This window comes from Chaetodon trifascialis, chromosome 23 (genome assembly GCF_039877785.1).
Source record: "Chaetodon trifascialis isolate fChaTrf1 chromosome 23, fChaTrf1.hap1, whole genome shotgun sequence".
Classification (NCBI taxonomy): Eukaryota; Metazoa; Chordata; class Actinopteri; order Chaetodontiformes; family Chaetodontidae; genus Chaetodon; species Chaetodon trifascialis.
In genome coordinates this window covers 16,711,781-16,772,728 of record NC_092078.1, presented here as the reverse complement: position 1 = coordinate 16,772,728, position 60,948 = coordinate 16,711,781, and the positions used below count along the sequence as shown (strand labels likewise).

The window sequence follows — 60,948 nt, the reverse complement described above, 5'->3', positions numbered from 1 at the left end:
TGTTGTGTAATCTAGAAGGTTTTGGTGCATTAAAGAATCATGCATTTATTGTATTACTGATTACATTTTTTATATTATACTTCTCTTTTCAGGTTATATTACAGGAATTTGATGACAGAGAGTACTAAAAATAAAATTGTGGTATACAAGAAATGCCACAATCTGAAACTGTTTTCATTTCTTTTACAGCTCATGATGGATCATGTGAACTTGTAAAGCACATGCTGTAATATCAATACACAACCAGAGGAAGATGCTGCTTCCTCTAAAGAGATAGACATCTCTCGGAATACTAAAATCTCCTACTGAAGTGTCTTTCTGAAAGCGAGCCTCCTTTTGTTTGGAGCTACTCCTTGAGGACCCTGTAGGACGTTGGCTTGTGACTGACAGTGATGGGTTCACAGGGTCAAACAGCAACCTGGACTTTGCTTCCAGTGCTTCTGCTGGGAATGACCTGCTTATCACACAGTTCCCTTGTGAAAGTAAACAAGGGTTTAAAGGTGAAACGGGGGCAAGCAGCCTACCTGCAGGAGGGTGACCTGCAGTTCCACATTCCCCCTCACAAGGATGCATGCAAGGTGGAAGTGGTCTTAAATGAGCCCATAACTCAACGAGTGGGGAAACTCATGCCTCAGGTAATGGAAAAATCTTGTTCTTATGAAAACCCCCATTGTGCTCCAGGCAATTGACCATGTGCCATGTTGTACAGTCTGAAGGCATGCATTATGCTCCCATAGCTTAAATAATATGTGATTAGTGTTGTTGTAATGATGACAAAAACTTAGTGCTGGTTGAAAAGTCTTTTGAGTTATTTTTCACCACTGTAGCAGATTTTACCATGTTAAATGCAAGTGGCCCCCAGGATCCCACAGCTGAATACGATGCATGAAGTATGAATTTTGGCAATATAAAAGCAAATGAAATCTGTCGAAATTAAATTAAATTGGCATGAGTAGAGTAAGATTTAAAAGATTCAAGGGAAAACAAAAGATACAAAAAAATACTGCAGTGAATGGACAGCCCTGTCTCGTATCTACAACATGCATTTATATAATATCAGTTTTTTTTATAATCTATGTTTCGTCCGAGACTGTAATTTTACTTATATATTGAAAAAATATATCTTATGTCATGCTTCAAATTAGCAAGTTTTTCAGTATTTAACTGAGGCCATGATCTCTTCCTAATTTAAAAAATTTTAAAAAGTGCCTTGAGTTGCCTTAAAATAACCTTAACAAGGTTATTGGGAGACAATACATATTGTAGGAAACAAATGAAATGTGTGTCATTTTGGTTTTATGAAAGCATATAAAAGCTGTGGAAAATGAATTAAATTGGCATGGTGAGTCTGTGATTTAAAAGATGTAAGGAAAACAATAGATAGAACAACAGATGGACAACCATGTCTCCTACAAAGTATATTTCCTGCATAGACTACTAATTGGCTCTGCTGGAGTATCAATGTAATTGATGCCTAAATTTATGCTATATTTGCGGAAAAAAAATGTGAACACAAATTAATATTTTATGTACATCTTGAAAAGTGTCTGGAGGAGATCTTTAACTACAACAAAGTATTAAATTTGGTTTAGGTTCTCTGTACACAAAGACTTAAGTTAAATCAAGACTAAGTGTGAAAACCCTAATTAAGAACTTTCACTGTTTGTCCTTCATCATACACACACCTGGCTTGAAGATACAGTATACTTCCATTTCTTGAACAGCCTAGTTTCAGTCAAGAAAAGAGAGATATTTTGGGGGAATAGAAGGTGTACCGACCCTTCTATACTTCTTCCTTTGTTTTCCAGGTAGCCAGGGTGTCTCCTCTCTAATGAGTCTGTGCTGACAGATACAGCCATCCGTTTAATGTCAAGGATGAGTGATTTTTCATGCTAAAAAGTAAAAAAAAAAAAAAAGTTCAAGATTAAAGTTCAAGCATTCAATTTGTCATTAGTAGGTTCAGACATCATTTATTTATGAATAGTTTAAGTTAAGCTCCATATGAGATGGTGACATTCAAACCATTTACACTTTACAATTCACTTCATTTCATTTTTATTTTTTTCTGACATTTCCTGTGTCCAGTCACCAAGCTCTTCCTGCAACATCAGCTTATAGTATGTATGTGATAAGGATTTAATAGTTAGTGATTGGTCATATTTAGATTCAGAGTTAACAAGAAAGAATTCATTTAGTGAATGGTCAGTATGGAGATTCACAGATCTAGAATGGCAGAGTGATTTGAGAATGGTCATGAGATATTTAATATTATGTTTGGAAGGCAGTTATCCTCCCTCAACGTATTCTTTGTGTTTGATAATTAAGATTTCTCCCTTTGCTTGTTCAGGTGTTTGATTGCCATTATCTGGCTGATGAGGTAAAGTATGTCCATAACGGCTGCCCATTGTTAAAGGAGGACACTGTCAAGCTTCGACTGTACAGGTACAACAACTGGATATCCTTGAAATAGGAAAGGCATTTATTTACTTCCTTTCTCGTTCTTGTTGATGTGGCAGCATGAAATAAATGAGCATCTTGTGTTTTTTGACCAGGTTCACAGAGACAGAGACATACATGGAGGTTTTTTCTCTCCATGTGGATGTTATAGAACCTGAATGCAGCATCATAAAACTGGGGCCCAAATCCCTGGAGGTTCCTGAATTCTATGGGCTCTCTGATGCTGTGGATGGCAATGTGGTGTCCTTCCACTATGAGAAGAGGTCCAACCTGGAGTGTAGTATCCATCTGAGCAGCCATGACACCCACCTGCCAGCTCACGGACAACTGGTCACTGGAGAGCCAGAGAAAGCTACAAAGAGAGGGGATGAACCAGAGAGCTTCATCCACCTCCGGCAGCAGCTAGGTAACCTTAAACTGCATGGCTCACAGCTGATGAGGACAAATTTACCATGCCTAGCTTATCTATAAGTGAACAGAAAAAAATATACCAATGCAAAAAACAATGCAATGCCAATAATCAAATGTAAGCTAATAGAATTGCATTTATTCAAACATCCCTTGAATTGTTGGCAAGCAATACCTTGGTTCGATTTAGGTTATGCTTCACAGTTCACATTTTTAAACAGTTCACATTTACCAGAGAGAACGATTTGAGCATATGAGGAAGAAGCCCTGAGTTGGTAAATGCAGTGGTAACTAATGCTAGTTTGGCTGGAGTTGCTAGAGTGTGAACATCCCACAAACAAATGAAGAGCAGGACTGAGCTGCTGTCATTACTCTGAATTCTGATATAGCTGCAACTTGGCTCACAGATTGACATACCCACAAACAGTAGCTGTGTCAGTCCTGAACAGGTATTTTACTAATGTATCCTGTAACAAAATGATGTAGAAAGCCAATAACCAGCCCATTGCCTCAGTTAGCCACACATGCTAACATTTGCCACTTTAGGGTAGATAAAGACAACAGTTAATTTCTCACTTTTTTCCCCATGTTTTGGTTTTTGAAAGACTACAAAAAGATGCCACCCTTCATAATCTGTACTGGTCAGATTCATTGCTGCCTGCCACTGTTTATTTTTTCATGCTGCTTACAGAGGCACCAAGTTGTTGTTCTATAAATTGTGGCTTTAAGCATCAAGGACTTTTAAAGGGATTTCTACAGCAAATCCCTTTATCGGTAGGTTTAGCATCTTTAATTAATGATATCATGTTTGCCACAGCTAAAGATTGCAGTTTAGCCGATTAATTCAACATTCTGAGTTGATATAAAAATGCAGTGGCCTTGAGTGACATGGCACGCAAACTTCATTTAATCAGGTTGTGCCACTGAGTTCAAGAAAGAAGCATAAAATCTCTGCTGAATATTTCAGTGCCACACAGATCAAACAACAATACAAAAGTGATGTGAAATTTGTGTAATTTCTCTGTGGTTGTGTAATTATTCAGATAATAAAGCTCGGGCAATGTGTAAATCTGAAGACTGTCTGAAGGGTCTGAAGCTCGTAAAGTTCACCAAAATTCCCTGTGATGACTTCCTGATGATGGGGTTGAGGTATCAGCACATAGACCCTCCATCTCCAAATGTAGACTACATTGCAATTAGACTGGACCTCAAGGACTCCCGGAGTGGCAGCATATATCAGGTAATTTGGCTGTTTTGATGCTAGCAATTTGTTCCTTACTGCCTGTACCAGCACTATGATTTTATATGAGTATTTGCTTTAAGTACTGAATAGGTTTATCACGATATATTGGGCCACTATTGGCCTGTTGTTGAGTACTTGTGAGTTTTACCTTAAAAATGTGTAAAATGACACCACAAAATGAGTTTAGGAGGGTTTTTTTTTTTTTTTTGCTCATTGTCTTGACTTGTTCTTCACAGGTTTAACATTTTTAGTTGTTCTGCTCCATAAGAGATTCTAATTCTTCTTAAAGAATCAAAACTAATTAAACTTAATTTTAAGTGGTCATTGTGTTTTCTTTGTTCAGTCGGAACAGGCCTGGATTCCAGTGCAGATAGATGGTGCAATGCCCAACCAGCCTCCTAAACCGTCCTTCATGTCCATGTTTATCCTGGAAGTGGACCAGTTCATCCTCACTCCATTCTCCACTGCTACACTGGATGCTGAAGACGAAGAATCCCACAAACAGCTTTTGGTTTTCAACATCACTAAGCCCCCCATGGATGGCTTCATCACCCATCTATCTGACCACACTCGCCCAATCTCTTCCTTTACATGGCTCGATCTCAATGACATGCTCATTGGGTATCAACCTCCAAACTCCTCACATACGCAACGCCGGAATTATGAGGTAGCACTCTTTCCTATACTTTGTGCAATTTGTAAAACAATTAGTTTGGTGTTGTGAGTGGTTTTTGAAAATCTCTGTCATCTTTCCATACAGGTGGAATTTGAGGTTCATGATTTTTTCTTTGAGAAGAGCCCATCAGTGACTGTTCATATATCTGTAAGGAATGCAGACACGAATGCACCCAGGGTGTCCTGGAACATGGGTATGCTACCAGTGCCACACTGCTCACTACACAAAGCTTTTTCAAATGCATGGGAGTAATTAAGTTGTTTATTCATTAACTTTAAAATTGAAATTTATTTTAGCAATCATCACTTGTAGTGACATACATACATCCAACTAATTGTTGTTTTGGCCTTATACTATCTGCTTCAGTCTCACTGATCTCATCAACCTCGTTTTCAGCAGCAGGCAGCTGTCTTCAGCAAGGAAGCTGTGAAGCCTGCCGAGCTCCAAACGACAAAGTTGCGAACTACCTGACAAAGAAAATCATTTAGCAGCTAAAGAAACAGACATTTTTCTCAGGACTTGTTGGAGACCAAAAGATAAAAGATAAAAGATAAAAGATAAAAACATCAAGTGGACAGAAATGCAACTCAAATGAATTTTGATATTTTTGTCTGGTGCTAGTGTCCTAAGGTGCTAATGGTTAGCTACCCCATGGGATAACAGCCTCTTTGGGTTACAGGGGAACAAGAGGAAAGATAACATACTGCAAAGGCACTGCAAATCATCTCCATGTAAAGGAGAGTCCACTGCCTCCAGAACAGTCTATAATTTCTCTGAACACAGAAAGCTGGACGCCGCAGCATTAGTGCTTTTAACTCTGTGGTGCGCTATCATTCAGAATGAGAGTTGGCATGTACAGTATACTTAAGTAGTTCTTCTATGAACAACTCGTTTTACAGGTCTCAGTCTGTTAGAGGGTCAGTCCCGGCCAATAACGTGGGAGCAACTCCAGATTGTGGACAACGACAACCTGAATGCTGTTCGAATCATTACTGTGGACGGCCTGCAGCATGGACGGCTCACTGTCAGAGGTACTGATACACAACTGCGAGTGGACACAGAGAAAATTACGTATGTGCTTACCTGTAGAAAAAAATTAAAGCTTGAACAAATCTGTTTTAAGTCAAAGTAAAATTTGTCTGGCTACACAGCAAATAAGTTAATCTGTGAGTTGGTTTGAGGTTCATTTAGGTTACTTATCATTCGACAACACAGGGTTGTACAACAAAATTCAAGTTGTAAGCTAGTCCCTTTATGTTCCACACAAAATTGTTGTGGACTATGGTGCATCAGGCATGGTACCTTGGGCTGTTCCAGAATCAAACTTCAAGACAACATAGACTAGTGCTGAACGATGTCTTGGTGGAATTAATTTTTCACTCTAATGGTCCGGTCAGCCAAGCATTTAAAGTCAACCAAAGATACACATTGAGTTACTCTGTGGGGAATTTTGACATGTAAGTTCCTGCAACTGACCAAAAGCAAACCATAACAGTTTTGACCTGTTAAGGAATAGAATACCCGTGGATACCATCATAGCTATGTTGCACCATCCCTGTTTATATTAAGGTGCTGTGTCAGAATATAATTTGCTCGATAAAAGATTTTGACGGTTATGAGTCAGGAGTTGATTGTACAAATTCATGGTTTCAATAAACCATTAACCATTGTCGTCCTGTTCATGACCAAGCTAGCTTGACGACTGACAGCTCGCAAGGCAGCTAGCTTTGACAGCTGTTGTGATTGACTACAGCTAGCATGTTCCTGGGTCACTTGTGTCTCAGCATTTGATTCATCAGCCAACTGACCCTGCAAGTTGTTAAACATGGACGAGTTTTGCCATGCCACTTGTGGTTCACAACCTTTTTGGCTTGTGGTGCTTTAAAGTCAAGTGACGTCTACGACCCTTGGTCACAGGTTGCATGATATGTCAGTCGGTGGCCAATAGTTCAAGGAATAATGTTCGCATTGCAGATTGTTTCACGTGAATAGTTTTGAGAAGCATACAGAATTAAAGCTACCCAGTACTTCAAAAAATATTGGATTTCTTATAAAAAAATAAATCGAATGTATGAAACATAAGTTTTTCTTCATTTCCAATTTTCTTAATCATCTTGCCGCCTCTCTGTTTTAGCTGGTGGTTTCTTTTGGGGTTCCAACCACGTGTTAACAAACTTTTAGCACCACTGCAAGGATTTGCAGATATAGCTGGACCAGATTTGGAGTAAAATGCCCTAAACTGCTTTACTGTGCACAACAGGAATAAGCCACCTTTCTTCTGTAATAAACAGGGTTTACACTTTCACAAAATGTGGTCTTAATTTTGAGAACATTTCTATACCACTGGTGTGAGGCACAGGCTACCATCATCTCTAACAAAGGTACCACATTTACTTCAGTCAGTCAGTAACATTATTGATATTAACACGTTATTTGACTGTTTCATGTAAAATCCAGGCAGAAAGGGCTTCATATTCACTGTCAATGACATCAAAGCAGGCGTGGTTCGCTATCATCACGACGACAGCGACTCCACCAAAGACTTCATAATATTCCGCATCGCTGACAGCAACCATCAGACCCGACACAAGTTCCCCATCAAGATCCTGCCGAAGGATGACACTCCTCCATTCCTCATCACTAACATGCTGCTGGAGGTGTCTGAGGGCCAGATGGCTTTACTGAGAGGCTCAACCCTCCAGGCGTCAGACATGGACTCCAGCGATGACTACATCCTCTTTAACATCACCCACCCCCCACAGGCAGGAGAGGTCATGAAAATTCCAGGACCAGGGCTCACAGGTTAGAAGAATGGACTTTTTTATTTTATCCTACCTGGAGTTTACAGGTTTATTTTTAACCATATCTGTCACTTTTCTTTTGGTTTTAATCCAGGTTATCCTGTCAGCCACTTTCTGCAGAAAGACCTGTCTCAGTCCATGATTTACTATCGACACCTAGGAAATGAGGTGTTTGATGACTCCTTTGAGGTGGTGCTGTCAGATTTTCATGACCCCCCCAACCTTTCAGAGTCTCAAGTGGGTAAAAGCAACACATCTCTAAAATACTATTATTTAGTCAGTTCATTAAGGATAGGATGAGAGAACACCATTTCACTTCATGTCGAAGCATCACCATAGGTTTACAATAATTCACCTACAGTGAGGTCTACCTTTGCAGTATGACTGCATTGTGAAATTGGTCAGTGTCTTATTGGTTATCAACTGAAAGCTCTTTATGTGAACTAATTTCAGTTCCGTAATTTTAATTTCCTTCACTATAATCTTATTTCTAATTAACTTAGATGGATTCCTATTAACTACATACTGTCTCATTTCAGCTAGCTAAAAGAAAACTTTCTTCACAGAACTGTACTCGGTATCTGATTCAGTGCTCTGCTATAATGCTGTCTCTGTGGTGTAGGTAGTGATGGTTCATATAGAGCCTGTTCCAGACCAACCTCCTAAAGAGGTTCCTGGTTCCAGCCGGTGTCTTGTGATCAAAGAAACAGAAGTGGTCCATATAACACGGCAACAGCTTTACTTTGTGGACCAGGAGTCCCCAGACAGCGAGCTTACGTATACAGTTACCACTCCACCTTTCTACACTGGTCCTCACAGGTTAGTATGTCCTCACCTTCAGAAAACACACACGACAACAAACAATGGAAAACCATTCTGAATTATGTGTCATTGTCCTCATGAGCAGCAGTCCAGATGCAGGGAGGCTGTTCTTAGTAGACAGCATACCCAAATTCACCAAAGATTCCAGTGCGCCAGTACTGAGGCTCTTCACGCAGGTAATTCTTTCAGGTTTTTATTCAGGAGGACATGATTGGCACATGCAGTGAGGCACACTTATCCACAATATATCCATTTCTTCTTTTTTGTTTGTTTCCAGCATGCAGTGAACTTCATGAAAGTAGCCTACATGCCTCCAATCATGGACATCGGCCCTTACCCCCAGCATATCCAGTTAATTCTCTCAGTAACCAACCACCTGGGCAAAACAGTCACTGGGATCTGCTTTAACATCACTGTGGTGCCTGTGGACAACCAGCCACCACAGGTGGAAAAGAAAATTCAAAATCATTCTTATCTCAGTTCCTGAAGTTGATATGTGGATATATCAAGGAACTGTATCTACATTCTGTTTCAGGTTATTACCAACCCTCTGACTGTAGATGAGGGAGGGGAGTGCTGGCTCAGCCCTGACCACTTGTTGCTGTCAGATGTGGACTCCATGGAAGAAGCCCTGCAGGTGCAGCTTCAGAGGGAACCACAGCATGGAGCTCTGCAGCTAGGCGGCCTCTCACTAAAACCAGGCCATGTTTTCACTGTGCAAGACCTGAAAAGCTTTAAAGTTAGGTCAGATATCTTGCTTCATTCGTTTCCTTAGTTCATGTGGGATTTAGGCCTAAATTCTATTCTTTGAATACGAATGAAGAAAAATAATCCGATACCAAATCTCTTTACACAGATTCTTTTAATTTTAATTTCCTGACTTTAATTTGCATGTTAAACAATATGAAATATTGTTTATTTCATCACTCAGGTACCATCATGACAGTTCAGAAACTGTAGAGGACAATATTGAATTCACAGCAACGGATGGCACCAATTCAGTCACTTTCGTCCTACAAGTGAAGGTAATTGCTCTCATTTGAGGAAATAATTGGGGTTCCTTTAGGAATTGTTTTGCTAATGCCTTGCATGTCATCCTCAGGTGATGCCCATCAATGACGAGGTCCCTGTGTTGGCTGCTGATTTGAAACCAGTTCTCAGCTGTGCAGAGGGACAGGAAGTAGTCATCACAACAGAGTTTATCTACGCTACTGATGCAGACAGCGACAACAGCAGCCTTACTTTCCTCATCGCCCGGCAGCCGTATCATGGCGTGGTGCTCCGAGACGGTGTCATCGTCGATCGCTTTATACAGGCAGACATCACAGCAGGGATCATCACCTACAAACACACAGGTGGGCAGCAGACAGTGGCGTGGTGAAAAGCCTGCTGTTAGTGCATGACAAAGATAATCTTTCAAATGGCATTCACAAAGGCATTCCCAGTGTTGCACTCAGGTGTTTCTCTAAAAGTTCTTTATCTGATTGTGGTTTTAGGACTGGAGATTGGACTTACTCCTCGCCATGACACCATCACCTTTGTTATTTCTGATGGAGAAACAGAAAACTCTGCTGAATGCTGCAGTGATGGAAATCCCAGCAGGACCAGAGGCAGGGCTCAGCTGCGGGACAGCCTGCCTGTGTATGACCTCCAGGTCACAGTGTTCCCAGTCGACAGCCAGCCACCTTCCCTTACAACAGGTGGGCCATTTCTGAAGCACTTCAATGGTGTCTGGCCTTGATCTTTAACAAGACTTACAAATGAAAAAAGCAAATAACACCACATCATGCCAACGAAAATGTACTGAAACCATTAAAGCCACTACACACCCATGGTCACTTTTGTTGTTTAGAACTCTACTCAGGACTGTGTGTGTCTATGTGACTATATGACGAGCCAATGCAGAAATATTGGCATGTCATAGCAGGAAAAACAGTTATAGTTGAGAACATTAATCATTGCTGTTTATTATTCAGATGTCCCAGCTTCAGGGCCCTACTATTATGCATGTTTGCTCACTGGCGCACTGTGACACTGAAATGGAATGGAGCCATTGTTAATGTTATTAATTACATTTCCTGCCATGACGAATTGAAATTATTTCCAGGAAAAAGGTCTGTCAGCACAATAGTTTTAGAAATGACAGCACAAACTAAATGACTCTTTACAGCATGTGAAGTGTCAGGAGATTCCTTGTCAAGAGAGTCTCTTTCAGCTCAATGTTTTGGATAAAAAGCTTGATATACTGGATTTCTCAGAAGTCTATGAAAATGAAAATGAAAGCTAAAAGAAGAGCAGATATTAGACTTAGGTTCACCAGGTGGACACAAACATGTAATGTGCTTTTTTTTTTGATGGATGTATAAATAGGAAACCATTTGCTATACTGGATGTTAGATCAGTCTTGATGTTGCCTGTACTTAGTAATGTTAATTTTTTTTCAATTATATCTAATTGAGGACCTCTTTTAAAGGCTGAGGCTATTTTCATGAAACAGTTTGTATGAAACGCCACGCCATTTCACAGCACAGATCATTTCAAAATTTGAACTGCTTTACAGGTTAAGATTTTATCTGGCCGACAAACAATATACAAATACTGTGAAACTGACCTCTTTCCAATTATTTTATTTGTCAAATGAATTGTAAAGCATGATATTTTAGCATGATTTGTCCTTTCCTGTTTGTAGGAGACATCTTTACAGTAGATGAGGGTGGGACCGCTTCGATAACTGCGTCTCATTTGAAGGCCTCTGACGTGGACACTGTCCTGGAAGAGCTGGTGGTCAGTCTGATTTCTCCGCCCCAGTTTGGCTACATTGAAAATGTTCTGCCCAGTCCTGGCTTTGAGAAAAGCAACACAGGCATAAGCATAGGTAAGCATTATCGTAAATATCATTCTTCAGATAGGCCGAACCAGAAAATAATTAATGTGTTTTCCTGTCTAACCTCCTTTTTCCAGCCTCCTTTTCATACAAAGACATCACTGACGGTCATGTGAACTATGTACAGTCCAGACACCAGAGGATGGAGCCTACAGCTGACCAGTTCATGCTCTGTGTATCAGATGGCAAACACAGGTCTGCCCACGTCCCCTTCTACATTATTATTACCCCAATAAACGATGAGATCCCAGAGTTTATGGCTCGCAACATCACAGTAAGTTTGAATGGTCAGTTCCACTTGTGACAACCAAATGAGACATTACTATTAGATTTTGTTAACAAGATACAGTCCATCGTTCACTGATGTCCTTCTGTGATGAGGTACGTGAAGGAGAAATGAAGCAGCTGGACTCATCAGTTTTCCATGCGATGGATCTGGATGTCCCCAAGAACATCCTGCGCTTCAGCGTGGTCAAAGCCCCGCAGCACGGCAGCATCATCAACCACAGCAGTGAAAAGCCAGTGCACAGGAGACGAGAGGCCGGAGCTCCATCGTCAGTGGTCGACTTTACAATGACAGACCTTACAAATGGTACTTTTTGCGTGTCGATATGGAGTCAGATCACTCTCAACATATACAGTATGCTGTGCTGAATATTTTTCCATATTGATAAATATCAGGTTTGCAAAATCTGTCAATATAATCAAATTAATTTTCAAAGCAGCAAACTGCATTTTACACTTCAAATTTACACTTTAAACTCTTTAAAAGTCTGAAACAAACAGTTTTCACATTGTATATCATATGGACTTTTCACGTATGCACAGAATTTACAGAATACTCATACTAATTAAAACCAGTTAAAGTCATAAAGATCCAAAAATATGCATGAAACCTGAAACTAACTAAATAGCAATGTCTGCCAAAACCCAGACTGTAGAATAAGAGAATTACTTTGTCGTTTGACTGAATGGTCAGTTTTTATACATCAACCATATGTCCACCACTCTGAGTGGATGTAATTCTATAATGGTAGGAAATAAAACTGAGCATGCAAGCCTTTATAGAACTAAATATAGTCACTGTTTGGTGTTTCAGTAAGTCAAATGAATCTGTAGCATCATTGGCTTTCAGGTATGGATCTGATGTACATGCACGATGACTCAGAGAATATGGAGGACAGTTTTACCATCCAGCTGACTGATGGCCGGTACCAACTCCACAGACAAGTGATGGTTAAAGTGCTGCCAGTCAATGATGAGGAGCCTCGTGTCATCAGGTTGGACTGACATCTGCATTATGCTTCCTGTTCATTCATCACATGATTCAACGTGGAGAAGAAAAGTCAACCTCTTCTGTCCTTCAGGAACAATGGCCTGGAGGTGGAGCCTGGAGAAGCCCGGCTTATATCCAGCGTGACGCTCTTTGCACAGGACAGTGACACTCGTTCCTCAGAGGTCATGTACATGTTTGAGAGTGTTCCTACCCAAGGGCTGCTTCAGCTTAAGGTTGGTGCCGTGGCATAAAATTTTAAAGAGATACACAGAGGGACACTTTGATATTATATTCCCTGTGAGTCAGTTAAGTTATGAGAACACAGTGAGTCATCTGTTTCTACTGAACGGATGATTGTTGTCAATGTAAAAACCTTTATCATTGACCTCAAATGTGAGAAAATGTGAACTAGCAACAGTTTTGAAGCCACATTACCAGCAGCTTTTATTGGTTAAAATTTTGTCAGTGAGGAAAAAAAACTAAGAGAATAGTTGGCAGGCTGTCCCGCAGCTGAGCCCAGAATAGCCAAACGTTTTGGGAAACGTCCCTCGGTTCCAGAGTTTTTTTTTAACTTTCAATGAATGTTTCCTCAGCTTTTAGGCATGCATTGGTCTCTGGTAATGTTAATGTGAAACATGAAAATCAGTTTGCTGTATGTTTGTCAGTTTCTTCTTCTACTTCTGCTTCATACAACCCTGAATGAAAACGTACATAAAAAATGTAATCATTGGCAAATTAACTATGTCTTATGAAGTGTTCCTGAGCCCATGTAGTAATATCCTTCATACAATCATGTGTTCACTAAGAGCCTTTCTGGGAAGACTCTTTCGTACCCAATCATGATACTCTCACCTGTTCCCAGTGAACCTGTTTACCTGTGGAATGTTCCAAACAGGTGTTTTTGGAGCGTTCCACAACTTTCCCAGTCTTTAGTCGCTCCTGTCCCAACTTGCTTGAAACATGTTGTTGCATCACTTTCAGAGTAATAAGATATTTACATAAGTCAATGCAGTTGATGAGGTCAAGCATTAAATATATTGTCTTTGTGCTGTTTTGAATTGAGTAAATGTCACAAATGATTAGCAGATTATCCCATTCTTATTTGGAATCAGGGTTGTAGTAAGCTGTCACTGTAAAACATTGGGATGACACTGGGAGGTGCTGTGGTCCTAACTGTGACTGATGCTGTCTCAGGAAGGTCAGGACTGGGTGACACTGACAGCAGGGAGAAACTGCACCCAGGAGAAGGTGGACATGAACCTTCTGCGCTACAAGCACACAGGCCTGCACGGCGCTAAAGCACAGGACTTCTTCGTCTTCTACTTGTTGGATGGAAAGAATCAATCACCACCACAGCATTTCCACATCTCTGTCAAAGATCTAGAGAAAGGTACTGCAATTCCTCATAAGTGTAGGTTTGGATCAAACCTTGTCTTCCTCTGAAGGTCACATCATATTTCCCTGCCCTCTGCCCAGTGTCAGTTCACACTGATGTGGTTCCAGATGTAACGTAGCCTTCAAATGTCTCCTCCACTGTTTCAGGAAATATTGCCATCTTTGTGAAGCCAGTGAACGTCAGCCGTGGGGATCGTGTGGTTCTCACCACAGATGTGCTGTTAGCCACAGACAGCACGGACAAGCCTGAGGAGCTTCTGTATGTCATCACCAACCCTCCTCCTCATGGACACATAGAGTACATCAAACATCCTGGACTTGCCATCTCCACCTTCAGCCAGATGGATATAGCAGCCAACCTTGTGGCTTACGTGCATGACAACCGTGCCAGCACACCCACAGAAACCTTTCAGTGAGTCTACATGTCATTCTGCAGCTTGTTCAAGAACTCTCTTCAGATGAAGTTCACATTCCAGTTAGAATTTCCTCACATAACACAGATTTGATATGGTTTTGTGTGTAGGAATTCACATTTTGGTTCAGGCTTGGATCTCATGCTAACTGCGGTGCATTCTCAATTTTCACATAAAGAAGCAACACTGTAACATTCCTCACATTAATGCATAAAAGCAAATACAAATGTCATTTTTCCGTCATGGTACTGAAACGTGATTCTTAACATTCCTGTGAATTGATTTTGTACAGTGATCATGTTTGTTCAGACAGCCTAACAGCCAGTCTCTTGCATGCTTCTGCAGATTTGTGGTGAGTAATGGTAAGACCAGCCGAAATGGAACCTTTGAGATTGCGGTGGAAATGGTGGATCGCGTCCTGCCGTCCCTGTCCTCCAACAAAGGCCTCTCAGTTCCACAGGGTTCCTCCATGATCCTGGGTCCTGACTGCCTGGCCATGTCTGACCCCGACACTCCACCCAATGCCCTGACCTTTGTCCTCCTCCAGCCTCCACAGTATGGCAGGCTGCTTTTAGGTGGTACTCCACTCATTACTGGCTCAAACTTCACCCAGAGAAACATCCAGGAGTTGGAGGTTACATATAAACATGATGGAGGGCCATCCCAAATCGACAGATTTGCCTTTACTGCCTCTGACAGCACCAAACGGGGTTTCCTGCTGGACGGGCGGTTACATACAGCACCTGAGTTCTTCACAATTCAGGTGGGTGATAATGGATGTGTTTTGTGTGTTTAGAAGTTGTGTGGTTGTGTCACAATTCTCCCAGAAACCTCAGCTGTTCACAACCTTCCAATATGGCTGATAAGGATTGTATTATGTACACTGAAAGCTGCAAAGAGGCCTAACTGCACAACTCACACCCAGGGATCCTAGCTCTGTGGGCCAATGGGAAGAGGACCCACCCAGGGTTGATGGCTCATTTCCTTTAGCAGCCTTTTCACAGAAGAAATATGTTTAGTGGGAAATGGGAAATATAATAATAATAATAATAATAATAATAATAATAATAACTAGACAAATTCCCCTCGGCGGGAAATTTGGAGAGTGATACAGTGCGCAAACGCCGGGCCGTGTGCCAAACGCCGGGCCGTGCAGTTAGCGCTAACATATAAGCGAAGCTAACATTAGCATGTCAAAAAACACATTGAAAAGGTCTCAAACATCATTAGAATGCCTCTACCATTCATTTTAGCGTATGTTAGCATTAGCATGCTAACATTAGCATGTCAAATAACACATTAAAAACCTCTGAACCATCATTAGAACGCAATGAACATTCATGTTAACGTATGTTAGCATATTAGCATTAGCATGCTAACATTAGCAAGTTAGCTCACTAACCCGACATCAACAGTCAAACCTCCACGCACCAACAAGTTCATTGGACCTCATGTTAGCATTAGCATGTTAGCATTGTGGCTAATGCTAACAGGCCAACATCCCTCATTACCTCACTAACACTTAGAACTCACCAGTAGGTAGCTTGGCTGTGGCTGGTTACCATGTCACTACAGAGCTTAATGGAGAACTGATCATTTGACTGAGCTGCACAGCTGCAGCTGAAGCTACATGTGTGTGTGTGGGAGAGGAGTGCTGAGGTTGCCACGGCAACTTGAGGTGGCCTGATCAATGATGTCACCCACTCAGACACAGGTGCAGACACACATGCATTTGATTGGAGTCAATGAGGAGCAGACACAGAAACGTCTGAATTTGGCCTCTGTGCACCCCTCGAACAAACGCTTCTCACGCAAAGACCGTGAGAGCCACAAGGCTTCGCTGTACGCACTGATCACTTTCTTTTTTTCGCTGGGGTCAAAAATGTGGGTTTTACAGCGAGTTAAAAAATGGCTGGTTTCTGTCTCTCCTGTTTTTGATTTGTATCGGACCTTATGGGCGAGGTCAGAGGCACTCTCCTCGCTCAGAGGCTGAGAACTCAAAAACCGTAAGTCCTATCGCTTAGCCAGGAACATCACCTCCACTCTACACACCCATTATAAACTCACAATTTCTCCCAAAACGCTCATGGTCATTGAACTGCGACAGCTCAACAACTATACAACTTATCAAAACGAGAATTAATACACCAATACCCGAGACATGTGTCTACGTTTTAAAGTTGGAATGGCGTCTGTAGGTGAACGTATGCCAGAGCAGTAGTCCGTTGAAAAAGGGAGAGATTTTTTCGCTTTTTTTGGCTCGTCCCATTCATTTCTTATGGGAAATCAACGAGACGAGTCTGAGAAACGTCTGAATTTGGCCTCTACGCACCCCCCGAACAAACGCTTCTCACGTGAAGACCGAAACTCCTATTGCCGAAATTTCTTCACCATCAGAGTCACAAGGCTTTGCTGTACAAGCTGATCACTTTCTTTTTCCGCTGGGCTCAAAAATGCCGATTTTAGAGCGAGTTAAAAAAACAGTTGGTTTCTGTCTCTCCTGTTTTGATTTGTATTGGACCTTATGGGCGAGGTCAGAGGCGCTCTCCTCGCTCAGAGGCTGAGAACTCAAAAACCGTAAGTCATATCGCTTAGTCAGGCATATCGTGAGAATCAGCGCAAGCGGCACTACAACCCTGGAAATTTCCACGTGCATAGAGCGAAATTTGTGGAGCGTGGAAAGACAAAAATTTCAGACACTTTTCAGAGCTTCTCTCCACTCTAGCAGTTAATCCCCTCCACTCTAGCGCGAACATTCCGCGCAATACACACCCATTATAAATCCAGCGGTTGCTGCGCAACAAACTTTTGCGTTTTTTCGCGTATTCTGTAGAGAAAAATAATAGCGATCGATTCCCGATTGAGTCACACGTTTTGATATATAATTTGCCTGGGTGCTCGCTATCGTTTTTGACTGGTAGCGAACCGAAAAAAGGTACGGAAGAAGAATAATAATCGGAAGAAGAAGAAGAAACACGCAGAAGAACAATAGTCATAAAGTTAGCAAAGTGATTAGCCACCATAAACTGCTGGTCATACCAGGCCAAGTAAGGCTGTAGCAGCAGAGTGTATTGGTTTGAGCAAGAATGCATTTTATTGATTATGAATTCAACTTTCCATTTGTAAGAGGAAGAATGGGTTATTTCTACTTTTAAAAGACACAGTCTTGCTTTTAGTAGAACAGATATAATGTTATTATATGTCATCTGCCACAGATTATAATGCATATCCTCAGGAAACTGACAACAATAACTTTCCCTGTGTTGTTAATGTCCATGTTTGAGTTTTGTTTGCTTAGACATGCAATGCCTTCAAAACTAAAACATAAAAATTAGAAAAATATATCTATTTTGTGATTTTTCAAAAATCTTCTCTTCACTCAGGATGAGACAGTACCGTAGCTTCAGTGACAAACACAGTATCACCCTACAGACACCTTGCAAATAGCTAATCTTAAACAGTTGCAACATTTTTGGCTCATATGTGTTACAAACATCTTATTTTCCATGATATTCATGATAACCAGTTATGAACAAACCTTGTATGATTTCAGATCAAGCCTTTGGATAAATCATCTCCAGAGGTTGTGAAGCTGCTTCCTCTTTGGAAAGCAGAGCTCTTGGGCGATGGACGGCACGGGATCTTTCTGTCATCTCATGAGCTGAAGGCCCAGGACATTGAGAGCAGAGAAGAAGAGCTGATATTCTGCATCATTCGCCAGCCCTACTTTGGTTATCTAGAAAACATTACAACAGGTCAGGAAATAAATGTTGTTTCGGTATAGATCACGGCTGAGCTTAGAATGGAAAATTAAGTCTCCCTCTTTGCTCCTGCAGGTGGTTTTGTACCACAGCGCTTCTCTCAGGTGGAGCTTAATAAGAGGACTATTGTCTACATCATCAACCCAGACCGGGGGTCTCTGTCAGACAGTCTGGAGTTCACAGTGTCTGATCCTTTGGGGAACACCGGCCCTTCTCACATGTAAGAAAAACATCAGCAACTCTGATTTTTTATGACTTCTTGATTCAACAGTCGATTCTTCACTGTCCTCGACCTCGTCTACACAGACTTGAATTCAGCTGGTCCACCGTGGAGCTGTCTCAGCCTGAGTACTCTGTGTGTGAGGAGCAGGGGACTGTCTCGCTGGAAATCATCCGAAAAGGAAACTTGGCGGAGTCTTCGTATATCACTGTCGAGGTCAGCAAGTAATTTATTTTTGACACTTTATGATTTAACTCATCTGTCAGTTGATACTTGGCCTTTTACTCACTGATTTTCTGACCTGTTTCTGTGTTCATGTTTCTTTACTGCAGGTAAAGGAGTTGACAGCAGGGGCTGGAAAAGATTTCCTCATAAGCTCTTCTTCCCTCATTCAGTTTGATCCAGGTATATTCTCATTAGCAGACGAAACTTGCCTTAAGCTTTATTAAATCAAGGTGGCACTTCACTTTTTTGACACACATAGACTGCTTTGCTCATCGTGGTTAGTCGCACTCAACCTTTAGATATTCTTCTGAGACTTTGAAGGAGCTTTGTCAAGCCTTAGATAATTACCCTGATGATGTCATCAGGGTTTGTCAAAAGATGCTAAGACATTGTATTGTGCATTGTAGGAAGTGTAGGATCCAGTGTTTGGGGAGCTTGACCCACACTAGCAACACTAGTGGGGGAGATTGATTGATATGTGATACCATGTATACTGTAGTTCAATACTCATTGACAGAGTGCTTTTGTGAAGGCTAACTGGAGCATTATGACCACAGACCAGTATCTTTTAACTCAGACCTTTATTACATACAGTAAACGATCAGTGGCGAAGACCCTCTGCCACAGAGCTCATCTTACCAAAGAGAGGGAGGATAGAGAGAGGGGGGTACAGGACCCCCTGGATGACTGGAATGGTGTGTGACATCAGCATAACATCACATCTGGCACATCGGACAGACAGTAGTAATCATCTCCATATACAAACCACCTGTTATATATTCAAAAGTCCACACTCAGGTCATGTGATGACAACTAAACCAAATGACAGATGAGCAAACTCTATCTGCTGATGTAGGCTGCAGGATGTGGCTAAAGACTGTGTCAGATTATTATTATTGTTATTTTTTTTACTATCTTGCAAGTCACTGAACTTAATGAAAGTGCAAAATGAAATCGCAGCAGGATCTCTTTAACAAACAGAATTAATTCCAGTAATTTACTGTGTGTGCTGCAGAGGAAAATGGTACAAAACAAAGTCAAAATAAATAAGACCTGCATCAACTCTTGTTGTGATGTTTCTGTCTATATAGGAGTGTCAAAGAGGAGCTGGCAAACTGAGATCATCCAGGATGACCTTGAGGAGGCTGAGGAGACATTTGAAGTGCTGCTGGTCTCCCCTGAAGGCACAGTGATCGGCAGTATTAACAGGGCTCAAGTCACCATCAGGCAGTCAGGGAGGAAGGGGGAAGGAGGAGGTAAAAATAAACCCCAGCTGGGTGTTTTTAAGATCTTAAAGGACCCTTTGCAAAGTGGTATCACTGCATTATCCCCTTTAACATGGCTACTCACAAAAAAAAAACATTTGATATTGAATGCAGACTTAAAATGATTTGACTAGATGTATTAAAAACTATAAATAGCTGATATTTTCCCAAAGACACCAACAACTGTTCAAACATAATCCCCACAGGGGAGTGCCAGCTGGACCACGATCAGGAGGCTCCAGTTCTGGGAGGAAAAGAGATTCGGTCAGACACGTACCCCCAGCATGGGTCCATTCAACTAGAGAAACTGCCCCTCGGCACAGATTCAGCAATCTGGACCCGTGGAGACAGCATCTCCAGGCCTCAAGCACATGTTCCCAAAAAGAAACTCAAAGTTATGGGCAATCCAAAGTCTGTAAGTATCTGTCCATAAAGATCACCTCTGGATTTGACTTTATCCAAGCTGACATTTTTCTTTTTTTTTTTGTGGCGTTGCCCCAGATTAAAACTCTCTGATTTGCTTGATCTTTCAGATTGCACCATCATCAGTTTTTCACAATGGGACAGACATAATTTACACGGTAAGCAGTAGCACCAGCTGATACTAACCCAACTGAACCTTTTTCACGAAAGTTTTCATTCCTGTGGCCTCTTTAATTCCAGTATCATGGGATCATGCAAATACAAGTAGAAGATGACACTTCCCCATCGAGGAAGGGCAGAAAGGCAAACATCCGTGTGGTTAGCAGGGGAGCACAGCAGCAGGCATCAGCAGTGCTTACTAAGTCAAAGTCAGATCAAAGAAAGATCTCAAAGCTGCAAAAAACTGCACTGGCTAAAGGACGTGTGAGTACAAATGTTCCTTTTCTTGCTTCTTTGCTCATCACTGAGTGAGTGAAGACATTTTATCTTTTCTGGGATATTCAGCTTTGTGATCAGGGCCAGAAACACTTCTGAAGGGAACATCTCTGGCTCATTTAATGTTTTATGGTTGATCTGACTTCCATATCATACTGTATCATACTGTATTTTATATCTTAGATATTTTTACTAGATCTTTTTAACTTGTATATATTTCTTTTATATATTTTTTGTTTTATATTTTCTGTTACATTTTATATTTCATGTTTATTGATGTTTGCACCAGGGATTTGAGGGAAACGTTATTTCAGTTCTGTTAATGTCCTGTACATATAGCAGCATTGACAATAAAGTTGACTTGACTTGACTTATTGTGAGTGAACTGCATTCCAGTTTAAGCAACACCAATGAATTCTGTATGGCCCACAGATTACAGCTGATAGCTCAGTACCCAAGCCCTGTGTGCCAGAACTGATGGGACTCCTGCATTTCAACCAGACCACCAATCAGCTCTTTCACTGCAACGGTGTCTCCTGGAAACCCTGGGCACCAACTGATCAGGTATTCCAGCTTCACAGCAGAGGGAATCTGCTTGTGATAAAGACAAAAAAGACAGTACTGTGCTCATGAATGATGCCCATAAGTGTGGATATAAAGACTAAAAAGTAGTGGATGTAATAAAGAACCTTGTGGAACTCCATATGAAATGTTTGTAGGTGGTACTTTTGAAGTAAACATTGATTGACCTATGATATAATTTCTTAAAGATTAATTTCATGTTTGTCTACAAATGTCATCATATCTCCCATTTCCTCCTGAAACACAGATGGTGAGTGCTCAGCTGTGTCCCCAGGGCTGGACCTTTCATGGTGGTCAGTGTTACACCCTCAGCACTGATCACAAAGTCACATGGAGCGCAGCTAACAGGGCATGCAGGGAGAGGTACAGTTCACCATGGAGAGAAGCTGAATCAGAAAGCATGGACGGCCATGCTTCTGATTTGTTGTCCATCATGCATAAAAACTGTATAATCTGAATTATATACACTGTGAAATATCCTTGTCTTTCTGATTCAGATATAAAGGCACTCTAACAAGCGTTCTCTCTAAAGTCGACATGGACTGGCTGTGGGACTTCAGCGGAAGGAAACCATTCTGGATAGGTGGATATATTTTTGTTGCAGCATCATTCTGTGGTATTTTGTTGGTGTTTTTTTTTAATTAACATGTCCAGTTGGGAAAAAAAAAAGGATGACTCATGTCTAATTCTGACTGTTTAAAGTCACGAGGAGGAGAAAAAGGAAAACAACTGGGACAAAGAGAGAAATCTTAAAAATCCCCATGGTGTTAAAGCTCCTCTCACAATACAATGCAATCCAAATCAATGTAATTGTGGTCCAATGAAAGAAGAATGCAGGCATGTACATAATGTTCCATACATTGAGGTCAAAGGTCAGTCATCACATTTCATAACAGGCAAGGCTTCTGGTTTAAAGATTATTTAAAATTCCTTCAAAGAAGTGTTTGAGATGTGACAGAGGTTATATTAAAGGTTCACTTAAAAAGCCTTTTACGTGTCAGTTTCTGAGCTGCTCTCCTATATGAAGCTTTGTTAAACATGTAACTAAACCACATGTGACTTTGTCCATGTAAATTACTTAGCATCAGAAAGTGCAGAAGATGTCCTTTAAGAAAAAGTTTTGGTCATATTATCTAACTGAGAACTGCACTGGTAATCTCACAGCACACAGTGACATTACATAATAGTCAAACTTTTTTACTCTGACTGACTGATTTTCTCCTTCTGTTTAAGGCCTGAATGACAGAGAAGGCCGAGGACGTTGGGAGTGGGTGGGCGGTGAGCCGGTCAGCTACACTAACTGGAGAAAGACACCCCCTCGGTCCAAAATGAAGGGAAGCAAGAAGTGCATCCTGGTGTGGAGAAGAGCAAAGTGGCAAATCAGGAACTGCAAGACGGGCAAAGGTCATCACTTTGTGTGTTCAGTAAAAACTTGACGTTGACCGGGTACACAGCATCACAGCTACAAGTCCCTGTGCTGCATTCAGAGGAGTTGCAGGAGGAAGGACTGAACCTCAGGACATTTAAACTGCAATAAGAGTTTCCAACAAGGATCAAAGGGAACTTTGCAGGAGCTGTTCGTATCATTTATAATGAACTCTGTGGCAATTATTGCGTCTAAAAGTAACCTGTTACACTAAATGACATTGTTTACACTGCATTTACTCTAATTACACACTAAATGTATTGTCATATATTGTATATAAAGCTCACAAGATTGAGTATTGAGTGCTTTTTGCTCATTTCAGACAGAACAAAGGTTGGATTACCAACAGGAGCCCTTGACCATCAGGGGCTCTCAAAGTCCCTGACTGGTGCAGGTAATTCAGGTGCAAACCTGTTCCTTGATATTGTTCTTGGTGTGAATTTCTGACAAGTTCTGCAACATCACCGGAGGCCCCCTGTGTCCAAATCTAGTTTTAAGGCTTTTATTATGTTAATTTATATTGTGCTTGCATTGTACGTATTCCTAAATTAATTTGTGTCCAGTCAGATCACCACAAGCTGTTTGATATACTCTGTCAGAGCTGCTTGGTTTCTGTGTCCACAGGCAAAGTCTTGAAAATGTTGTGTTGCGTGTACTTTACTTAGTAGGACTTTGGCAGTGAAAGGGAATATACACAATGTGCAGACAGTGTTGGTGTTGACAGAGGACCAATGGAGGCTCAAAAGCAATTTTTTGCTGGAGGAGCTCATAAATGGTTAATCCAGTCATGGACAGAACATCTAGTATTTCCACTTTGTTAAACTGTTCATTCACTTTTTCACAGATCTTTATGTAGATTTCCGTTAAAAGGCCTCATTTAATCATTTCCAAGCAGATCAGTATTTATGAGAATTCCTCCAGTAAGCTTTCAAACGAGCGGCTCTAATCAGTGTTGTGCCCTGTAAGTGATCATATGTAAGTGTCTGTGTAAACATCTACTCGACAATAAACTCATAATATAGATATAATATAATATCTAAAACCAACAATACACCATTGATTATGATCAGCAATCCAATTGGCTACAGATCTTATTTAATAATGTTGACGTTTCTTCACGGGTTATAAGCCGGTGTTGTTCCCTTTTTGAGAATTCAGACCGATCAGTGTTACTGAGATCTTTGCCAGTGGGTTCTGCAAACCACAAGGTTAAGCAGCAATCTGATTATCCCCATCATGTGATCTGCAGCCAGGGTATGAAAGAGGGCCTTTTATATGAGCTGCAAACACTTCTCCAAGGTTTGCATGCGCTGAAAACATACTCCAGATCGTCCTCCGCTTGGTAAGTCTAGATAAAACTGAACAGATAATGTATGTGGTGTGTGTAGGCTGCATCTAGATTTATATGTGTTTCATTAAGGAGTAGAACAACCTGAAATATGAGTGTCAACATGGTTGATTACCACTGGAAATGATTAATTGTAAATCATTTGATCGCAGCTTTTGGACCATTAGTCAGTCAGGAGGACACACTTTGATAATTCACCACCAGTACTGAACGGAATGGTGTTCTTTGCTGGAAGGTGACATAATAAGTGCATTAACAGCTACTCACTTACTTTACAGTATCTGCGGACTTAGGCTATGAAAAAGAGTAGAATGACTTTTGCAACAAAGAGCAGCCCTTTGAATAATTTGAGTGATTTAACTGTGATGTTAGTGCCTCTTAGTGTTGAATCCACAATAGGATGTTGAACAACGAGGGCTCTCAGGTCACAGTATATACCCTGTGGCTGCCATGTGGGACTTCATCATGTTCTGACCTCAGTGGCTGTGAGGGGCTCATTATTTTCTGTGCTGTTTTAACTGGAAAGTTCTTTTTCTTTCTTTTTCATTTCTAATATACTTGAACATTTTGTGTTAAATTGTTTTCACTATGTCAGTTAATTTACTATATTATCATGAAAGCATTACTCTATTGTCCCTGACACAATATCATTGTACAATATCATCATTAAATGTACCAGTTCATACATTCATTTACAGTTTGTCAGTGTTTTATCTGAACTTGAAAAGAATACTTCTTTCTTTCTTTCTTTTTCTTTCTTTCTTTCTTTCTTTCTTTCTTTCTTTCTTTCTTTCTTTCTTTCTTTCTTTCTTTCTTTCTGATAGTAAGAAGAGAAGATTGATATTAATCTCATCTCTGTGTTAAATCAGCAGTCAGGACGTGGTTAGCTAGCTTAGCATAAAGACTGACCAAAGCTAATCAACATATCTATAGTTCAGTACTTAACACATAATCTCTCATTTGTTTAATCTGTGCACAAAATATAAAAACAACAATAGAAACATATAAAAAGTTTGTGGTTTTCGAGGGAGTTGCACGCTGGAACTATTTCTTGAATAGCGACCTGCACTGTGATGCTACGTGCTGGGCTGATACACTGTTGTTTGTCAAGAACTAGCTAAAAGACTAAAAAAGTGCTTTTACATTTGCATTTATACAATTTGAACAAGTAAATTTTAATTGTGAGCTTTAGAGGCGTTGGTGGATGTATTTTTAAACTGTATCCGGATGAGCTGTTTCCAGTCTGTATGCTAAGCTAAGCTAACCACATCCTGAATCCAGCTCTGTAGAGATTGATATCATTTGTGGCATTTCATCAATCAGCAGAGCATTGGACAGGCTAGCCATTAAGACTGCGTTCCTATTACTGTGTTCTTTGTAAGCAAATTGGAAAATGTAGCATATCGTGTAAGCCTGTAGAATAAATTTACCAGTCCTATTTAGCAGACAGTGTTTGAGCTAAAAACACAAACATCAGTCTTTCTGACTCACTCTGACTCTGTTCTGTCAATCCTGTCTCCATTTATTATTTTGTTGTTCATTCAAGGTTCGATCATGGCATGAGCGTCTGTCCTCTCTCCTGATCTTCATCGATACAAGTAAAACCAAAGACGTTGCACTGCTGAGGGTTTGTCATGGATCATCCATCCTTGGGCCAACACAGTCAACCCAGTCATGCCTCCAGCTTTCAGTGGCTTTCTTTTGCTTACCAGAGCCTGACAGAAATCCCCTATGACACCATCCTGACTCAGACAGACACCCTGGAGGTGCTGGACCTCAGTTACAATCTGCTGGATGAGTATCCTTTTCTTAATAACCAGGAGCTTCACAATCAAAAAGAAGAAATTTATTCAGTTTTGTTGTCGTTTTCTGCTCCTCATGGCCTCACCAACATAGTTAGCTCAAAGATTAGATACAGGTGTTATATTTACAGCAGCACATGCTTCAATACAGAATAAAGATTTGACACATCTTTACTACATTTAGTCACAAACCAAAGTACTGCTGAAAGTTGAAATTTTGACCTGACGATGGGGCTTGAGGGTCACCAAAGGTACTGAAGTTCATCCTGAGGGTAACATGAATGTGTACCAAGCGATGTTAATCCTTTTCAAATGATGAAAGATGAGGGGATCAGTAAAATCTGCAGGATTCATCCCTGGGGGTCATGAATGCTGTGAAAATCCTTCCAGCTATTGTCAAGATATTTCAGTGGTGGACCAGCACTGCCATACCTAAAGCTACACCGCTAACATGGCTAAAGACACGCGCTCTATGTAGGAATAGGCTGACAGGACCGATGTTTGTGGAAGAAAGCATTAGTTATCTACTGATTCTTTTCATTTACTATACAGTATATCTTTTGTAACAACACATTATAGGATACAACATCCTGCTGTAGATAAATATTCTCTGAATGACACATTCACACAGTATATTTGATGTATATGTCCTCAGCGACTCACAAGCCTGAACAGTTTGACTGTTGTGTGTGGTGTGTTCTCCTTCATTCAGTCCTTATTGGAACCCGGCTCTGCTGGGTCAGCTGGAGAAGCTCAGCACTCTGATCCTGGACTGCAACAACTACACATCTCACATCAAGTTCCCCTACATGCCGAGCGTCACCACAGTATGCATCAACAAGAACAAGATCAACAATCTGCCTGTGTTTGTGGAAGAAATCCGCCGAAAGTTCCCCAACATAAAGTGAGCCTGGGACTCATTTCTGCAGAGGAGCTGGAGTCAGTACATGAAACCATGATTTTCACTCCATCCTGCTTTATTCTTTCAAATATAGGATCCTCAGTATGATGAACAATGAGGCAGCACCTAGTTATTTCAATGGAGGAAGTCTGACCCAGTACAAAGACTACAGGTGAGAATGGAGGTTCTTCATGTCACTACCTCCTTATTTTGGCACAGAGTCACAGTCAGTAATTCTAACTGTAAAACCAAAGTCCAGAATCACTCAGCACACACTGTATATTCTCTGTTTTGGTGGGGGAAAAAAAAGTCTAATAATAACTTTTCTTTATCAACTATGATTATAAACAGTACTTAGGTCATAATGTGGTACTGCTACTTTTACTTACATAAAGGATCTGAATACTTCTTCCAGCACTGGTCTGCCTTATGAAAATGTCCCTGAACTGGACAACAAAACAAGTCAACATATTGTTCATTTCAATTCACTGCTGCCTCTCAGGTGCTGTAAACTGAATGTACTGTATACCCCATGTATGTCTTGTTAAGGCCATGTCTTTCCCTTGTTTTCGCCTTCTCAGACAGTACGTCATCAGTCAGATCCCAGGCCTGGAGATCCTGGATGACACTGAGGTCCTGGAGAAGGAGAGAGCCCAGGCTAGAAAAACCTACAGGTTGCAGCAGAGCAGCCACAGCAGCCGAAAGAGGAAGGAGGACTCGTCAAAGAAACATACACACATGCTGAAAAAGTCAAACACTGTCATAAGACAATAGGTTATACTATATTATACTATACTAGACAATACTATACTGTACTGTACTGTACTGCACTATACTATTTATTTAAAGCCTTCCCATAAAAAAACCTTCAGTGTTCCAGTACCAGCATTATGACACATTGTTTGTTCGGCATCTGCTTATGCCCACATATACTGTACAGCTACAGCTACAGGATGTTTACACAGAGTTTAATATTCAGATCCGTGTTTTATTAGCAGTTTATCAAATTAAAATGGAAATATTCCACATGCCTTGTGCGTCATTTTCCACATTCGGACTGACATGCTTGTTAGCTTTGGAAAGTGATGATGTCTGCAGTTAAACGTTGTGCTGGTTTGAACATCATCAAAATTAATGCTGCAACAGGCAAGATTTTATCACTATGAAATGATTGGAATTACATAAAGGTTTTGAGTGTGTGTGTGTGTGTGTGTGTGTGTGTGTGTGTGTGTGTGTGTGTGTGTGTGTGTGTGTGTGTGTGTGTGTGTGTGTGCGTGTGTGTGCGTGTGTGTGTGTGTTCGGGAATGGAGCCGCAGTAGTGTGCACTGAAGGTACTCTGGTACTCATCTCTGGTACTTCCACTAGAGGGGGCTAGAGTCAAAAAGAAAGCACAAGTGGGCACATTGGCCATTTCCCAGAGAGCTGCACTCAACAATAATGACTGAGTCAAAAATGAGTCCACTGGTGTCAGCGCACCAGATTTCAACCTATTGTTTGGGCACAAATAAGGGTCAGCTTTGATTGAAATTGAGAAAATTTCATCTACTATTTTATGTTATATTTGCTTTATCACTGCCAAAAAGTCATCACTTTTTTGTATTTATGAATGGCAGGCTGTATGTGACCTGGGGGCCAGAGGTTCCCACCACCAGTCTATTGGCTGCCATCATTCTTTTTGCTTTGGTTTTATGCTGCCCTAAAACAACATATACATAACACACCAGGTATTTCCAGAAGAAAAAATAAACAAAGAAAGAAGGAAATCTAAACGTATTGACAGGAACCAGCCTTTTGAATGTAGTCATTGTAGATCTTGCTGTGGAGTTTCTTGTCATAGCTACCATACTGGCCAGCTAATGCTGGTGTCCAGTGCTGAACTTCACTGCTGTACACCTTTTCACTGAGCAGTGTGGTGACGTGACAGAGAAACAGAACCTGACTGGTTCTCCAGTATGCATTCAAAGTGATGATTGGCTCAAAATAAAACCTTACAGAACAGCATTTAACTTTGTGGATAGAACTGTTTTGTTCTCTTAATAAAAAGTCGAAAAATGCATGCAACCTCATATATGTGAATAATAATTCTGACAACAGGCTGAAACCCTATAATTCACTTTTTACAGCCTGCTATTGCTAACATTGACACAGTCATTTTACCCCAGACATTAAAAAAAAACAAAAAAAAACAACAACCTGTAATTAAATGGAAAAAAAGCTATGAGCTTTATGTGCAGACTTGTGCCCACAAAGTACTAAATGCACTGGAGTTTCTACATCATATTCTCAAATTAGCTCTTTATCTGCAGCTCTGTGTTATCCCTCTTCAGGGAGATATGATGGGAAATGTATCCGGATAGTTGGTGTATCTTGGTTTTGACAGACTGGACTGCGGATCGTCCTCTTGCCTGTCAAGTACAGACATTGTTTGAGGGGTGGGCTCAGGAGACATGTTGACAAGATACTTGGACTGCTGCAGAGCTGCATGGATGCCCCACTGGGTGGTGGTGATGCTACGTCAACCTGATAGACTGCAGGCCAGTGATCCTGCACAGGTGAGACAGAAACATTAGCAGTGGATTCATACAAGGGGGCAGATATTTTGCCCTGCAGTCAGAGGCAATTTATGACTTATTTATTTGTTATAGGGGCCAGTAATGTCCCTAAATCTGCACCCACCTGATGTCACCGCCTTTTCTTTAAAACTCAAATGCAAACTGTCATGTGTTTCAAGGCATCAGCAGTGAGCAAGCAGCATGTTTTGGGTTAGTGGGTGATAGTGGGTGCTGTAGAAAGTCAGCGAATGCATCAGTAATGTGTTTTTCCAGTCGCAGAGGAATTGTGTTTACTCTCTTTGTGTTTGCCATTCTTTGACTTTCCTTTGTCTCAGAGTGTGAGGTTTTGTTCGTGCTGTGCTGAGCTGGGTTGAAGGAGAACAAAATGTTCCCCCGAACACCCCCCTTACCTCCGCCTTTAGGGACACCAAAAAAAAAAAAAAACCTTTACAATTGCTTGACTGCACATGTCAGTTAACTGTTTGGTTACATTTTCTCCAACTTTCATTTCCTCCGGAGGTCTAAATGCAGTCTTAAAGCAGTTTCCACTCCACCAGAAGTAAAATTCTGATTCTGATGAAGAAATTCTTTACATGTCCTTAACTTTGTTGGCCTGGCCAACTTGAACAATTTTTAATCTAAAAGTACTCTAACGTGGCTGCTCAGCTGCATGTGCATCTGCCTAATGCTTCTGCTCACTGAGGCATTTCTTAAAGCTTTTGCAGACCTCTACAAACTGTTGGCTAAGCTGGTTACTTTGCTGTGGAGGAGCCAAGTGACATTCATGTGTCACCTGGCATCCCGGCCCTTCAGTGGGCACAGTCAAAGTGTCAGTGCAGAGGCTGAAATCCTGTCTGTTAATCAGACACTTTTAGATTGAAATCTGTAGTTTCACTTTACTTTCCCTCCTGTTGACACATGCCAACTTCTTACCACATACTTTGCTCTGTTAGAAAAGGCCTCTTCTACTTTCTGTGCATTTGCAGTAGCACAGTGGTTTCGATTCTCCTTTCTCCATGTCGTTATCTTATCTGAGTTCCTTCCTCTGCTTGTGCTCGACTCCCTGCTTCAGTACTCTTCCTCTGTCTTCAAGTGCTGGTCTGTATCACTCCACAGCTCCCAGTGTAAGACAGTCTTTTACAGTGAAGAAAAGCGTCTCCCCCAGCAGATTCTGAGCATGAGCACTGGTGTGCCAGACTGGCCAGTTACATACATGAGGCCCAGCTGGCAGACCTGCTGTTCAGCTGTACAGCAGATAGAGGCAGACCTGAACTACTCCCTGCAACATGTGCAGCTACAGAAAAGAAAAAAAAAAAACGTTCTCTATATCTTTGGCTTTGAAACTTAAGATTCTGTAATATTCTGGCAAGTTTATTATTTTAATATGCAGTGAATGCATTGCAGAATACTGGACGTCACAGAATTCAAGATGCTTGGCTGCAGCTTTTGTGTAGATTCCATATGACAGGTTTAATGTAATAACTCAGGACCCAAAGTAGAATTCAGACTCAGAGATCATGTAAACATTCAAACAAAGGCAATTTATTATAAGATTGGTTGGTGGTGGAAATGGAGCAGGACTGGTTGGATTGTGTAGCGGGCAAACTGGGAAGGCAGGAGACAATGGTAAAATGATTAGGTAGGTTCAGACAGCAAGAGGAAACTAACAGAGCCAACCAAATGTAATATGAGTATGACAAACAGAACAATGTGAAGAGTAGAGTGAAGGACCAGGGTTAATACACTGCAGGCTACAGGTGTGGCTGATGAGCGGATTGGCAGCAGGTGCTGCAGGTGAGTCATTAATGGAGCAAACCAGGGCCCCGTTTACACAGAGACATTTCCCTTCATTTACACTTGAACGGAGAATTCACCTCTGAAAATGATGCATTCTAAAAACTCCAGCCAGAGTGGAGATTTTGGAAAACTTCGGTTGCACGTTAGCATGTAAACTGTGAAAAGCTGAGTTTTAGGTAGCCGACGTCACATTATACGCCAGAACTTGCACCTGCACCAATGTGAAAATGTTTACATTTTCATTTGGCTGTGGTGATCCTGGATGCATTCAGAGTAGCAGTCGCATTTATGTTGGTGCAAACCCTTTTCGTATGTTTGCATTTGCAAATACAGCTGTTCTATTATATCGAGGAGCAGAGACGAATGAGTGCTGGGAGGTCAGCAATTTTGCAACAACTTCTCCCCCCTCCAACACGAAGAGCCAGTCCGCATCACCGCCAACGTCGACGGCATACATACACGGGTTAGTGTAAACGAAAAGTTTTCTGAAAACGGACACATGTGCACAATGTTATTTTTGAAAACGAGGTTGAAAATAGGCGTTTATGAAAATAGCCGGCTATGTGTAAACGTAGTGCAGGTCTAACACCCTGATGGAAACAGACACAGAAACAGAGAGAGACAAACAGGACACACTGAACAAGGGAAGACAGCAGAAACACCAGGCGTGAGGGACGAATGCTGCTGGGCCCTGACGCTCTGTGTGTGTGTGTGTGTGTGTGTGTGTGTGTGTGTGTGTGTGTGTGTGTGTGTGTGTGTGTGTGTGTGTGTGTGTGTGTGTGTGTGTGTGTGTGCGCGCGCGCGCACGCATCAGCAGCTCTGAAGAAAGAATGGATATATGGGTAAAATGATCCATAAATTAGCCTTTCAAGACAGAGAAAAATTAGAGCATGCCAAATATGTTTATCTGATTTTAGATGCTTTTTATTTTTCTAATGCATCGTTTCTTTGGTGGGTTCTCGTTCTGAAATTCAGTTTAGAGACAAAGAAACCCTGTGAGATGTTTTTCATGTGAAAGAAAACGTCTTCCTCGTCTTCATTATTATCAGTTATTACTTTTTTTCATACAAATACTGTCAAAAACAACTTTGCTTTGCTATGTGACTTTACTCGTCTCCCCTCCTCTTTGTGGAAGTCACATCACAAGACTTAAGTTAGTCAATAACAAAGTGGTTAGCAGTTACTGGGCAAGTATTGCAAGAGAGTGATTCAAAAAGGTCTGGTGCTGTGCAGCTCTGTGTGGGTGGGGGGGATTTTTATCTAAGTCACTTGTTTAAATGATATTAAGGCTTTAAGGCATATTAAGCAATTCAATGGGGTAAAAAAAAAAAGTCCACACAGACTGCAAATCCATATGTACAGTGTCAGTTTTAAAATCAAATAACTGTCTCACTGTTGACCATGTGGCAGCAGGGATGCAGTCTTGTCTGCTGATTTAAAAGACACCACTGAAGAAGACATTCTCTCCCTGTTATGTGTCAGTGTGGGTGGAGATCTTAATGAAAACAGTCTGGAAAAGCTCGCCTGAACGCACATAAACAGCATTTTAAACATGACACACTTGATGTGGACAATGCCTCAGTTGCTCTGCAGTTTGAGAGGGAAACAAATGGAACCCTGAATACACCACGGAGAAAAACTGTAGAGAACACAGCTATCATACAGAAGCATAGCTACAGTATCATGTGAGCCAGTAAGACTACCACACTCACACACAACCAGTGGTTTCCAGCCAAGTGTGATCGTCACTGACTCCAGCCTCAGGCCACATCAGACGAGTCACAAGAGGAGCATCAGTGTCAGTTTACTGCAGCACCTTCCACATGCTGCCGGAGCCGGAGCCTGACCTGGTCATCGGTGAGCATTGTGTGTGTGCTGACTCTCAAAGGACATAATGTATAGAGGGTGCTCGCTTTGTATTTGAGAAGTTGTAAGTGTCAAGTGTATTGTCTGCTGGTGAATGGTGGGAAGGAAGCCAGACCTTCCTTTCCTTCAACAGACATTCATTGTCTGTGAAACAGTGCTTTATGATCCCCACTGAGTGTGTGTGCGTGTGTGTTCATTCACAGGTTTCAAGCCTGCTTTCCAGTGTAAGGACTCTAGGATCAACACTTCACCCAAACTTTAGGTAAACTCAAGAAAAAGAATAAATGTGTTTTTCTGCTTTGGACAGAGCCAGGCTAGCTGTTTCCCCCTGCTTCCAGTCTTTATGCTAAGCTAGGCTAATTGTGCGAGCACTGTGTCTGCCTTCAGCTAACGAAAGCTGATTCCTGATCTTTAGTTCTTTTTAACTTCAGTCAAATATGAACCGAACTAGATTCAACAAGGGACTCGAGAGGATTCAGATTTTAGAAGTGGACTTAATACTGGATTCAGATTCAATCAAAATGCTACAAAACCGACCAAACGCAGTTCTTCATGTTGCACATGTCAAATACTCTTTTTTTCAGACCACAGGGATCACATCAGCTACAGCTTGCACTGTGGTCACAAAACTGTCACGACATGGAGTTCCCCGATGCTAAATCGACTGCTGGTCCTGTGAGGCCACTTCTGTTCATTGGCCAGCAAGAAGCTGTAATTACAGCCCTAAGCTACATCATGTAGTTATGAATATTACAATCGTGTCATTTTATATTAAAAACTATGTGGAAAAAGTTAGGCAGTGGTAACTCATGGGCCGCAAAGGTCAGCAGTGTGTAAGCGCTGTTCAACGTCCATCTGTTCACGACACGCTGACTCAGGATTCAAAGGTGTTCAGCATTTAAAGAATGTGGGCAGAGTCTGTGTGGACTGACGCGTTTACTGAAATGGAAACATATTCCAAGAGACAGATAAGAGAGAGATGGAAGAAATGCTTCAGAAACGCTGCAAAAACAATCATGGACAATAAAATCACATTTCATGCAACTTTTAGTTTGGAGTATCCACATTGTTTCATTCCAGTTCAATCGCTGTAATAAGAAATGTAATGAAATTTGTATTTTTTGTTCAGTGTTCAGCAGTAGAATCTAAATCGCTGAGTGATATTGGCAGACTGCAGCATGTCGAACACGATATAAATTCAATGACTCATCAGCTGGAACAGCTCCTGCTAGCTTGGACATGTTCTGACTGTGCTGCATGCTTGTGCAACACGGCAGGCTTCAGTCCATGACTGCTCTCAGTTAGAAAAAAAGATCTGATTGATCCAGCATTCTTGGTACCTTTTCCTTTGCTGCATTTTACTCATCTAATTACCAGGCGGGGGTCATTAACTCCAGCACAGCAGACCTTCAGGGAGAGGGAGGCAGCTCCCAGTGCAGCAAAATGAAGAGAAAGATAATGTACGACTGTCATGAAATAATAAAAAAGAGGGCCATCATTTTCATGGCTGGGGAACATCAATATGTAAATACAGCATTTTCATCTGCAAAGCATGACCAGTCAAGTAACTTGCTGCATATTTGCGTCTATGATAACTCTTGTTGACACATGCAGGCTCGTGGATCCTGCACTTCAAAAATAAGCTTTTCACAATCATGTTAGCAGGTCAAAGCACTGAAGTCAGAACCAGCACTGAAAAGTGGACTGAAGTGTCTGTGGACGTCCAGGAGTCCTAAGGAGGAGCTCAAAGAGGCTCCTGCAGAGCTTATCATAGTTCCAGGAAAGAATATAATATGTCTTTGAGGGAATGTTTTAGGAAGTCACCCAAAAATGAAAAATGAAAAAAAAAAAAAAAAAAAAATCCTAAATTCTTTTCATAGAAATGATTCTTACTGAGGGTCCGTACTGTAAATCTACCCAGCCATGCATGCGTAATACATCATTATAACTAGCCACAGGTGTGGCTCCACATCCATTAAATCCTCACTGCCTGTCAGTCACTAATTAGAAAGGCATGGTGTAGCTCTCTCCCAGTCTGCTTTGCATTGAAGTGTGGCCTGTTTCTTATTCCTCGAGGGAATGTGGAAAGTGGTCGCTCCCCCCCACCCCCCCACCGTCACTCCATCCAGCCAAAAACTGCTGGTTCAAAGGCTTCCGCCACAACAGTCAGTGCTGGAGGGTGAACAGGAAGACGGATGGGCAGGCTTGTTTGGTTTACAGGACGTGATAGAGGGAGCAACTTTTTTGTTTCTCAGTATGTAATGTCACAAACAAGCAGCCGCGCTGAGCCTTCAGAATGAGGCATCTTGTACGCTGCATATCAACATATCAATCAGTATAAAATGATGTGCTGTGGAAAACCAAAACCAGTGGGCAACATAAATACATGTAAGTGCAATCTAAAAACCCAGACATAGTAGCAGGGGAATGAAAAAAAACTCTGAATGAATGTTTGAATAGGGTTTTCTCTGCATCATGTGTCCACACAATAACCAACATCCATTTTCTGTGTGTGTGTGTGTGTGTGTGTGTGTGTGTGTGTGTGTGTGTGTGTGTGTGTGTGTGTGTGTGTGTGTGTGTTCTAGCTAGTTAATCCAGCCCTGGATTACAATCTGGCTGAATAGAGGCAGCTAGCCACAGGGATAAGGAGTCAGATAGCCACACTGACAGATAATGTTGGGAAACTGCAGCTCTGGTCGCTGTCAGGTGGTGGGCAAGACACAAGATAACAGACTGTAATAAATCATATATCCTGCATTGAACTAGACTAAAAGGGACTGGAGATGATACTCTTCACATTGACCCATGGAAAACACACTGTACACACACAATACATACAGACAATAATACAGATATGAGGTGGCACAGCACCACAGTGATGAACACATGGGGCCTAGGTGTAAAGTGTAACACACACAGACCAATGCTGTATACACAGGAAGGCTATGAAATATGCCGATAGTGCACTTCAGCTGCAGCATGATGAGCAGAGCGCTGTGTGCTCAGTGAAGCTCTCCGCAGTGAACTTAAAGGAAGCAGGAGGAAGGCCCGTTGGAAAAGATGGAGACATCAAGAGAACATAGAGGAGGGGGCGCACAGAGGGCTGCCCTCACTGGGTTTCACTCAACGGGGACGAAGTGTGCATTCTAAGTAAAGCAGGGAAATACCGCCAACGCGGCGCGACATGACGCGGCACGGCGCGGCAGAACGCGGTTTGTCTCTGGACGTTGTTTAACATTCATCATGTTGTTTCTTCGATGTGCGTGTCAAACACAAAAGCGCACAAATGAGGAAAGAAACACTCAGGCTCGCCAAAGCCGTAAGTAGTTCGGCACTGCCCGTAAACTAGTTCAAAGCATGCAGTTCGCAAAACCGGAAATTGAGTGAGCTAGCTTTCAAAATAAAACGACCAGGCGTTCTTTCTGTTTGTTTGTTTGTTTGTTTGTTTGTTTGTTTGTTTGTTTGTTTTTCTGTAAATTCACAATTGCTTTGCTGGCCTGAGCATGGCGAATCACAGTGTGAGTGTAATAATTCAGAATGCAAGAAAAAAATGTACATGAATTCCATGAAACACTATACGCCTTTGTAGTACACTGTAGTGACAAAAAAAAGTTTTCAAAAAAATGTTTAGATGTAGAATTTCAAAATCTGTTCAAATGATTTACTATAAATACGAAAAAAAAAAAAATCTTTCTGAGGAAAGGTAATACAGAAGAGTACAACATTAGCAGACAAACGTATATGATTTATATATATATAAAAAATAAATAAATAAATAAAAAAGAATTAAAACAAACAAATAATATTACCAAATCAAAACTGGTCCCACCCAAATCTGATTCCCCTTATTAATCTTGTCTTTTTCTTGTAATCGTGGGGTTCTCACATTACCACTATGTTCAACATACAATTGTTTAATTCATTTTACAGTATTTTATTCTTTTCTTAATAATAATATCTGATAATATCTGACCAATGTTTATTTTTCATTTTCATTATAGTATATATTGTAAACATGCATTTCTTCTCTCACTTTCTGAATCATTACATTTACACTGTGGCACAAAACATTTTGCTTTGACAATATTGCAGGAAATTATATGGTCATGCCAGTAAAGTAAATTTTAATTTGATTCAAAGGTCTAAACAGAGACATCAACTACATAGATTTAGAGAGGCCTAATAGGTAACCTAAAAGCATCAAAATAACCTCTAAAACTAAAGATGACTCTGAAAAGGTGTTACATCACAACCTTGGAATTTGACTTTGAAAGTCAAAACCGGAAAGCCGTTATTATAGTGTGTGTAACTTGACGCATGTACCTGTCAAATAGTGTCCAGTGCCGTTCTCCTCAGTATCTCGCCGAAATGCCGGCTGGCCCCAGCTTCTGACGGCGGAGGACTGACGCCAGTGTTCTTTCATTTCAAATCTAAGTTGTTTTTTTTCTATAATGGCGTTTTTGAACGTGACCTTGCGATAAAGGATTAAACACTGGCACACGCAACGTTTTTCTCTTCAGTCTCGGGGGATTTGTGAGTCTTTGCGGCGCCCTGCGTTGCAACGGAATGAGAGCTGGATGTACTGACAGTCGGCCGTGGATACAAGCTGATGGGCCAGGAACAACGGGAAGAATAGAAGCCTGCAGTAGCCTGATTTAGTGCTCAACGCCAGCATGACCTACATAGACCGGAGCTGAATGGACGCTCTCGAAGACATCTCTGCTGTATGGATATATTAGACGGTAACTGGCATCCTGTTCAACCTTGTAATACAGTAATAAGTGACCTTCATTTTCATTTGCTGCTGCAGAACTGTGCAGAACAAGACACGCGAATGTGCATGTGATTGAACAAAGACAGTCATCCGTGCAGTTCACATCCTATGCAAAATAAGGGAAACAGCATTTTGTGCTGATTGTTTGTTGACCTTTTTCTCTTGGGTCAAAAGGAAAAATTCACCAAGCAAGTGACCTGAGGCTTCTGGATTCTACAACCCCCCTGCCATTTTCTCTCAGTAAACTGCCAGCCTATAGATCGGCTCTGCTCTTTGGATTAGCGTACAGCTCATGAGGCCCACGGTGGAGCCAGGATCAAAGGTCCAAAGAAGAGTGGGACTGAAAGGTGCCTTATCTACAAAGCATGGTAACGTGTGGCTGTGATCACAAATTATGCTGTGATCAGCAATAAACTCAAATACCAAGCAATAAAAACTGAAGTACTTTGCAGAAGTCAGATCCAAAAAGACTTTTGGCTGTCAGCTACATAAACTGTCACCGTCATGCTCCTGAAGTGCGGCCAGCCGTTACCTCTCCTGAGGCATACAGATGTGCCACCTCGGGTCATAGAAAACTTCATCCTGACTGGCTACCGATTCCCGAACTACAGCCTGAGAGATTGCTTACTATCAGCATTCAGACCAACCAACGAGACAGGCAATTTCTGGACACACTTCCTGCCAGTTTTCATTTTTTCATACTATTTTGTGGAGGTCTTTGGTTGGGAAGGTGCGCCACATGGTGACTCCCCATTCTTCTACCCACTGTGGAACTACTTTATTGGGGTGTTCTGTCTACTAATGGCTAGTAGCATGGCCCACCTGCTCAACTCAATGTCTCTGGTGGTAAGAGAAGTCTGCTTCTTTGTGGATTACGGCACTATCAGCGCCTACACAGTTGGCTCATCATTGGCATACTACTATTACATCCACCCTCGGGCAGGGATAGTGGAGACAGGAGGCCACAACAGCTCCCATATGGACTTGAAAGATGAACCTGCAGAGGCTCTTAAGTCGTTCTACGCAGTCCCAGAGTTCAGCGTCTTCTTTGAGACCTTCTACATCCCCTGCGCATGTATTGTAGCAATCATTTGCGTCTTATCTTGCTGCAACACTCGCCATAGGTGGAGGAAGCATCGATACGTCATCCGAACCCTTGTTTTCCTCCTCCCCTTCCTTGTCTCTTCCACACCGATCTTCTACCGCCTCCTCACCAGATCGCCTTATCCCACCACCTCCTCCTCCTTCACTGCCTCCAGCTCCACCTCCACCTTCTTCTATCGCCACTGCCTCTGGCTGCTGGTGTCCGCCATCTTCAACATCAGCAAGTTCCCTGAGCGGCTAGCCCCGGGTTGCTTCGACATCTGGGGGCACAGCCATCAGTGGTTCCACTGTTGCACGTTTTTGTCCATCCTCGACGAACTCCACATGATTAAGGCTGAGGTGAGAGCTATCCTGCTCAGCCCGACTCTGCTGCTGCCCCCTGCCACCCTCTCCCGCCTACCTGGACCTACCATAGCCTCCACCTACGGGGTGATGTTCCTCCTCCAGACCACCATCATCTCCATCATCGTGTGGTTCTCCTGGTGCGCCAACTGTATCTACGGACCCCAGAGAGACCAGCTAGCAAAGGAACACCTGAAGAAACACCTGAAATGTCATTGATCACAAAGACATCTTTTTTAAATCTCCCCGACTGTGAAAGAAGATTTGCACATGCATACAGAGCCATGCCACAAAAGACGAGCGCACAAGTGAAACAAAACTTCCCTTCCAATTTAAAGTCCGTCATATGTTCCAGCCCCGTTGGGAGCGTTTTACAAGCTTTCATAGGGGAAATTGGGGACAACGAGGGATGAAAGGATTATATTCTGAGCTCACCACAGGGTGGCTGTCTGGTTGAGTGGATATTGAAAGACCTTGCCAGTTCTCTCCCCTGAGCTGCTCCAGCATGTTCCAACAGGATGTCTGGTGATAATAACTACCTCTAGGGACTCTACACTTGAGGACAGGAAAGGTGTTGGTACCCAGGAGAACACATGTTCCATAAAACATTTGTGTAATGTGGCTTAAATGTCAGCGTGACCACATGTTGTCTGTTTTCAAGTAGTTCCTCCTGTTGCGCTTCCCTTTCCTCTGACTCTATACCTTTTGACATTTCTCCACCGTGCTTGTCGTTGAGCCCATTGTTTCACATTGGATGGATCTTTTTTCTGTTAACCTTCCTTTCCTCTATGAACACTCACACGAGGTCTCATTTCCTCTTTCCAACTGACTCTTGTGGCAGGAAGTGTCGTGGCCTTAACGGAACAGAAATAGCAGAGAGCTCATATCAGTCGCAAAGCAAAGCACTTTCGGGGGGCTGATTGAACACGCCCTGTCAGTAAGAAGCCATGCTCACTTTTTAACCTCAAAGGAAGTATAACATCTCTGAAGCATCGAATGATGTCTGCTGACATATTCTGTTGGGTTATTTAGATGTGTTAGATGTTAGATGTACACAGTCTGTAGATGCAAATCTGTTTTACAGACAGCTCATGTTGATAATATTCTATTATTCAAACCGCATTGCGAACAGAGATGAAATGAGGTTATGAAACTGGAGGCTGTTTCTCACGGAAGCTTTTTCATGTCATGTGATGCACGGCAACCTTTCAAAATAAAAGCCATAGTTTAGATAGATAGAAAAGTGATGGATGAAATAAGTCGTAGTTGTACTACATCATCAGGGGCTCGCAGAACAGTGTTAAATGTTGTTTAAGGACCTTGTGCATTTTCAAAGATCAGTGGACATTCATCGTTTCAGAGGAACAGATGCTGAGGTCTGTGACTGGAATATCACGGTAAAACACGGGAGGCACAAACTGAAACAAGAGGATTACTGAAGAAACATACCATCCCGGCTGCACGGTGGTGCAGCAGGTAGTGCACGTGCCTCACAGCAAGAAGGTTGCCGGTTCGATCCCCAGGCGGGGCCTTTCTGTGTGAAGTTTGCATGTTCTTCCCGTGCATACGTGGGTTCTCTCCGGGCAGTCCGGCTTCCTCCCACAGACCAAAAACATGCTCATTAGGTTAATTGGTGATTTTAAATTGTCCTTACGTGTGAGTGTGATCGTGAATGGTTGTCTGTGTATATGTTGCCCTGCAATCGACTGGCAACCCGTTCAGCCTCTCGCCTGTTGACAGATGGGATAGACTCCAGCCCCCCCGCAACCCCAAAAGGGATAGGCGGTATAAAAAATGGATGGACATACCATCCCTTTATTCAGCTTTTAGCTGCATGAAGCAATGCTTAGTCTTGTTAGCAATTATTTCTGTGCTATAGGATCATATTCTACCTGCACAAATGTTGTATCATGTGGAAACATCCGTGCAGATGTCTTTGTTTCTGTCTCTCTTGTTTTTTTCTGGAGTTATGCCAAATGACCCGGACCCGACAGGCCCTATTTTGTCGCGTGAAGCTTCGGACATTGGCCAGGTTGCGTTTGGGTTGTTTTGAATCCAGTTTTACAAAATGATCTTTTTCTGTCTCTGGGTGTGCCAATTGTCTGCGTCCATATTCATTATGTGTTTCTAGTTGATAAGCAATGTTCAGAGAGACGGGGGGAAGGGAGACGGCGTGTAGCCAATAGGCCACATTAGCCCGGTCAGTAACAGATAAAATAATGCAAAATATCCCTGTCTATCCTTGTCCTTTCAGGACTGTGCAGACATTTCTAATATCAAAACCGAAAAGAAAAAGGTAAATTGCTACAACACATTTTAATTCTGTAAATTCTTATGTAAATGCATTCATACATTTGTTTTATTTGACAAAAGCGTGAGCTTATTCAGTTCTGCTTGGTCACATTTAGTTAGGGGTCTAAATCTGCTCTCGAAACTAAATTTCCTACCTTCAACAAACAAGTCACTGTGGGGTGGTCCAAGCTTGTCTCAGAGGGTTCTGGGTCCAAGATCCGACATGCTAAAATGTCCACAAACAAGTGCTGCAGTGAAAATAAGAGTTAAATAACAGTTTGATGGAGAATTCTAGAAAATGTTTCCTTTGTTCACATTTAATTTGCACTCTGAAAAAGGGACCATAACTGTCCGTGCTCAGAGGAAGGTGAATTGGAAGAATGTGTGTCATGGTATTCTGTCACGTCCTTGATGAGTTTGTCCTGTTACACCTCAAACTGTAAGCTCTTACTTTTACATTTACATGTTGGTAACTCATGTTGGTCACTGTCTAATTTCATGATTCTGACTGTGTTCGTTCTACTCATATCTACACATTTATTTGTGTTTTGATGCATTCACTTGTATAAGAGAAATTAGAGTAGTTGTACAACACTGGAATGAGTACATGAGGACCATTTTGAGAAGCTGTGATAATCATGCTGTTATGTTGCACTTTAAGGCTTTTTTCAAGCACCTCAAAATGCTCCTTTAAGGGTGAGCCCTGCAGTACTGTATTATTTCAGCACATTTCAGGTTCAGGTAGTGCTTTCCAATCAACAGTCAGACAGATTCTTCAGATCACGACATTGAAGCGATGTTTCTACCTCAATAGCGTTTCTGTCTCTCTGTCGCTGAGAAGAACCATCGTTGAGACTTGTCCCCTCACCTTTCCGGACGGCGCACGCCACACTTGAATCTATCAATGTTAAAGCAGTGTTCAATATGTGAATGTTAGATTTACAGACTACTGTAATTTTACTTAGCGATGCACTCAGGGGTGACTGAAGAACGATGCTAATACATTTTATTTACACATGAGTTAAATTATAAATTAGTCAACATGTATTGAATCTGCCTGTTAATGATGAAAAAGTGAAAACCCTCCTCTCTTATGTTAACCATGTATCAAATAGCAGTTATATGGATTATTTGAGTTTTATGGAATAAATTATGCAGAGAACTATTATCATTGTGGCTATTTATTGATTTTACAGTGAAGAAATATGTCTTGTTGGGTATGACATGACATGGCTCCAGATTTTAGCCCAAATGTGATCTATCAGTGTTTTAGTTCAGCTAGCAGCACTGATTACAGTCCAACAGCTTAAATATCTCAACGACTGGATTGCCATAATGTTTGACACTCATTACACCCAGAGGACAAATCCTAGAGACTTTCATCTTCTTATAGGTTGTTTGCACATGACGTCGCGTCACTCTTTTGTGGTGACACGAACTGCAGCTAGAGGGCAGGAGGTGATTTTCTGCATAGAAGCAGTACATTATAACGCTCACTCAAGATGTCTATGTTTTGCATTGTTCATGGTTGCTCAAATCAATCAAACCAATAAACCACATGGAGCTTTAATTGAGTACCAAACATTGTTGTTCTTAAGGGTGAAAACTGCAAGAAATTGACAGGAAAATGCGAGAAAAAATGGCTCAACAGTCTGTGGTCAGGAGGAGCGGAGTCGGATGTTGGTGGACATGGTGTATCATTACCTTTTGTTTTAAATCTATGGTAATATATTTAAAGTAATAGCTAAGAGCAACACAACTAACACTTGTTAAATCAGCATTAACAGTTTCACATAAGACTGGTGAACGTGAATGGCGTATGCAGAAACATTAGCAGGCAAAACTTTCAGTTCAGCAGAAAATCTTCTTAACGTAAGGGTCACACCCAACATATGTTCTGATTTTCTGCTTGAACCTTTCTCTCGTAAACAACTTTCCTCCATCTTGTCCATTGCAGTTTTCATTTCCTGTCCTCCATCTGAATTTAACATCACATGACTGCAAACAACGAATTTTTCATTTTCATTTAGCACCACCAACAGGTCAAACTTAACATTCTACAATAGAAAGTAAGACTTGGTTGATATTTTATGGACTGTATTTCTTTAGACTGAGCTTATTTTGTCAAACTGAGATGAGATTAATACACGTCTCATCAGAGGCAGGACATGGTTAGCCACTTGAAGCAGAGGAACAGCTAATCTGGATCTGTCCAAAGTTCAAATAATGATAAACACCCATAAAACACCCTACAGCTCAGGTTTCTTTAATATGTACACAAACATGAAATGTTGTGCTTGTTGTTCCGCTTTTTTTTTTCCAACAGTCTGTGCAGTGACTGTGCAGCTTCCTGAAATGCTGTCATTACAGTAAGGTTGCCAGGTTTGGTGCCATTGTACACAGAGACGTGTTCTCCCACACCCTGTCTGGCAACCCACATTATAGCTGGACACACTGCACATACTGGGTGAATCAAGAATCTGTTAGTCAAGAAACAGTTTCAGCTCTTAACCTTACCCAAAACCCAAAACTCTTGTGTAATGAGGAGCAGCAGCTGCTCAAAGCTGCGAGCATGCCTATTGGCTTTTACCCCGTCACCTGGCTTTCAAAGATTTGAATGATTCAAATGTTTTCAAATGACCTCCATGCACTGATTTGCCAGTCCAGCACCCCCTCCAGCAGGCTGCATGTATTTCTGTATGAGTGCCTGCACGTGCTGGAGGTGTGCTGGACCTTGGCAGGGTCATGCGTGTGGTAAACACATGCAGCTGGCTTTTTATGTCAAACTCCACTCCTCCCCCACACTGGCCTTTTCCATCCCTCTGTCTCCATTTGGAGTGACATCCTGAGCTACAGACAAACAGCTGGTGAGACGAGAACATGAGAAAAGTCCTCCTCAAGTACAGCAGAACTACGTCTCAAATAGACCCATCAGTCCTCAAAGAGTAGAGGCTGCTGTGAGTAATTACTAATGAATGAGAGGAGAGGATGAAGGTGTCAGGCATCCAGCTCTGTTTTCACTGCAGCAGAATGTCAGACAGAGTTAATCCTGCCCCCACTGAGTGCTATCACCGTCTCTTTTATTATGCAGGTGGTTGTAGACGTCAGTGATGAAGATGTAAAAGTTTTTAGTACAAACAGACTTAGTGCGCACTTGTTTTGAAATCTGCTCTCATTGTTTGCTGCAGCTGTTTCATTGTATTCCGAGAGTTCTTTTTAGAAACACATAGAAAATGAAAACATGTTTTGGGGTAAACTGGCACCATTAAAAGTATGCTGAATTAGCCATTAGCAGGTCCTGTTTGCAGAGTGTACAGACAGCTATCGCTGGGCTACTGCGATACTGGAGAAAACTTCAAAATACACTGATTCTCAGGCAAGTTCTGGACTTGAGGAGCAGCTTTTTTCTATGATTTGTAAGCAAATTTCAAAAATCAGATCCCTGGGAGGTGTCACTGTATGCACCACGTGTATATTCAGATTGGACTGACTTCTGAGTTCGAGAAGAGGAACTATTTCTGGTGCACATTGCTGCAAATGGGTGCTCAGTGTATAATCACCTCCATGAGCTGTGTGGTGAGCGGCCACATCAGCAGCTAAACAGCAATAATTAACTTGCTGTTGCTCTTAGAACACCTGCATGCGCCTGTCCCTTTCACCTCACAGCTCTCCCTCCAAACCCCACAGGAGAGCCTCACAGTTTGCACACTGACGCGGATTTGCATGTTTGACTGCCACAAATTCCGCAGCTTCAGTGACGTGTTGGACACACAATATGAAAACTGTTCCTCCCAGAGATGGTTAACTCGCATTCTGGTGAGTTTACGCATGAAGTTTGTTGCTGTAATGTGGAGTCAGGAGGACGGGGTGGAAGAGGTACTGAAGAACAGGGCTCTCAGGTGAATCTGGAGGGTTGGCAAGTCGCTACATCTACAAATACTAACACTGTATGAAAAGTAAATGAAGGGAGACAAAAACACTGTTCAAGGACAGTAGAAAAAAACAGCCTAGAATAGAAGAGTGAAAGAATTCTTCGCTTTCACTTCGTATTACTGATCAGATGACAAAGGCATCTTCTGACACCTTGGCAACTAAATGAAGCTGTTAATCAATGGAACTGTCTGATAAATAAGAGCTAGAATAAATACTAATGCATGAGGCACTACTGCAGCATGATGGGTTCAGTAGATGATGGCCTGTTCAGCCTGTCTGCTGGACTCTCAGTGATTTGTTGCAACAAATGATATCAAACTGTCAGAATTATCCATCCAAGATAATGCACTGTGATTAAATACTGACAATATCAACGCACTGAAACGTGTTCTTCAGTGCGTGGGGAATTGGATGTGTGGCGTGGGTGTGTGAAACGTGTCTCACGGTCAGTGTGAGAGCAGCCCTCACCCTCAGAGGAAAACCACGATTCAATCTACCTCCCAATGGCTTTCAAACTTCTGGTACTTAATGTTCGAGCTGTGGATCTCCACACTTTTCAGACCTGTGCGTTGGATTTATTGTGTCTGAAATGCAGTGCTGGTCATATTACAGGCATTTCAGTCCCAATCTGCCAGCTTCCCTCTCATTAAACCTGCTCAGTGCACCCTCGAGCTAGTATGAGGACAAGATAGAAAACGTTCCCACTCACAGCATGACGGTACATCAGAGACAACTCAGCCAATCACAGAGCTTTCATTTCTCCTTGCCTGTCAACTGATTGAAAGCCTGTCCTGTAGACAGAGACAGGCTGAAAAACTGTCGTCTTCAAACTTTGAACAAGTAATCCATGATCAGTGACAGCAGGGTACAAACAGCCTGCAGTCCATTTATGGACTCTAAGAGCTTGTGGGGGCTATTTTAAGGCACGTATTCTCCAGTGTATTAAAAAAGAAAAGCATTCCAATATCGTCCCGTAACTGTTAGCATTTGAAGTTCAGATCCCTGCACAGAGATTGCAGATGACAAGAGCTTCAGGCCGACTGGTACAACACACGTTTCTGCGATTAAAATACAAACTACGTGGCCATTAGTGAAGCAAAACTATAGACAAATGTGAGATGCGGAACTATATCAGTCTGTGTGTGCGCAGTCAGATTCGTAATCTCTAAATGTGTACTAAGAGTTGTGAATGTCTACAGGAGCCCGTTTTTTTCTGGTTTCATCTTAAGTGGTCTTGAATAACCACGGACGCACCCAACTCAGAAATGTCCTGCTAAAAATTACTTGGTGCTACCGCCCACTGGTGGTGTGGAGGCTGCATAGCTGCGTCAGCACACAGTCAAATCTGCACATGTGGCAGATTTCTGCCACAGCAGAAGCGCCACATCAAGATATTTAGATTTATTTAGAGGCCTGATGACTTGTCTGTGTTTGCAGCTCGAGGACCAACTTAAAGACTTGACTTTTCATCCATTAATATCTATGTATAGTTACAGATGCGTCTACACATTGACATCTATGATTACGCACACATGGATTGAGATAGTTGCACAGCTTTCAACTCACATCTGTAAATAGTTTTGCTATAATAAAGGCCCCATGTGAAACTAAAATTTCATCAACGACAGGAAAACTATTCCAAAAAGAAAAATCACATTTTATTCTATTTTTTCAGTTATATATGGCGTAATGCATTCAGGCAGAGTGTAACGAACATGGAAGAGTTAAACAAATGTGGTTTTGTCAGTCTTCACAATCAAAATGATGAGTGTTCGAAAACGGAGCAAGAAGACACAAACATCTCTGAATTAAGACATCAAGAGATCTCATAGGAAGTTATTAAGGCAGTCAATGACAGTAATTTGACATGCTGACAAAAGCAGATTAACAATAAAGTTTGGAATGTCTGAGGAAAAATGAGGCATGTAGTCTTTAAAGTAATCAGTAAGGAAGCAGAGAAGATGAAGACACAACATGAGTTTAAAATGAATGTTTGGTTGTGAATGAAAGTGATGACCTGAAAAGGGTTTGATGAAACCAGTGCCGTCATGCTAACCTGTGCGATGTCAGGTAACCGTTACTGTAGTATTTCACCACAGGCTGTTTAGATGAAATAATAATATTGTACTGTCTCAGTCGAGTCACACATGGCTTCCTTTATGATATTGAGGTTTATCACAACCAATAATCATGATCACCAGCATAGTTGCTGACAAAACAACCTCTTCTCATGGTCCATTAAGTAGCTTTTCTGGCGCTTTCAGTCGTACTAAAGATCTCCCTCACCAGTTTTCATGGAATTGCAGATGGCCAAACTTCCATTCTTTTCTGTGTACTTCAACATCCTCTCGTCCATATTAACATTCTTTTCAGCAAGGTCGGGAATGAACCTCAACATGGTCCTTTCATTTCAAAGGTTCGTTCCAAGTTTAATACAACATGGGTCATTTCTAACAAGGGACAGGCACTGTTAGGATTTACTGACACTTTTATCTGTGTAGTGTTTTTTGTGATTAACATACACGTGTCTTGGACAGACTAGCTTCATGAGCTGTGCATGGCTGTGTCACACACACAGGCTGTGGATGACGATGGGACCAGGTTAAAGGGACCCGTGGAGTTTTCTTGTAAACAAAGTTTCTGTTCCCTTTGTTGGCACACTGCTGCATATCTTGGCACATTACTGCCACCTGTTGATCAGTGGAATAGTGTAAAAAAAAAAACCAAAAAAAAAAACAATGCATCATTTTCTGTCACAGCTGTTGTACCAAAGTATATCAGTTGGTACAATGAAGGTAGACATTTTCACACCCAGCTCCAGCTATTAGCAATTAAACAAAAAACTAAGACCCAAGTTGTACTAAACTGGAATGATCCGTTGCCTTCATCCAGCAGTATCACACAAAGTACGGAAACCCTGACAGAACCGTAGCCTAACGTAAACCTGTAACCACACACACAGACAGCAGGCAGGACTGAGTTCACCTTCACAAAATTAAATAATGAGGGACATACGGAGCAGCTGACTTCTTAACTCTTTAAAGCATCTTGCATATCTTGATTAAATATCTCATCTCATACCGACCCCACGTCTGGTATGCAATTAAAGTAGAAGTAGCAGCACTCTCAGAAATGAGAATATTGGGATACAAGTTGTGTTTCCTGTGTAGGCGGCTCTTTCCACCGAACATGAATAACGACTGGATTCTTTTTGGACGGTATTCTTCTGTAGTCTGTTACATGAGCTCACTACAGTGATGCCATGTGGGCCTGCAGCTGGGAGTTAGAAAAAGGACACATGTTGCTCTCCTCCTGTGCCGTACTTGGCATGTTAGTTTTCAGACATCTTGCGGATCATGTAGTTGAGGATGCCTCCGTGGTGGAAATATGCCAGCTCCACGTCAGTGTCGAATCTCATCCGCACTTGGAATGTTTTCCCTGTGTCGAGCTGTGAGGGCAGAGAGAGACAACATTGAGTGTCGGTATTAACAGTGGAGTGATGTCCGTGTTCTACAAGACCGCATCCTTAACGAACCTTCACATCCACCATCATCCTGGGGGTGAGCTGCTCGGGGATGATGACTGTGTAGCGCTCTCGGCCGGTCAGTCCCAGGCTGTCAGCGGTGTCTCCTGGTAGATACTCCAGAGGAATCACTCCCATCCCAACCAGGTTACTGCGGTGGATCCGCTCATAGCTCTCTGCTATAACTGCCTTAATACCCTAAAAACACAAACAAAAAGCTCATTCACGCTTCAACACTCGCTTTTTCCACCGAGTTTTCCAGCAAAACAACACATCACATGACTGAAGTTTCGCACATAAGTCATGGGATGTTAACTCAGCTGTCCGCAGGAAAACTATACTTGAGTTTTCCAAAGATCCTTTGACTTCCTGTTTGTTTAGACGATATGAAACGATGGACAGCTTCCTGCAACACAATCCACTCTCACAGCAGCTGTCACTTTCATTTTATCAGTGTGTAACAGCCCCAAAACTACATGCAAAATCCTTTTTCAACTAAACTTTTCCTGGTAACAATGAAGTGATCCTCACTAGTAGAAAGGGGCCCTTTGCGGCCCAGTCTCTGGAGCTGCCTGAGCCGTACTCCTTCCCTGCGAGGACCAGCAGAGGGACTCCTGACTGCTGGTATCTCTCTGCAGCATCAAACACATCCAGCTGGACAAAAAAAGGCAAAATATGCAGGAGTTAGTCTGTGTGTTATACTTACATGATGTGAGCAGCACTGACTGCTTGAAGCTTTAACAGAAGCACTTTGTTGAAGTTTCCCTTAAGCACTTTGTTGAGATCAAAGAATGACATGTGCATCTGTATGAGAAGTCACAGAGAGGTGCTGCATGCTGACCGTTTCACCAGTTGGCAGGTGAATGGTTTGTGGAGCCTGCTTGTTGAGGAACTTGTTAAAGAGGCGGATGTTGGCAAACGTCCCTCTGGCCATGACAGCGTCGTTACCTCGACGTGAGCCATATGAGTTGTAGTCACGAGGGGTCAAACTGTGAAAACAATTGCGAAGCAGAAAGCTTTAATGGGCAGTTTGGATACTGATTCCAGTTATATTCAGCCTTCTGTAGGTCTCTCTCTTGAGTGATTGTTAGATTAATGAACATATATTTTTACTACTCACCCTCTGCTGGCCAGATAGCGGGCTGCAGAGCTGTTCCTGGCGATGTTCCCTGCCGGAGAAATGTGGTCTGTGGTGACCGAGTCTCCCAAGTTCAGCAGCACATAGGCGTCATTTATGGACTTGGGTGGCTGCAGCTGCATTGTCTAAAAAAAGACAATACATATACAATACAGCCATGGCCAAAAAATAACAATCTTATTAGTGTCTCACCAAAATATGGGTACAACATTGTATGAATAACCTAAAGTACTTTTGGAAATATTGTAATAAATAATAAATAATATACAGTAGTAGCCCTCCTTGTAAAAACAACTACAAAAGCAGCAGAGAGAGTAACATTAGAAACAGGTTCAGTATGGAGGTTTAGGGCTGCCAAAAATGAAAATGTAATGATTTATCAATAATTGAAATTTCAGCTTCCCTTTGTGTATGTATGATATCAACATAATCAAAATTTAAAATTACAAATTCAACTGTAATTGTATAATGCATCACTGCCAAAAAGAAAGTGACCAATAATGACTCGTCTAAAACTGACATAATGATAATGAAGCAGAATGTGAAAGGCTTTTTGTTTTGAAGACAAATTTTCAACAATAAATTTACTTTCCAAGCAGCTGATTAGAGAAACTGATTATTTTTTTAATTAAAAAAAAAATTTAATTCTATTAGGTTAGATGATTAAATTTTAATAATAGCAGGCTTGCACTTTCTTAGTGCAGCAGTTGCAGTAATTGTAGTAGTTTGGGAAGATGTATTGATTTGCATATTTACCAAACCATCGAAGAAAGGTGGTGACTTGATGTAGGTTGACTTGGGGTCCCACGTATAAAGCTTGTCAGATGGAGCAACCAGAGAGTTCCAGCGTTCATTCACTTTCTGCAACAACACAACACCAGAGATTCATGTCAATCACACATCTACATCACACTGCTGGAATGCTTGCCTTGCGATTTTCTTGCCAGCAGACGTTACACTACCTCGATCTTCTCATAGACTTCTTTGAACATTGATGGGATGACAAACGTTTTCTCCACAGCCTGAATCTCCTCCCGTGTGGGCCAGATATCCCTGAGGAAAATCTCCTTGCCTTCAGAGTTCATGGCTACAAAGGAGACAGAGGACAAGACAGCTAAGTTAAAAATGTGAAAAGCTCAGAAGCTGTTTTGGCTGATGCACAGGCCCATATGAAGACCAAGCTAAACAACTCTAGGAGCATTTCCCCAGCCAACAGAAGGCGAGTAGAACAGATGTTCAGTGTAGATGATAATTCAATTCCTTCTGTATTAGAATCAGCAGTTAAGAGCTTGGGATGCTGGTATAATGCCAATTTCAGGGATGCAAACCCAGTCAAGCAACTGAAAGAAGAAAGGCCTTATGACCATCCACAAATCATTGCAGCCAGGAAACCTCAAACTCTGGTGTCTACTGTTAGGTTTGGTCCCTCTGTTGTTGTGGACATTCACTTTACATGAGGTCCCCATCACTCAAACTGAGAGAAGGGTCAGTTCCTTCATTAAAAAGTGGCTGCCACTGCCAAGATCTCCAAGCACCATCTATTTGTATAACAAAGGAGCCCTGGAACTGCCTCTCTATTGGCTGACACAAAAATTTTAGTGTCCTGAGGCAAGACGTGAGTTACTTTTTTGGAATCCTTGGACAAGGTCTTCAAGCAACGGTACTAACTAATGTAGCTGCAGGAAGGAAAGGGTGTCCAGCTGAGGCAGTTCAGCAGGCAAAAGCTGTACTCAAACATGATGACATTGGTGGGAAGGCGCAACAATGACAAAGGGGTCTTGGCACAGGGGCAAACGGACCCTTCTGGCACAAGGTGACAACTCTGCAGCCAAGGAGAGTATTAGTGGTGGGGGAAGGTGGAGAAGAGCTGGCCTTTCCGCTAAAACCCACCAGAGCATTTCCATGGTAGGACCCAAGTCCAAGGGTTCTCAAACTCATAAACCAAAGATCCACATCTGATTTTTATTCAAGGTCAGAGGTCAACAATGATTAGTAATAACAAAACAACATTTAATCAGTTATTTAATGTCAAATCTCTTGTGGCTCAGACAAATTCTTACAACTATATTTATACTAGTCTGAGGACGGGATTGTTGTGAATCATCTCCAGCTACACTGCATATTCAGCTACAGTCACTAACATAAAAACGTATTTAAAAATAAAAAATGCTTACACTTCATAATGTATTGTAGCCTGTTCCTAACAGGAGGTATGGCAGGAGTCCTCAACTACATTTGTCAAAGGCCAGAATTTTTCGAAGCAGACACTGTGGGTGCAGGACTTTTAATTTTAAAAAATGTATTAATTTAGATCTATTTAGCCAATTATCATTCAACATTTCAACTTTCTTACAAATTGTTACTTATATGAGCCTATGTTAGTGTGAACAGACTGACAGACATGGAAAATCCATATTGGTAACTAGATGCTTAGCTGGAAAATGCTCTCAAGTCTTTCATCAAGAAGGCAGTCAGTGCTCAATACAAAACCCACACTTCAACTACTAATGAATGAGTCCTGATCTCAACAAAAAATCCTCTTTGGGATGCCAGGAAGCAAACAGAAATACTCAGTTTGAGACTCAATACAACAGGTGTTGAACGAAAATAAACCCAAGTGATGACTAATATGAAATGCACGCTCACTGCCAAGGTTTGGCAAGCTAATCAACAATCACTCTGACGTCCTCCACTGGTCAGCAATGTTAGATGAAATCACTCTGTCAATTCATTAATATTCTGCGGGTTGGATGGGAAGCTTTGGCGGGCTGGATGTGACCCTTGGAGCTACCATTTGATGACAGGGAATGAGTCGGGACTGACTTGCCCTTTTTATTCTGAGGCAGACCGAGGTCTGGACTTTGAGAAGGCCTGATCTATTCCTATGTGCTTCAACTGACATTCAGACTGCATTGCAACCAAATGAGTCAGTCCTGTTTTCCTGGTCTACCCCTAGAGGCGATCTTTTTGAATGTCAACTTTGTCGAGTCATATTGTAGCAGTGTTGTCTGTGCAGTGTAATTTTTAAATCCAAAGACACACTGAAGCCAATCCAACAGCATCCCACTGAGAAAACAGAGTGACCTTTAGTTTCTAAATTTGACACACCTTTAAACTGATCCAGATATGACTGCGTTCAACCATAATGTTCTGAAATCTGTAACCAGTGATAAAAATGTCCTAGATTGGCAAGACCTCACTTGGCTATCTCAGGAGTTTTAGAATTTTTTGATCTTCCCAAAGTCCTTGGCATGGAAGACAGACTTGACTCTCTCCTTGGCCTCAATGTGAAGTCAGCTGTTCTCTTCTATCATTGGACCTTTGGTGAAGTCTTCAAACAGATATTGCCACTCACAGGTCAGCTGGCCAAATGTGCCTTTGGTCACAACAAATATTCAGTATATATACACAGTATGTATATAATGTGCGTGTATAAGTACTGAGATATATAAAATTCTGATTTAGCATTATTAAACAAAAGATCAGAATCGATGTAGCATTCTTCTTCCTTGTCAAAACCTGGCACCTCCATTACCCACAACGCAACCCGGCCACTGACACTTAAATTAGAAATTCTGGTGTGTTATGCTATCTTTGATAATGGTGCATGGATTGTAGTCTTCCGCCCCAGTCAATGCTGACTCAAGTGACATCACTTGAGGACACTGATCAGACTCCCTCTGGAGACACTAAAGGCTGTGGATAACATTTTCAGTGCGATTCCCATTTAAAGCTGTAGGCTCCTCAAAATCTTATCCAGCTCAGTATGAAAGCAATCATGATCTTGTCATTGGCCACATCTTCCCCAATCTGCTTTTAAACTCGCATGTAACTTATGTTTCCCAATGATGTGTCAAGTACAGCCGTTCTTGTACACAAACATTTCAAAACAAAATGTCTGTACGCTTTATTCACCCGGCTGAGCATTTAGATGATTTTGCAATTAAAACGTCAATCAGCAAATTTTAGTGTAGTTACTCTCAAAACAAAAATGCTCACCAATGGGCTCTTTCTCAAAGTCTATCCTAACAGTTCCAGCTATTGCATAGGCGATGACAAGTGGTGGAGAGGCCAGGTAGTTTGCTCTGGTGTTGGGGTGGACTCTCCCTTCGAAGTTTCTGTTTCCCGATAGGACTCCTGCAGCAACCAGATCTCCCTGAAATACAATCAGTGCAACACCTCAAATGATAAAGAGTAAGAAAGAAAATACTGTATGTGTTCATATTTTGAAATATATTACTCTACATCTATACATAGCTTAGAAAATGAGAGAGAAGAAAAAGTACAAGCAAAAAAAAATTCGTAGAGCAAAGATAGGTTTAGAGGCTACCACAGGACATGTAAGAGTGAGGAATGCTGGACAGAGGAACAAAAGATAGATGAAGAAGAGCAAATGAGTGTTTGAAGGCGTGAAATGATACAGCAGGAATGCGGAAACAGCCTCTTGGTACCTGGGTTATGGCCTCCACCACCGACTCTGGGAGGGGCCCACTGTTGCCTATACAGGTCATGCAACCATAGCCAACAACCTCAAAGCTAACAGGAAAGACAAAATTACTGTTTACAAAGGTTGCACAGGATCTTTAAAGAGCTTCATATTCACATCAGCTGACTGTGTCATGTGGGGTCAAAAAAATGGCACAAACTCTGAGTGCAACAGTTTGGTAAGGCTGTAATGCAGTGTCTTGTTACCTAGGAACCATGTAGTACTAGCTGTGAGTACTGTGCGTACTTCAAGGTTTAATGTGGTGATGTTGAGTGCAAGCCAGCCCATCTAGCACAGTATTATTGACCTTTCAAAGCAGAAGTATTGCGGCAGGATGTATCACGCTTCAACCCCCAAATTCACATGAGCACCATGAGCGCGGCCTGGTTATGCCACATTTGTATCAAAGAGGTGTTGTGCTGGGTTTAAATAAGGGATGTGTTAAACAGTCTGTCAGTGTTTTAAAAGCAGAGCTGTAGACTCTGTGGTCAGTTTTATAATGTTGACTGTTACTGATCAAATTATTTATGATGACAGCAGTGAGACCAAGTCAGCTCTGACTTGGTTTCATTGTGTTCTTTGACTTCGTATGTGCATACAAATGCAATTCCATGGATAGGCCAGCAGATGTCACAATTTTTATGGCATCAAAAGCATTTTCAGCACAATTTCTTCATAGTGATTCAGGGGATTCAGAAAGGGTTCTGCTATGGTACCAGGGGCTAAGGGTTGTAGCCCAGTTTAGGAGTCATGGAAAGACTCCTAAAAACAGGAGAAAAAAAAGTCTAATTTCATTTCATCTGGGTGGTGTTGCTGAATGCGCATTAACAGTTTGATGCATTTCTATTTACATACCCTACAACAGTAGAGCAAACCCAACACACCGTCCTTATCTTGTCCTTAAGTCTCTCTCTGTTACTGTTGTAGCTGACCGGGAACCAAAATTGTTCCCAAACGAATGATTTAAAGCGCTGGTTCCCAGCCTGAGGTCCGCGAGGTTACAGGGGGTGCACACAGTTATGTCTGTGCTGAGGTTGTGAGGATACCAAAATTATATTTGTGCACATTAAATTTATAAAATCCCAATAACACACCCAATAATCAAAACTCTGCATAATCCAAATTACCACATAATCCACATTTAAATTCATTAAGCTACTTATTACCTCTGACCTTTTATTTTTGCAAATAAAAGTTTGTAATTTATCACTTTATTTTTTTTGCGTGTATGCAGGTACAAGTTGGGGCTGGGGGGGCCTGGTATGTCTTGGACACAGGCAAGGGGGACTCAAGGATAAAAGGTTGGGAACCACTGATTTAAAGGATCCAGGTGGGTCTTCCAGCTTCAGCATTTCATTGTAACTTGCCAATCATTTTGTTGCGCTAACCTTAGCACATGTTGCTAACGGCATACAGCAAAAACTCACACTTGTGACATTTTTTAAAAATCACAGCAAACATCTCTTTGATATTTCTGTCTATCAATTTCTTGTTACTGACTGGCTGATATACAGAGCTTACTGTACAATGACAAAAAGATAGATTTCAACTTCATCTCACAGTCTTCCTTCAGTAGATGGAGTTAGAGAGCTGAACTTCTGTCAGGTAACAGCAGATGGTTGTATAAAGTACATACAAATGTAATTATGTCTTTATGAGCTATATCCATGACAACAGAACAAACTCCATCTACTGAAGAAGGCTTAAGATGAAAGGTGAGGGGAAAAAAGGAAGTAAGCCGACCTTAAGTTAAGTTTGTGTGTTTGTCAAACTACTGTTTTCCAAGGTAAAGTTTGAACTTTGACGCTCGACACATGTTGAGTCTTTGTCTTCCCCATACGAACAAGCATGTTTGGGATCATACATACAGACAACTGAGTGAATGAGTAACTTGAGCAGCTCACCCCAGCTGAGAGAGGTAGTCCATAACCCCGCTCTCCTTTAGGTAGTAAGTGACCACTCCACTGCCAGGTGACAGGCTGGTCTTTATGTACGGCTTCACACTCAAGCCGCACTCTATTGCCTTTTTAGCGAGAAGTCCTGGAGGAAGAGCATTTACCTTTAATAACTGTCAAAAACCAAATAACCGATCAGATTCCACCCAGACGAGGACACACATCTCAAAATGAAGAGAAGTACTGTACTCCCACCTGCTCCGAGCATGACAGATGGGTTGCTGGTGTTAGTGCAGCTGGTGATAGCAGCGATGACCACTGAGCCGTGGCTTAACGTGTACTCGTTTCCATTGAACTGGAAGGGGACCACAGTGCTGTGATGCTCAGGAGCCACCTGGAAACCCTTGAAACCTTGCTAAAAGTGTCACGAAACAAAATGAAATTAGTGGAGTTACGTTTCCTACCATGATATTATATCTGGAATGTTCATCCTTTATGTCGTTGTTTTTCACAGTAGGCTTAGGGGCATGCCTCTTAGCGCTTCACTATGCATATATCCATGTTCATAACCTGATGCATGGTAAACATGAGCGCATGCTGTACCCACCTTTGCTCCCAGGCAGGTTTCAAAGTCTTTCTTCATGTCGGACACAGGAATTCTGTCTTGAGGTCTTTTGGGACCGCTACAGCATGGAACCACTGTATTCAGATCAAGCTCTACAACCTGAGAGAGAGACACGGTCAATGCAGAAGTGGTTTATTTAACATTTCTCTGTCGCACTGTGACCTGCCTGCACATTTCTATTTGAAACTGTTGGCAGTTACGTTACGTTTAAATAGCTCATTCATTTGATTCTTATATACAACAGTTTTGCTTTTATGTGCTAAACAATCTAGAACAAAAGTGTTAAAACTTCAAAATGGCACCTGAGTGAAATCTGGATCCTGAGAGACATCGTTGTAGTCTCTGTACATGGCCACTGCCTTCAGGTACTTTGTTATGTGGGCCAGCTTTTCTGCCTCTCGCCCTGAATGCAAACAAATGGAGACAAAATCAAATTGAGTGTGCAACGATGGTGCTGAAGGAAACAATGTGGAGGTCAATATTTCCATCGGTTTTCACGTCAAATCAAGCTCATAGCTCGGGTCATGACAGTAAGACCGCTAACCTGTCTGCTCGAGGTACTGAATGCTGACGTCGTCCACAGGGAAGAAAGCTGCTGTGGCACCGTACTCTGGACACATGTTGGCGATGGTGGCTCGGTCCGCGATGGACAGTTGAGCCACACCGGGGCCAAAAAACTCCACAAACTTCCCCACGACACCCACCTGACGCAGGTGCTGAGAGCACGTGTGAAAAGGGAAATGTCAGATTGTGACATCAGCAGTGCTACATGTAACAGAAGTTGGTAAATGCTGCCAGAGAGCTGACCCCAACACAGTCAACCGCCTCTGCATACCTCTTATTTTCATTATTTTATGATAAATCTTAAAAGTGATTCTACTTACCTTAGTAACAGTGAGGACAATGTCAGTGGAGGTAATGAACTTGTCTGGGGTCCCGCACAGCTTGTATCCCACCACCTCAGGCAGTACCATGCTTATTGGCTGACCCAGCATAACAGCCTCGGCTTCAATTCCACCAACGCCTGAAGGTTATATGACAAATCTCATTTAGAACTTTGTGATTGATGATCGTGGTCGATTCTCATCAGGGAGTGTTTTGGTAACTGTTGGGAAATAATTTGCTTTCTTTCTCAGAGTTACATCTGTGTATTAAGTACAGAGCTAGAGTCAGGGTGCGGTCACTCTATCCAAATTTAAAATATATCCAAATATCTACAGACACCTCTAAAGCTCCCTGATGAGCATGTTTACTCTTTGTTTAATCTGAACACAAACAGAAATGTGGAAAAGCAACTACTTGTAGCCTCAGGCGGAGTGTGCGGGAACAATTTCCTGACAAACAACAGTATATCCATCCACTCAACACTTCTGTGCAGCGCCTCCAGCTACAGCACAGAAGCAGTCCACAAACACAAGTTTTGGTCTCTGTTTTGGCACAATGGTACCAAACCTGGCAACCCGTGGAGCAGCATACAGTCCCTTGGGGCTCCAGATGAGCTTTTTCCACCACCATCCCAGAACCGTCCCCAAAAACAATTTCAGTCATTTTTTTTTGTCAGTCAGTTGTTTGTTAAGAGTATTAGCATTCAAAGTACTTCTACATCCAAACTGTACTCCTCTGAAGTGCATTTAACACTTCGCTTTCTAAGCTGTTAGATCCATTGGCTCTATCAGCTCGGTTAGTTGTTTCGCTCTGTAAGACAAACACACTGCAGGACTCAGCTGCCCACCAGCCAAGAAATGGCAGCATGTAACTCCCATTTTTACATGTCTGTCTGTGTCCCAATTAAACACACAAGAAACACGCTAGTCAGTGAGTTTTAGAGGTGTTGGTACATGCATTTTTCTTTGAGAGCCAGGCTAGCTGTTGGCCTCAGCTCCCAGTAATTATGCTAAACTTGGCTCACCATAATGCAGCTCTGTACCTACCAGACAGACGTGAGACTGACACATTCTTTGTACAGCAGACAGCAGTGTCTGCTCACTAAATAGCCTCAAAGTAATGTAAACACAGGACACGCTGGGTTTTAAGATGGAACTACTTGTAGTTCTTGACTACAAACCTTGATTATCATTATTTACAATCTCTATCAACAGCAAACATAGATGAGACACTGTCTTACCCCAGCCCAGGACTCCCAGTCCATCGATCATTGTGGTGTGGGAGTCGGTTCCCACCAGGCTGTCGGGGTAGAAGTACCCATCGTAGTTAAACACCACTCTAGCCAAGTACTCCAGGTTGACCTGGTGAACGATCCCTGAACCAGGAGGAATGATTCGCATGTTCCTGAAGGCTTTAGAGCCCCACTGGGAAGGACAGACAACACATTTAATGGTTGAGAAAAATCTCTTCATAGCTACCTATATATCAGTTTGTTCAAATTTCATACCTTTAAGAACTGAAATCTCTCTCTGTTGCGGTCAAACTCCAAGTCCTGGTTTTTCTGAAGGCTGTCAGACCTAAAGTGTGTCAATTGTAGAGAAAGACATTCATTGTATCACAGTGTTAGAGGCTCAGCAAAGGATGATGACATGATGACCATATTGTATCTATATAGAGAATAATACAGTGGCTATGAACTGATGTTGCCATGGTGGAAAGAGTCTGATGAACCTGCTCTTACTTCCTGTTAAAGTCCACTTGGATGGAATGATCGATGACGAGGTCAGCAGGGCAAACAGGATTAATCTTCTCTGGGTCACCTCCTAGTTTCATCACCGCATCCCGCATGGCAGCAAAGTCCACCACAGCAGGGACGCCACTGCAAAGCGAGTTTAGAGACAGCACGTCAGACTGCGTCCCCTCACCATCATCATCATCAGCAGCATCATTAAGACCTCACTGATCATCAGTTCACTTAGGACAATGGATCCAGGAAATCAAGGCTGAGATCAATATCACAATTAACTGTCATTTATCTTGAGACCAATAAGTAATTTCAATAGTTTTAGACAGTTTGTCTGGTAGAATTCATATTGAGCTGAAGGAAAACTTGATGTGGAAACTCGGTGACAGCCAGTGTCTGTGTGATTTGGCCTTCATGGCGAACATTACCAAAAACCTCTCAGAGGTGAACCTCAAGCTCCAGCAGCTTCTCAGCCCTCTGCTTTCAAATGTGAAACCATGTGAAGTGAAATTAAAGCTGTGGCAAATGGAAAGAGGGAACGCTGTGAATGTCCCTGCTCTGCAAGAACAAAATGAATGGCTGTGAAAACTCCTTCAGGCGTGGTTTCGGGACATAATTAGTAAACAAAAGGAGCTGAACATATTTGCTTAACAGTTTAATGTGGAACTAGCGGATGTGTCTTACGACCATCAACAAAAAAATCATTCAGAGTTACAAAGCAAAGATGAGCTCAAAGCTACACACACAATCCTCCATGTGCTCAAGATCTGTAAAATGTAGGTAAGAGTCTCCAAACTGAGATTAGCACGATGACGTCACTAAACGCAGTTCCACCCAACAGCACTCTGTCAAAGGTTTCATCCATTACTAACAACCTATGGAGCAATTGACTGCCAACCGAATGCAAATGAACAGTGTCCACATACGTGAAGTCCTGGAGGATGACTCGGGCTGGTCTGAATGGGACCTCCACGGTTTGAGTCTGGGTCTGCTTCCAGTTGAGGATGCTTTCCACATCTGAGCGCTTCACCAGAAACTGATCACAGTTCCTGACGGCAGACTCCAGGAGGACTCGGATGGAGAATGGCAGACGGTCTGAGGAAAAGATGGACAGAGGTGAAAAACAGGTGTTTTTGGAGGATTCCACAACTTCCCCAGTCTTTTGTTGCTCCTGTCCCAAATGCGTTGCTGGCGTCAAATTCAGTACAAGCAGATATTAAAAAAAAACA

The 60,948-nt window shown here is 41.9% G+C and overlaps 4 protein-coding genes across 4 annotated transcripts in view; 3 read left to right on the top strand and 1 right to left on the bottom strand.

The window, feature by feature from the left end:
- Positions 1–333: 333 nt before the first annotated feature.
- Positions 334–22,783, top strand: frem1a (Fras1 related extracellular matrix 1a). The gene is made up of 36 exons (XM_070993085.1): positions 334–635; positions 2,348–2,442; positions 2,553–2,863; positions 3,909–4,105; positions 4,452–4,775; positions 4,869–4,977; positions 5,684–5,815; positions 7,242–7,586; positions 7,680–7,826; positions 8,212–8,404; positions 8,493–8,583; positions 8,685–8,852; positions 8,943–9,151; positions 9,339–9,432; positions 9,510–9,762; positions 9,904–10,107; positions 11,097–11,282; positions 11,369–11,565; positions 11,673–11,883; positions 12,427–12,571; positions 12,659–12,800; positions 13,762–13,957; positions 14,110–14,374; positions 14,721–15,138; positions 17,929–18,130; positions 18,212–18,356; positions 18,443–18,572; positions 18,689–18,761; positions 19,673–19,837; positions 20,053–20,261; positions 20,380–20,427; positions 20,510–20,692; positions 21,137–21,268; positions 21,534–21,649; positions 21,784–21,869; positions 22,520–22,783. Exons 1-36 carry the CDS (start codon positions 393–395, stop codon positions 22,720–22,722), a joined length of 6,567 nt encoding a protein of 2,188 aa, XP_070849186.1. The 5' UTR covers positions 334–392; the 3' UTR covers positions 22,723–22,783.
- Positions 22,784–23,665: 882 nt separating this feature from the next.
- LOC139351531 (leucine-rich melanocyte differentiation-associated protein) lies at positions 23,666–27,770 on the top strand. Its single transcript, XM_070993473.1, has 5 exons — positions 23,666–24,054; positions 25,607–25,858; positions 26,575–26,766; positions 26,858–26,935; positions 27,345–27,770. Exons 2-5 carry the CDS (start codon positions 25,695–25,697, stop codon positions 27,535–27,537), a joined length of 627 nt encoding a protein of 208 aa, XP_070849574.1. The 5' UTR covers positions 23,666–24,054; positions 25,607–25,694; the 3' UTR covers positions 27,538–27,770.
- Positions 27,771–37,437: 9,667 nt separating this feature from the next.
- paqr9 (progestin and adipoQ receptor family member 9) lies at positions 37,438–40,229 on the top strand. Its single transcript, XM_070993531.1, has one exon. The coding sequence runs from the start codon at positions 38,257–38,259 to the stop codon at positions 39,415–39,417; it is 1,161 nt and encodes a 386-aa protein (XP_070849632.1). The 5' UTR covers positions 37,438–38,256; the 3' UTR covers positions 39,418–40,229.
- A 6,830-nt stretch (positions 40,230–47,059) lies between these two features.
- aco1 (aconitase 1, soluble) overlaps positions 47,060–60,948 on the bottom strand; it is a 15,563-nt gene continuing 1,674 nt past the window's right edge. Inside the window, exons 3-21 of the mRNA XM_070993341.1 lie at positions 60,646–60,814; positions 59,717–59,854; positions 59,483–59,552; positions 59,216–59,399; positions 57,975–58,114; positions 57,635–57,806; positions 57,393–57,493; positions 57,073–57,189; positions 56,721–56,880; positions 56,475–56,610; positions 54,536–54,620; positions 54,084–54,240; positions 51,047–51,171; positions 50,841–50,945; positions 50,067–50,209; positions 49,788–49,935; positions 49,478–49,600; positions 48,959–49,144; positions 47,060–48,871 (exon numbers count right to left, since the gene is read on the bottom strand). Coding sequence (XP_070849442.1) covers positions 48,755–48,871; positions 48,959–49,144; positions 49,478–49,600; positions 49,788–49,935; positions 50,067–50,209; positions 50,841–50,945; positions 51,047–51,171; positions 54,084–54,240; positions 54,536–54,620; positions 56,475–56,610; positions 56,721–56,880; positions 57,073–57,189; positions 57,393–57,493; positions 57,635–57,806; positions 57,975–58,114; positions 59,216–59,399; positions 59,483–59,552; positions 59,717–59,854; positions 60,646–60,814 — 2,576 coding nt within the window. The 3' untranslated portion in view covers positions 47,060–48,754. The remainder of the gene's footprint in view (positions 48,872–48,958; positions 49,145–49,477; positions 49,601–49,787; positions 49,936–50,066; positions 50,210–50,840; positions 50,946–51,046; positions 51,172–54,083; positions 54,241–54,535; positions 54,621–56,474; positions 56,611–56,720; positions 56,881–57,072; positions 57,190–57,392; positions 57,494–57,634; positions 57,807–57,974; positions 58,115–59,215; positions 59,400–59,482; positions 59,553–59,716; positions 59,855–60,645; positions 60,815–60,948) is intronic.

Coding starts and splice junctions, on each gene's coding strand:
- frem1a (XM_070993085.1), top strand. CDS start 393: ATGGGTTCACAGGGTCAAACAGCAACCTGGACTTTGCTTCCAGTGCTT. Junction 2,443..2,552: donor GTCAAGCTTCGACTGTACAG/GTACAACAACTG, acceptor TTTTTTGACCAG/GTTCACAGAGACAGAGACAT. Junction 18,573..18,688: donor CTTCGTATATCACTGTCGAG/GTCAGCAAGTAA, acceptor TCTTTACTGCAG/GTAAAGGAGTTGACAGCAGG.
- LOC139351531 (XM_070993473.1), top strand. CDS start 25,695: ATGGATCATCCATCCTTGGGCCAACACAGTCAACCCAGTCATGCCTCC. Junction 25,859..26,574: donor AGTTACAATCTGCTGGATGA/GTATCCTTTTCT, acceptor TCCTTCATTCAG/TCCTTATTGGAACCCGGCTC. Junction 26,936..27,344: donor ACCCAGTACAAAGACTACAG/GTGAGAATGGAG, acceptor TCGCCTTCTCAG/ACAGTACGTCATCAGTCAGA.
- paqr9 (XM_070993531.1), top strand. CDS start 38,257: ATGCTCCTGAAGTGCGGCCAGCCGTTACCTCTCCTGAGGCATACAGAT.